Source organism: Saccopteryx bilineata, chromosome 3 (assembly GCF_036850765.1).
Source record: "Saccopteryx bilineata isolate mSacBil1 chromosome 3, mSacBil1_pri_phased_curated, whole genome shotgun sequence".
In the NCBI taxonomy this organism is placed as follows: Eukaryota; Metazoa; Chordata; class Mammalia; order Chiroptera; family Emballonuridae; genus Saccopteryx; species Saccopteryx bilineata.
Window position 1 is genome coordinate 312,249,035 of NC_089492.1, and position 72,089 is coordinate 312,321,123.

Genomic DNA, 72,089 nt, shown 5'->3' on the forward strand with positions numbered 1-72,089 from the left:
TGAATAAATGAAAAATAATTTAAAAAAAAGAAAAAAAAAGAAAGGTAGACTCTAATATTCCCATCCTTTTGAATATAGGCCGACCCTATTGACTCACTTCTTTGAGTAGAATGCAGCAAGTATGATGCTGAGTGAATTCAAATGCGAGATTAGAAAAGGGCTTAGCCACTGCTTGGGTCTCGCTCTCTTAGAACTTGTGCCTTGGGAGCCCTGAGCCACCACACTGGAGAGACTTCATAGGGACAGAGAGGCCAAGGAACCTCTTACACCAGTATGTGAACTAAAAAACCTTCAAGATGGCCTGAGACCCAGCCATGGTCTGACTGCGACCTTGCGAGATGCTCTGAGCCAGAACTACCTGGCTAAGCTTGTTCCTCAATTCTTGCTCCATAGACCCTCTGAGAATTCATAGATGCTTGTGCTTTTCAACCACTAAGTTTTGGGCTGATCTGTGTTACACAGCAGCTAGTAACTTACTATCTCAGATCATGGCTTATGAGGCCATACATATTAACTGTCTAGCACATAGAAAATGGACTGAAAAAAAATAAAAAGGAATTATTGTCCTGGCGGGAGAGCTTGGTTGGTTAGAGCAGGGGTCCCCAAACTTTTTACACAGGGGGCCAGTTCACTGTCCCTCAGACCGTTGGAGGGCCAGACTATAAAAAAAACTATGAACAAATCCCTATGCACACTGCACATATCTTATTTTAAAGTAAAAAAACAAAATGGGAACAAATACAATAAGAATAAGTAAATTTAAATCAAGAAACTGACCAGTATTTCAATGGGAACTATGGGCCTGCTTTTGGCTAATGAGATGGTCAATGTCTGGTTCCATATTTTTCACTGCTAGCCGTAACAGGTGATATGACGCACTTCCGGAGCTGTGACGCGTGCATCCTGCGTCACCTGAAGTAGTAGTACTGTACGTGAGCAACGCCGCCACATACAGAACTCCATCCTGTGCTCCTCTCCACCAATGAAAGAGGTGCCCCTTCCGGAAGTGCTGTGGGGGCCGGATAAATGGCCTCAAGGGGTCGCATGAGACCCGTGGGCCTTAGTTTGGGGACCCCAGGTTAGAGCATCGTCCCAAAAGCACAGAAGTTGCTGGTTCAATCCTGGTCAGGGCACAGAGAGGAACAGATCGATGTTCCTGTCTCTCTCTTCCTCTCTCTCTAAAATCAATATATAAATAATACAAAAATAAAAAATAGGAATTATTATCACTTTCTGCTTGCTTGACTAAGTAGTATGGATTGGACGTTTGTTCTTCCTACTGCCAAATCCATATGTTGAAGCTCTTAACTCCCAATGCGATGGGAGGTAATGAGGGTTAGATGAGGTCATGAGGGTGGGACCCCATGATGGGATTAGTGTTCTAATAATAAGAAGAAGAATAGAGACCAGAGCGCATGCTCTCTTTGTGCACAGACTGAGGACAGGCCATGTGAGGGCACAGCGAGAAGGTGGCCCTCAGCAAGCCAGAAACTGAGTCTGTCCGCATCTTGGTCTTGCACTTCCCAGCCTCCAAACTGAGAATGAAATGTCTGTTGTTTGAGCCGCCTGTTCTATGGTATTTTGTTATTGAAGCCTGAGCTGACTAAGACACTGGGTTCCCTTCTTCTGCCCAGAGGCTCAATAGCCCACAGAGTAACACACAGGCCGCCTGTACCCACCACCTGGATTTTTGTACCAGATCTGCCTGAACGGGCAAGGGTTGAAATAAAGTGCGGTTTTCCTAGGCGCCTTCTTTGGCTGTGGCATTGTCATAACAACCACCCTTCAAAATAGCATACAATGGACTAAAGACAGTCTCTTTAACAAATGGTGTTGGGAAAATTGGACAGCTACCTGCAAAAAAATAAAACTAGACCACCAACTTACATCATTTACAAAAATAAACTCAAAATGGATAAAAGACTTAAATGTAAGTCATGAAACCATAAGCATCCTAGAGGAAAACATAGGCAGTAAGCTCTCCAACATCACTCACAGCAATATATTTGCTGATTTATCTCCACGGGCAAGGGAAATAAAGGACAGGATAAACAAATGGGACTATATCAAACTAGAAAGCTTTTGTACAGCTAAAGAAAATATGAACAAAATAAAAAGGCAAACTACACAATGGGAGAACATATTTGACAATACGTCTCATAAGGGGTTAATAACCAAAATTTACAAAGAACTTGTAAAACTTAACACCAGGAAGATAAATAATCCAATAAAAAATGGGCAAAAGGCCTGACCTGTGGTGGCGCAGTGGATAAAGCGTCGACCTGGAAATGCTGAGGTCGCCGGTTCGAAACCCTGGGCTTGCCTGGCCGAGGCACATATGGGAGTTGATGCTTCCAGCTCCTCCCCCCTTCTCTCTCTCTGTCTCTCTCTCCTCTCTAAAATGAATAAATAAAATAAAAAATTAAAAAAAAAAAAAGAAAATACGTTCTTAAAAAAAAAATGGGCAAAAGAAGTGAATAGACACTTCTCCAAAGAGGACATACAGATGGCCAATAAACAGATGAAAAAAGGCTCAACATCACTAGTCATTAGAGAAATGCAAATTAAAACCACAATGAGATATCACCTCACACCAGTCAGAATGGCGCTCATCAACAAAACAACACAGAATAAGTGCTGGTGAGGATGTGGAGAAAAAGGAACCTCCCACATTGCTGGTGGGAATGCAGACTGGTGCAGCCACTGTGGAAAACAGTATGGAGTTTCCTCAAAAAGTTAAAAATCGAACTGCCTTTTGACCCGCCATCCAACTTCTAGGAATATACCCCAAGAACACCACATCAATGATTCAAAAGGAGAAATGCACCCCCATGTTTATGGCAGCATTGTTTACAACAGCCAAAAACTGGAAACAGCCCAAGTGTCCATCAGTGGACAAATGGATTAAAAAGTAGTGGTACATATATATACACAGTGGAATACTATGGGGCCATGAAAAAGAAGGAAATATTACTTTTTGTGACAACATGGATGGACCTGGAAACTATTATGTTAAGTGAAATGAGCCAGGCAGAGAAAGAAAAATATCATATGACCCCACTCATTTGAGAATCCGACGAACGATATGAACTGCGGAGTGGAATAGAGACAGAGGCGGGATCAAAGGATCCAGAAGGAAAGTGGACAGAGGGAAAGGGGATGATAGGGTGGTAGGATGGGATGAGAGCAGAAAAGCAAATCCTGGAGGGAAGGGGGGAGGGCGTTATGGGGAGGGGAACAGGGGGGATGTACTGGGGAACACGGGGGAGGGGAGGATGTATTCGGGGGTACACTAGAATCTATGTAAACACAATAAATTAAAATAAATTTCTTGTTATAAAAAAGGAAAGTTATGATGCATTACTTTCTTATGGCTGCTATAACAAATGACCACATAGTGGCTTAAAAACCACACAAGCTTACATTTCTGGAAATTGGTCATCCAATATGGGTCATATTGGGCTAAAATCAAGGTGTAAACAGGGCTGTATTTTTTCTAAAGGCTCTAGGAAAATCTGTTACTTTGCATTTCTTGGCTTGTTGGTGCTTCTTTCATTTTCTTTTAAGTTTATTTATTTATTCATTTTAGTGAGGTGAGAAAGAGAGAAACGGAGAGGGAGAGAAAAGGGGGAGGAACAGGAAGCATCAACTCTCATATGTGCCTTGACCCAGCAAAACCAGGGTTTTGAGTCAGTGACCTCAGCATTCCAGGTCGACACTTTATCCATTGCACCACCACAGGTCAGACTTTCTTCATTTTCTAAACTAGCAATCACATCACTCCAACTTCTACCTCCATTCTTACCTCTTCATTTCTGGCCCCCTCTTCCATCTTTTAAGGACCTTTGTGATTGCACAGGTCTCACCTGGATAATCCAGAAACTCTTCCTATGTTAAGATCCTTAATGTTATCACATCTGCAAAATCCCTTTTACCATAAAAGGTAACATATTTGTAGTTTCAAGGATATGATGTTGACATTTTTTTGGGGAAACATTATTCTGCTTACCACATATGGTACAATGACTTAATCCTAGTCCTGAATCAGTAAATCACTGTCAGCTTTTAAAAATTGGTGTCAATGTAAAGATGCTAAGCAGGAGTGTATAACAAGCCTTGTTTCTTATAATGAATACTCTTGGAACATGGCTGTACTTGTGATGCACATATCAGTTCTAGAAAGCACCAGAACAGAAGAGAATACCGTGGGCCTGCAACACACACCCTTTGCCCCATCACCACAGGCAATTCAGGTCGGCCTGGCACTTGGGAATTCTGCAGGAGTAAGAGAAAAAAAAAAAACCCAAAACCCCCACAACCACCCTTCATCTTGCTCCCTCTCCAGCAGTGCTCTGCCTGCAGCTCTCCCACGGAAGCTGAGCTCTGTGGGGCCATGGCCTCTTGTATCTGTCTTAATTCACTAAACATAATTTTCAAGGTTCATCCACCTTCTAGCACGTGTTAGAGCTTCATTCCTTTGTACAATCAAATAATATTACATTGTATGGATATGCTGACTTTATTCATTTATTTGTTTTTTGTGTGTGTGACAGAGACAGAGAGAGACACAGAGAAGGACAGATAGGGACAGACAGACAGACAGGAAGGGAGAGAGATGAGAAACATCAATTCTTTGTTGTGGCACCTTAGTTGTTCATTTTTTTTTTTGGTGTGTGTGGCAGAGACAGAGTCAGAGAGGGACAGATAGATGGGAAGTGAGAGAGATGAGAAACATCAATTCTTTGTTGCGGATCCTTAGTTGTTCATTGATTGATTTCTCACATGTGCCTTGACTGGGGGGGGGGGCTACAGCAGACTGAGTGGTCCCTTGCTCGAGTCAGTGACCTTGGGCTCAAGCTGGTGGGCCTTGCTCAAACCAGATGAGCCCGCGCTCAAGCTGGCAACATTGGGGTCTTGAACCTGGGTCCTCCACATCCCAGTCCGACCCTCTATCCACTGTGCCACCACCTGGTCAGGCCTTAGTTGTTCATTGATTGCTTTCTCATATGTGCCTTGACCGGGGGGCTACAGCAGACCGAGCGACCCCTTGCTCAAGCCAGAGACCTTGGGCTCAAGCTGGTGAGCCTTGCTCAAACCAGATGAGCCCACGCTCAAGCAGGCGACCTCAGGGTTTCAAACCTGTGTCCTCCGCATCCCAGTCTGATGCTCTATCCACTGCGCCACCGCCTGGTCGGGCTATTTATTTGTTTGTTGATAGACATGTAGGTTGTTCCTGCCTTTTGGCTGTCATGAACACTGATGTGCATGTTTTTGTTCGAACATCTCATTCTTTTTGTTTCGAACCCTGCTTTAATTTAATTTTACATTTACTTACGTAAACTTATACTAGGAGGGAAAGCACACAGATTCTGTTCCTAACTCTGGAAGCTTCTCGGCTTTTTCTGCTCAAGGTGAGTTAATTACAATGGGATTAATGACAATATTGTCAGGGCTTAAATATTGCAAGTTGAGGAATAAGTTTCCTGTCAAAAACACACAATCATTTAACATATCTTCCTGTAGCAAACATGTGAGCTAGGCTTTCTGGTCACCTTGGCCTGAAGGTTAGAGATGAAATTCTGGCAGGGATGAGCAAGGATGATTATGGTGAAAGGCAGGTCTGATTGACAAGCTGTTGTGTAAGACAGTAGTCCCCAACCTTTTTTTGGGCCACAGACCGGATTAATGTCAGAAAATATTTTCATGGACCGGCCTTTAGGGTGGTTTGGATAAATGTATCACATGACCGAGACAAGCGTCAAGAGTGAGTCTTAGACGGATGTACCAGAGAATCTGGTCATTTTTTAAAAAATAAAACATCATTCAGATATAAATATAAATAAAATGGAAATAATGTAAGTTATTTATTCTTTCTCTGCGGACCGGTACCAAATGGCCCACAGACCGGTACCGGTCCATGGCCCAGGGGTTGGGGACCACTGGTGTAAGACACCAGCCAGGAAACACTGTTTTGTCACAAAAATGAAATCATTTGTATAGATCCGACTTTCGTTTATTCATTCTCTTGAGAAAAATCCTTTGAGCAGCTACTGTGTGCCAGGGGGCTGGCTGTTTTGGGACAGACTTTCTCTGCCCCAACTCTGTTGACATTTAGGGACTGTGTTAGTTTCTTATGGCTGTGACAAATGACCACAAATTGACTGGTTTGAAACAACACCAGTTTAATTCCTCTTGTTCCAAACGTCAGAAGTCCAAAGTGGGTCTTAGCCGAAATCAAGGTATCAGCAGGCCGTGGTCCTTTCTGGGGGCTCTAGTGGAGAATCTGGTATCTGTTTCTTTGCTGTTTCAGTTTTAGAAGCCACATACTTTCCTTGGCTTGTGGCCCCTTCCTTCGTCTCCAAAGCCAGCAACATCGGGCCAGGACCTCATGCTGCCGTTTCTCTGGTTCTCTCTTCCTATTCTCTTTTTCACTTCTAAGGACTGTTGTGATTATATCAAGCCCACCTGGATAACCCAGGATCATTTTCCTCATTTCCCTATGTTGAGGTCAGTTGGTTTATTAGCCTTAATTTCATCGGCAACCTCAGTTCTTTGCCATGTTATCTAACATATTCATAGGTTCTGGAGATTAGAACATGGACATCTTTGGGGGCCATATTCTGTCTACTGTAGGGTGAGATTATTCTGTGTGTGTGTGTGTGTGTGTGTGTGTGTTTGGGAGGGTTGTCCTGTGCACTGTAGAATGTTTAGCATCATCCCTGGCTTCTACCCATCAGTGTTTTTCAACCAGTGTGCCACGTCACACTAGTGTGCCGTGAGACATGGTCAGGTGTGAGTATAAATACATTTAGAAACTATATTATTAACTATATGTATAATATGTACTGTGTTAGAGTGTCATTTTGTGTCATTTTGGTAGGTGGTGTGCCCTAGGATTTTGTAAATGTAAAAAACGTGCCACAGCTCAAAAAAGGTTGAAAATCACTGCACTAGATGACAGTAGCCCCGCCCTGACCCCATTTGAGACACCAAAAGGTCTCATTGCCAAATGTCTGGGGCGGGGGGACGGTGCACACGTAACTGCCCCAGTTGAGAGCCACTGCTCTTGGTCCCAGCAGTTCAGAGGTGAGCAAAACAGACAAGTGCTTGCTCTTGTGGATTTTCCATTTTACAAATGTACCAGCCTGTGGGTCACATCTCCTTGGGAAACACTGTGTCCCCCATCTCTGCATTCAACTTCCCATTTATGCCTTTGGAACTTGCAACCTATGATTTCCACATAGCTGCAACTAAAGCCAAATGGGGCTCTGGAGATAGGGTGGGGCAGGAGAGCCACACAGGAAAGCCATCAGCACAGAGGTAACATTGGGACCTCCCCTGAGGAGTGGGGACTCCACGCTGTCTGCATGAATGACAGGTGTCAGTTCCTGGCGTTTGTCCTTTGTGCTCATGCCTGTCATCTCGCTGATGGCTTCTTCCCAGTCTCCCTTGGGGCCTCCTCTTTCATGGTCAGGATGGTACGTGGCTGCCCTGGGCCCAGGCCCCAAGGACATCTTCACCAGTTCGTCCTGATTTCACTCATTCCATGCTTCTGTCTCTAATTGTTTCCCCTCCCTGTCTGCACCTTTCTCCTCAGCCCAGCTGTGTTCGTTTCCAGTCGCTGCTGTAACAAATTACCACAAGCTTAGTGGCTTAAAATAACACGTGTGTATTCTCTTACAGCTCTGAGCACAGTCTGACTCGGTCCTATGGGGCTAAAATAAGGTGTTGGCAGGGTCACACTCCTTCTGGAAGCTCTAGGAGAGATGTATTTCCTCACCTTTCCCAGCTTCTAGGAGCCACCTGCCTTCCTCGGCTTCTCTTCTTCACCGGCTAAGCCAGCAATGTGGCGTCTGCTGATCTTTCTCTCTGACCTCTACTCCTATTGTAACGCCTTCCCTCTCTTGCTCTCTCTGACATCCCTCTTTTCCTGACTGTATTAGTTTTCTGGAGTTGCTGTAACAAGGTACCACACACTGGGAGGCTTGAAACAACAGAAATGTATTGTTTCATGGCTCTGGAGACAAGAGGCCCTGAGTCCAGGTGTTGAGAGGGCTGTGCCTGTCTGAAACCAGGAAGGATGCTTGCTCCCTCCAGCAGCTGTGGCCGTGGCGTGCTGCTGTTCCTTGGCTTGCAGCTGTGGAGCTGGACTGTCTACCCCTGTCCTCACATGATGCCCTTCCCTTGTATTTTCTTATAAGGATACTGGTTATCTTGGAATGAGAACGTGCCCTATTCCAGTAGAACCTCATTTTAAAATTATTATTGATTGATTTTAATTTTTTAAAATTCATTTTAGAGAGGAGAGAGAGAGAAAGGAGGGGGGAAGAGCAGGAAGCATCAACTCCCATATGTGCCTTGACCAGACAAGTGCAGGGTTTCGAACCGGTGACCGCAGCGTTCCAGGTTGGTGCTTTGTCCACTGCACCACCACAGGTCAGGCCATGATTGACTGATTTTAAAGAGGTAAAGAGATGAACATTCATTTTGTTGGAGAGAGAGAGAGAGAGCGAGAATGGGAGAGAGCAAACCATTTTGTTGTTTCACTTAGTTGTGCACTCATTGGTCACTTCCCATATGTGCCTTGCACTGGGGGTTAAACCCACAAACTTCATGTTTCAGGATGACACTCTAACTGACTGAGCTAACTGGCTAGCATCTAGAACCTCATTTTAAGAGCACATTCTGGCCCTGGGTGGTTGGCTCAGTGGATAGAGCATCGGCTGGGCTTGCAGATGTCCCGGGTTTGATCCTCGGTCAGGGCACACATGAGAAGCCACTATCTGCTCCTCCCCCCCTTCCCCTCCTTCTCCCTTCCTGACCTGCAGCCCAATTCTTCCCAAAGCTCACTTGGTGATTGGTCGGTGCATTGAGCATTGGCTCTGGGCTGGATCCCAGTCTAGGCGCATGCAGGAGACTGTCTCTCTATCTCTCCTTCTCTCACTTAACAAACAAAACAAAACAAAAAAATGACCACATTCTGAGATTCTAAAGTATAAGACTTCAGTTTTGTTTTGGGAAACATAGTTCCACACGTAAGACTTATAAAGAACATGTGGTGACAGTGGGCCCACCCAGATAATCCGGCATATTCTCTCCAACTCAACAGCCTTAACTTAACCACAGGTGCCCACTCCCTTATGCCAGGTGGCATAATGTGCCTGCAGGTCTCAGGGACTGGGACATGGGCACTCCCCCTGCCACTCCAGCCCTCGCTCTGAGCTCCTGGCCTGGGGAGCTCCGGGACTCCGGATAGCTCCTGCCTGGGTGTTCAACGAGTTAATTTTGGTATAAGTATGTCCTAAACGTTGCATGACATACTTATACGTACTAAAAAAGTATTATTGTTTTTCTGAAATTCTGATTTTTACGTTTAATTGGGCAACCTGTGTATTTTTGGCCAACTATACACAGGCAAAACTATTATAAGTGAAATGTCCACCTTGTCACATCCTCTGTTGTTTGCCACCCTTTCCCACCAGATGGAGCCATGGTCATATTTATTATCACTTTAACATGTCCCTCCTGCGAGGCCTCTCAGATAGCCTCCCATGATTTTGCCTTCTAGTTTTCCAAGCCTTTGGGAAGCCTCTAGTCCCTCTGCCTATATGTGGGACACAGTGACTGGTTTATATCAGGGTTAAGGTATTGATTCTAAGACTGAATCATAAAGAGACTCTGGCTCTGTCTTGCCTGCTTGCTCTCACTCACCCCTTGGCCCTCTGGGGGCCGCTGCCCTGTGGGGATCAGCTGAAGGAGAGGCCACAGCCAAGGACTCATGTCTCCCACAGCCAGCAAGCAGTTCAGAGTTTTGCAGTTCAGAATCTTTCTCTAGAGCGCAGCCCTCACCTGCCTGAGGAGCTGTGAGGTCACAGAGCTGAGCCCCATGCCCTGGCGCTCTCCCTGCATACATTCATGTGTTTGGTGATGCATCGACAAACACTGGTGAGCCACATAGAAATCACAGGTCCCCTGCTGGGCGATGGAGACACTGTGATGACCAGGAGTCATGAAATGGGAAAGATCTGGCCGATTGTCAGCATAACCCCATGAGAAAGTACAACGCCTGTTGGCCTGCAGAGAAGGAGCGGGAGTGTGAAAGCTGCATTTTTAGCCTCAGAGCAACAGGGGTGCAATGACTAATGGGCCAGGGTGCCAAAGCTGACGTGCAAGTCCTTCTGATATTGCACAAACAGACGTGGAAGGAGGGTGGGGTCTGATGTTGCTCTCAGGCACCCCCCAAAGGCTGTGATGACCTCCCCAAGGGCCACCTGAGAGGAAAACCTTTCTACTATGTGCTTTTCAAAGACGCAGACTCTCAAGAGCACGTGGGGGGAAAATTTATTGGAAAAAGAAAATCTCTCTTCTGGTTCCTGGAAACGGTTGTTATCACAGCCTCTGGTTTCCTAGGAGACCACTGAGCTTATGTCAGCGTTAGTTTATCAGAAGACAGGCCGGGCTTAATCAGGGAAAACGAACAACTCAGGGTGAGAAATATATCTCAGCCAGGGCTCCACCGGTACCAGAGCCCGTAGGGCACACATACACGCATAGCACTCACACACAGAGGTATATATACACACAAACATATATGTATGTATACCGGAATATATATGCGTGTGTGTGTGTTTATTGTGCACATTTATTTCTTTATTACAATGCTTCTGCCATCTGAGGGTTGGCTGGGCAAGTCTAAGGTCCCTAGGGCTGGTTGGAAAGTCTCAGGCAGGAGTTTAGGTTGTCCTTCACAGGTCAAATTTTTTGGTCTCACAGTTACCTCTCTTGGCTTCTCTTAAGGCCTTTCAAGTGATTGGATCAGGTCTAACCTGATTATTTAGGAAAATCTCCTTTACTTAGAGTCAACTGATTGTAAATGTTAATCATATCTACAAAATACTTTCTCAGAGATACCTAGATTAGAGATTGGTTAAAGAATTTTGAAGTAGAATCTCTAGCCCAGGGATCCCCAAACTACGGCCCCCGGGCCGCATGCGGCCCCCTGAGGCCATTTATCCGGCCCCCACCGCACTTCCGGAAGGGGCACCTCTTTCATTGGTGGTCAGTGAGAGGAGCATAGTTCCCATTGAAATACTGCTCAGTAGCCCTGGCCGGTTGGCTCAGCGGTAGAGCGTCGGCCTAGCGTGCGGAGGACCCGGGTTCGATTCCCGGCCAGAGCACACAGGAGAAGCGCCCATTTGCTTCTCCACCCCTCCGCCGCGCTTTCCTCTCTGTCTCTCTCTTCCCCTCCCGCAGCCAAGGCTCCATTGGAGCAAAGATGGCCCGGGCGCTGGGGATGGCTCTGTGGCCTCTGCCTCAGGCGCTGGAGTGGCTCTGGTCGCAACATGGCGACGCCCAGGATGGGCAGAGCATTGCCCCCTGGTGGGCGCCCCTGGTGGGCGTGCCGGGTGGATCCCGGTCAGGCGCATGCGGGAGTCTGTCTGACTGTCTCTCCCTGTTTCCAGCTTCAGAAAGAAAAAAAAAAAAAAAAAAGAAATACTGCTCAGTTTGTTGATTTAAATTTACTTGTTCTTTATTTTAAATATTGTATTTGTTCCCATTTTGTTTTTTTACTTTAAAATAAGATATGTGCAGTGTGCATAGGGATTTGTTCATAGTTTTTTTATTGTCCGGCCCTCCAACGGTCTGAGGGACAGTGAACTGGCCCCCTGTGTAAAAAGTTTGGGGACCCCTGCTCTAGCCAATTGACACATAGCTGACCATCATTTTCCTAAGCATTTATTGAAGGGATGTGACCCTTATCCAATTGCAGGAGTTGGGGAACAGTCCATGTGAGGCTCTCTTTGCACCTGCTGGCAGAGCTGGAAGTCAGCCTGGCAGGCTGTCATGAAGAGGTGATGGACATCAGGCAGCGCAGACTGGAATCCATGAGGATCAGCTGATCCTGTGAAGAAAGACTGGACCTTGCTTGGAGTCTCATGGCCTTCAGGACTCCTTCTTTGAAAAATGCATCCTGCAGGAGCAGCCCCTGACCACGTGATGAAGGTAACTGTGGTCTTGGCTCAGGAGTTGGAAAAGCTGTGGGAGGAGCCAGTGGGAGCTGGGAAGGTCTGGGCGGGGCAGCTGCCCTGTGCTAACAAGGAAAGTCTGGGGAGCAGCTTCTGCCTCCCACAGGTTTGCCTCAGGCTGGCCTGTAATGTATGGGTTCTTGTCTTCATTCAGGAAAGATTTCACAACATGAGTCCAAGTGATTTTGAGAGTACATTTATTACAGCTGGGGACAGTGATAGAAGGAAGGGCCCAAGATAGAAAAAGCAACAGGAGAAAGTCTGTCTAGAAATGTTATAGGAAAGAAGTGGGTCTCCCTGGCCAAATAGCTCTGTTGGTTAAAGTGTTGTCCCAAAGTACAGAGGCTGTGAATTCAATCCCTGGTCAAGGCAAGTACAAGAACAGATCTATGTACCTCTCTCTCTCTCTTTCTCCCTTCCTCTCTCTTTAAAATCAATTTAAAATTTAAAATAAAAAAAGGTAGACCACGCTGGGCTGCATGAACTCACTGAGAAGTTAACATCACAGTGACAGAAGTGAGCCAAGGTGGGCTGCTGTTAGCTCACTGAAAAGTCAGAGAAAAAGGGGGCCTTCGAGACAGGTTCAGGGGTGAGCCCAGGATGAGCTGCCGCTGTCTATGCTTCCCTTGTTGCAAGTCTTGTGGTGACCCTTAAAGTTTAGGAGAAAGAGAGCAGATACATGCTTGAGGGAGAGAGAGGTGTGGGTGTACTCTAGAGCATTGATTTTCTTTCTTTTATAAGTGAGAGGAGACTCCCATATGCACCCCAACTGGGATCCACCCAGCAGTCCTTGTCTGGGACTAATGCTTGAATTAACCAAGCTATCCTCAGCACTCAGGGCCAACGCTCGAACTACCAAGCCACTGGCTGCGGGAGAGGAAGAAAGAGAGAAGGGGGAGAGGGAGGGAAGCAGATGGTCGTTTCTCATGTGTGCCCTGACCAGGGATCGAACTTGGGATGTCTCCATGCCAGGCTGACGTAGAGCAGTGGTTTTCAACTGCTGGACTGTGAAAGAGTTGGTTAAGTTCATGGACCAGCATAAAATTTCTGGCAAACTGGCAGCTGAAAAACCACTGCTCTAGAGAAAGCACATGGCTGTGTTCTTTGTCTCAAGGCTTTTTATCTTTCTTTAGCAGGTGAGAATCCTAGGGGAAGACTCAGGGGACGATCTTAACAGAATATTCATTAACTTTGCAGGTGTGCCATTCAATATGTTTGACATTCAATATGTTGATTCATCAAAATGTGTATAAGGAGAGGTTAGGGTTAGTGAGACAGATTCCTGCATGTGCCCCAACCAGGTTCAATCGCCAGTCAGGGCACACAAGACAAGTGACCATCTGCTTCTTTCCTCTTCCCTCTCCCTCTTCCCCTTTCTCAACCAGTGGCTGGCTTGACTGATTCGAGTGTTGGCGCTGAGGATGGCTCAGTTGGTCCGAGCATTGGCCCCAGATGAGGGTTGCTGCGTGAATCCAGGTTGGGGCACATACAGAAGTTTGTCTCTCTATCTCCCCTCCTCTCACTTAAAAAAAAAAGTACTACTCCAGGAATGGGTTCTGGAAAGCACATTTCAACTCGACTGAAGTGACACACTGCAAATGAGCCACCGTAGGATCAGGTCCTGAACTTTACTGTGGTCAGGGGCCCCACTGCAAGCAGAAAACAAATGAAAGTTGTACCTCTTCCGGAGCTGAGCCTCTGGGAGTCCCCAGGCTCCTAGCCCTGGTGGCACAGAAGAGGGTGCTGACGGATGGGAATAGAGGGGGCAGGCGACAGCTAAAGACACCAAACTAGAAAAGTGCAAGTGCTGGCTAAAAAAGTGGGTCAGATCATGTTGACCTGTGACACCAGAACTGGTAGATTTGGGGGCCCATGACCTCCCCTCAGTGACTCTCCTGCCTACACCTTCACTTATTGGCCTTATTTTTCCCTTGGAGGTTCTCTTGTCTTGTGAACTCCGGTGTCGTGTAGTCTTGTAAGGGTTCTGGGGACAAATATGTTTGCATGAAGACACAGTCAGGCTGGTCATGCCTCCAAAGCCAGTCCCAAATCTGAACTTATCTTCCTTTGCCCCCGCCCTCAACAAGTCACCGCGATCTCCGTCCTGCTTGAGGAAACCGCCTGCCTCCCTGGAGCCCCATTTCCCCTACGCTCTCCCCGGAATCTGCTCCCCACTCTCAGCCTAAGTGATCTTTCTAAAGCAACAGTCAGATCTTGCCACTGTTGAAAGCCTTCCAATGGCTCCCCATGTTGCATGCAATAAAGAGAAATCCTGATACTTTGGTGTCACGTTGGCTCCATCTTGGGCCCCTGTGGAGTCTGCTTTCTGGGGGCCGTCCTCCTCTGGCCTCTCTTGGACTCTCCAGTCCCCCAAGACCTTGTCCTCTGAACCCTCCGCACTTCTCTTCTCCCAGCCTGGGCCTCTCTGCTTATCACTGCTGCCCCCTGTCTCCTCTGAGTAGTTGTCACTCACACAGGAGACCTCCAGGACCCAGGCCGCTGGAGGAGCGGACCTCCGCTGAACCCCCTCCCCACGATGCTTCCCTCCACATCACCTCATTTGACTGTAGCTCTTTGCTCCATGAAATGATTGCATCTCTAGTTGCTAATTTCGTGTCCACTGATCCCAGAGAAGCGGAAGGCCCAGGTGAGCCTGGACTCCGTCTGGTGAGGCTGAGTCTTCAGGGCCTGTGGCTGAGCAGGCAGAGGGGGCCCATGATATTGTGGGATCCTAAAGGGCCTCGCCAGGGCTTGTAGGAGAGTGTGCCCCCCATGGGCTCCCTGTCACATCACTGACAGCATTAGAGTCAGGGACTAGTCATGTGGGCCCAGCACCCCCAGGGCCCATGATACAAGAAGCAGTCCAGGGTGGCTGGGAGTCTCTGCCTGCTGTAGCCATTCTCCTGAAAAGCTCCTGGATCAGAAAATAAGGAAGAGGTCACAGCAAATAAATAACTGATCCTCGGTGTGTCTTATATGTGGTTTTAGTGACACTGATTAGAACATCCCAGGGTCCATTCTGCAGGTTCCTAAGTGTGCAGGAACCTTGGTATTGTAAATAAACTAGATGCAGCTCACAACATGGTGGTAGCCCCCATGGAGGAGTGAGTGAGAGAGGACAGGCAAGACAGAGCCGGAGTCTTTTTTTAACCTAATCCCAGAAGACACATCCTATCCCTTCTGCTCTATTTTTTTTTTTTTTTTTTGTATTTTTCTGAAGTTGGAAACGGGAGAGACAGTCAGACAGACTCCCGCATGCGCCCGACCGGGATCCACCCGGCACGCCCACCAGGGGCGACGCTCTGCCCCTCCGGGGGCATCGCTCTGCCGTGACCAGAGCCACTCCAGCGCCTGGGGCAGAGGCCAAGAAGCCATCCCCAGCGCCCGGGCCATCCTTTGCTCCAATGGAGCCTCGGCTGCGGGAGGGGAAGAGAGAGACAGAGAGGAAGGAAGTGGGGGGGGGCGGAGAAGCAAATGGGCGCCTCCCCCACGTGCCCTGGCCGGAATCGAACCCGGGTCCCCCGCACGCCAGGCCGTCGCTCCACCGCTGAGCCAACCGGCCAGGGCCTCTATTTTCTTGTTAGAAGTAGTCATCATGTCTGACCAGACAGTGATGCAGTAAATAGAGTGACATCCTGAAATGCTGAGGACCCAGGTTCGAACCCCGAGGTTTCCAGCTTGAGTGCGGGCTCATCTGGCTTGAGCATGGACTCACCAGCTTGTGTTGGGGTTACTGGCTTACATGTGGGATTGTGGACATAACCCCATGGTCACTGGCTTGAGCCCAAAGGTCGCTGGCTTAGGCAAAGGGTCACTGGCTTGGCTGGAGCCCCCCTCTTTCGTCAAGGCACATATGAGAAGCAATCAAGGCCCTGGCAGGTTGGATCAGTAGTAGAACATTGGCCCTGCGTTTGGACGTCCCAGTTTGATTTCTCATCAGGACACACAGGAGAAGCAACCATCTGCTTTTCTACCCCTTCCCTTCTTCCTTCTCTCTTGTTCTCTCTTCCCCTCCCACAGCCATGGCTTACTTGGAGCAAGTTGGCCTAGGTGCTGAAGCTATAGCCTCACCTCATGTGCTAAAATAGCCCAGTTGCCAAGCAACGGAGCAACAGCCCCAGATGGGCACAGCATCTCCCCGTAGGTGGCATGTCTGGTGAAACCTGGTTGGGGCACATGCAAGAGTCTGTCTCTCTGCCTCCCCACTTCTCACTTAAAAATATTAAAAATAAAAAGAAAGCAATCAATGAAAAATTAAGGTGTCACAACTATGAGTTAATGCTTCTCATCTCTTTCTTTCTTGTCAGTCTGTCTGTCTGACTGACTCTCTCTCTGGCAAAAAACAAACAAACAAAAACAAAACAAAACAACAACAAACAACCCACTTGATAAAGAAGTAGTCATTAGGTCCTGATTTTATAACAAATTTGGGTTTCTTTCTTTTGATTTCCATCCTCTGATGTCCCCAAGGACCTCTCAGGTGGGCCTTGGGAAGGAGAACATGACCTCTTGGGAGGGTACCTGAGAGGGATGTCATGATTCCACCCTCCTTCCATGTCTGTTTGTTCAATATCAGAAGAACCTGCAGGCCAGCTTTGGCGCCCTGGCCCATTCGTCATTGTACCCCTGTTGCTCTGAGACCAAGAATGCAGCTTCCACATTGCCACTCGTCCTCTGCATGCCAACAGGTGTTCTACTTTCTCATGGGGTCATGTCAAAAACTGGCCATCTTGGCCTTGGCCGGTTGGCTCAGTGGTAGAGCGTCGGCCCAGCATGTGGTTGTTCCAGGTTTGATTCCCAGTCAGGGCACACAGGAGAGGCACCCATCTGCTTTTTTCCCCTCCCCCTCTCTCTTCTCTCTCTTCTCTCTCTCTCTTCCCTTCCTGCAGCCATGGCTCAATTGAAGTGAGTTGGCCCCTGGCACTGAGGATGGCTCCATGGCCTCTGTCTCAGGTACTAGGAAGAGCTCAGTTGCTGATAAATGGAGCAACGCCCCAGATGGGCAGAGCATAACCTTCTAGTAGGCCTGCCAGGTGGATCCTGGTCGGGGTGCATGCAGGAGTCTGTCTCTGCCTCCCTTCCTCTCACAGAATAAAAAAATAAAAAAAATAAAAATAATAGAGGGATCTGCGTCACTGAACTTGGTCCCCAGAGTCGGGTTTTTGCATCTCCGATGTCCTCACCTCCGCAGGACTTGTCCATACTCACCAGGACAGAGCGGCTCTCATATTATGGATCAGTTTTGAATTTCACATGGGGAGTTCCTAAGGTTGCAACAAACAGCCTGTGATCCTGTATTTTTAATAAATTCCGAGAGGATGCCAGTGCTGTTGGTTCAAAGACCACACTTTCCCTAGCAAGAAAATAAAGGACATTCATTTGCCTGACCTTCTCCTCTGTGCTCAACCCTTCCAGGACCCTGAAGCAGGGGACCACTAAGAAGACATCATCGAGTTTACTCTTGCAGAGAAAGCTCCACTCCTCTGACACGAGTTTGTTCTAAATTCCTGCTAAATCTTCTGTTCCTTCCAAAGGGTGATGGATCTTTAGAGAGCAAATAGCAGCACGTGACTTAGACTGAGTTCATCCAAACCACAAATCAAATCAGATTTTTTAAAAAATAGATCGTCAATGAGAACTGTGCAGTTCCTTCCTGCTCAACTGCTCCTTGACCATCAATCAGTCTGGGGGTTCACAGAATATATAGAATTTTACTGTAGATTCCCTAAAACACAGAATGAAATGCAAACCAGGCCCTTCATTCAATAAATTTACAGACCTATTAGAAAGCATAAACAACAAGAATAAAATGGTAATTAAAAAAATTTTCTGCTAGTATGAACAATTAAACATTGATGCTGTATCTTTTTAAAACAAATAGAAATTTACACTACAGTAGTAATAATAGCTAACATTTATTGAGTGCTTATTGTGTGCCAGGCATTGTTCTAAGATTTTAGTCTATCTTTTCTATTTAACCTATGCCTTAACTTCTAGAGATATTTTTCTTTGAAAGATGTGGAGAGAAAAACAGAGAAGATGTGTAGCCTGCCCAGGGTCACATGGACAAAATAGATAATAATGTTTTACAAAGCATATAGCCGTGCTTACAGATTTAAAGTCCAACTAACCACAATCTGAGACTTTGTGTGTACATGCACCCACACATATGTACATAGTCACTTCTTCAGAGCATCCTTCTATTTTGTTTTGAATGGCCCAAATTACTGGATTTCTATCTTATAGCTGTAGTTATTTTAGCTAGTAGTAAGGCAGTATTTAGATAAACCTATAACAATGTAAGGATAGCATTTTTACCTACAAGTAACATGGTGAAATATTATTAGTTTTTACGTCTATAAGTTTTACTGCTTTATCTTTGACAAAGTCTGAAATAGTACACTGGTGACATTTTTAAAAATTAGTCTTCTGCATTTAAAGATCACTCACTATTGTCATCTATCATTGTTCTGGAAATGTCACATTGATTTTATCCTCCTTGCAATAAATGGCAACATCCAAAACAACAAATAATGGTCTGACACTTCAAAATCAGCTGCCAGTCTATGGTAGAGCAAAAATGAATAAAAGGGCAATTTTACTCAAAGGACAGGGAGAGAGAACAATGCTCTGTCACAAACTGACAATATTGACAATGGTCCACATTAGCCTAAATTATAATATTTTGTCATTTTGAGAGATATCCTGTTACTGATTAATATAGCATGCCGTATCATAGAGCTATTAAAATTTCAGATTATGGTAAATTTCTTAAGCAGATTTAGATATAAAGCCACAGCAAAGATTGAAAATTGCAAAATCAATGTACATGGAAAACAGATTACTTCCAGATAACATATTCTGGAATTCTTATGGATCATATTAAATTAATGATGTCTAATCAAAGATAGGGTGTCAGAATGATTTGGAATTGTATTAAAAGTTCCTGATGTGAATAAAGTGATTTTGATTAAAAAAAAATAGAAACTAAGAAAACTAGCCATCTCTTTTCCATTTGATGACTCCTGCTTATCACGGTGTCTCCATCGCCCAGCAGGGGACCTGTGATCCCTATGTGCTCCACCAGTGCTTGTCGATGCATCACCAAACACATGAATGAATGCAGGGAGAGCATCAGGGCATGGGGCTCAGCTCTGTGACCTCACAGCTCCCCAGACAGGTGGGGACTGCTCTCCGGAGAGTATCCTGAACTGCAAAGGTTGAAGAATTCTCTCATTTGTATTTTGATAGATTTCAATTTTTCCTTGAAATATTGTTGTCAGGTGAGCCCAGTTTTCCATGAAACTCCCAAACTAACTCATGTGTTATCCTCAACTCCATCCCTTATATCAGTCTCAACTCTCTGAGATTAACAAAACAGTTAAAAACTTATTTGGAGGGGGGCGGATCAGGGGAGAGGCAGGGAGAAAGAGACAGGAACGTTGAGCTGCTCCTGTATGTGTCCTGACTGGGGAATCGAACTGGCAACCTCTATGCTCTGGGACAATGCTCCAACCAGCCAAACTATCTGGCCAGGGTTTATTTTTTTTTTTAGAGACAGAGGGAAGAATGGGGAGAGAGATAGGGGAAAAGGAGAGAGAGGAGAGGGGGAAGAGAAGCATTTATTTGTTGTTCCACTCAGTCATACATTCATTGGTTGCTGCCCATATGCCCTGATCTGGGATGCAACCTGCAACCCTGTCGATTCACGATGATGCTCTTAACTGTCTGAGCTAACCAGTCAGGGCCCAACAACTTATTTTTTATTTCACTATTAAATATTACTAAAGCTATACATTGTAAACATATAAATAATATACAATCAAAAAGGAGGATTTCTTCATCTTCTGGAAACCTCAGTATTTGCTTGAAGACCTTCAACGATAGGATGAGGCTCACCCACTCTATAGAGAGTCATCAGCTTTACTCCAAGTCCACTGATCTCGGTGCTATCTCACAGACAAAACATCTGTGCAGCAACATCCAGACTGGTTTGACCAAATGACGACACTGGAACTTAACCATGATGGCACATAAAATTAGCTACCACACCAGTGATGCAAATGTACAAAATAAATCATTAGGCAATGGCACCTAATGGTTTATCAACCAGAAGAAGCATATTATGATGAAGTTGGGTTTCTGACAGAAAATGCTGGCATGGCCCCACATCAGAAAGTCTGTTTGCACAATTTCACATTAGTAGAGTGAAGAGGAGAAATCATGTTGTTTCTTCATTTGCTGCAAAAAAACCCACCCAAGGACAGATCCGTGTGTTTGAGGATTATATACACCAAGGAGGGTGTGTCACAATCTTAAACTGGTAATAGCAACTTTTGTCTTTGAATGAGGACTTTTTATTTATTTATTTATTTTTTGGTAAGAGGAGGGGAGATAGTGAGGCAGAGTCCCATATGCACCCCCACCAGGATCCACCCAGCAACCACATCTGGTGCCAATGCTTGAGTACCAAGCTATTTTTAGGGCCTAAGGTGGATGCGCTCTAATGGACTTATTCTCAGCCCAGGGCCATGCTCAAACCAGTTGAGCCACTGGCTGTGAGAGAGGAAGAGGGAGAGATGGGGGAGAAAGGTGGGAGAGAAGCAGATGGTTGCTTTTCCTGTGTGTCCTGACCAGGAATTCAACCTAGGATGTCCATATGCTGGGCTGACACACTATCCACTGAGCCACCAGCCAGGCAGAGAAGGACTTTTTAATCCATAAGTCAAAACTTATGTAATTCATAAGACAAAAAGTTGATAAACTTGATTCTATCTGAGCTTTGGATTTCTGCCCAATGAATGACCACACGTGCTCTTGAGGGTCTGTGTCTTTTCTTTTTGTGTGTATGTGTGACAGAGACAAAGAAAGAGACAGAGAGAGGGACAGATAGGAACAGACGGACAGGAAGGGAGAGAGATGAGAAGTATCAATTCTTCATTGTGGCACCTTAGTTGTTCATTGATTGCTTTCTCATATGTGCCTTGACCATGGGGCTACAGCAGACTGAGTGACCCCTTGCTCAAGCCAGCAACCTTGAGTTTAAGCTGGTGAGCTGTGCTCAAACCAGATGAGCCCGTGCTCAAGCTGGCGACCCTGTGTTCAAGCCGTTGACCTTGGGGTTTCGAATCTGGATCCTCTGGGGCCCAGTTTGATGCTCTATCCACTATGCCACTACCTGGTCAGGCTTGGTACTGGTCTTTAAAGAGCAGATACTAGAACTAACAGGTGCTGTCATTCAATTCTTCATGTATTCCACAAAGTTTTTAAACAGCCAGCACAAGCAGGCCCTTCTTGTGCTGTGTCTGAGGACATGGAGGTGACATGACTGACCGGTCCCTGTCCTCACAGATATCATAGTCCAGTGTGGGAGGAGGAGGCCATTAAACAAGTGTATTGGTTATCTGCTGCCACATAACAAACTACCCATAAAGCTTAGCGGCGTAGGACAACCAACGCTTATTGTCTCTCCATTTCCAATGGTCAGCCATCGTGAGTCCCAGTGTGGTGCCTGTGGCTCTGGGTCCCTCAGGAGGTTGCCATCAGGGGCTGGCTGGGATTATAGTCATCTCAAAGTGGCAGGTCCACTTTCAAACCTCACTCTGGTTGCTGTTGACAGGCCTCTGGAGCTTGCTGGCTGTGGGAGACATTAGTCCTTGATTGTGGCTTTTCATTGGAAACAGATATAAGAAACTACCTTTTTTTTTTTTTTTTAAAGCCAGGCATTTTGCAAAAATATAAAACAGTACCACTCTCTCAGTGTTTCCCCCCCAGAAGATACGGTTATGATTCCTAAACATCTGTTATTTATGCTAGCAATTTTTAACTAGTGTGTCATGGCACTTGTGTGTGTTGCAATAATTTTTTTTTTCTTTTTTTTTTTTTTTTTTCATTTTTCTGAAGCTGGAAACAGGGAGAGACAGTCAGACAGACTCCCGCATGCGCCCAACCGGGATCCACCCGGCACGCCCACCAGGGGCGACGCTCTGCCCACCAGGGGGCGATGCTCTGCCCATCCTGGGCGTCGCCATGTTGTGACCAGAGCCACTCTAGCGCCTGAGGCAGAGGCCACAGAGCCATCCCCAGCGCCCGGGCCATCTTTGCTCCAATGGAGCCTTGGCTGCGGGAGGGGAAGAGAGAGACAGAGAGGAAAGCGCGGCGGAGGGGTGGAGAAGCAAATGGGCGCTTCTCCTGTGTGCCCTGGCTGGGAATCGAACCCGGGTCCTCCTCACGCTAGGCCGACGCTCTACCGCTGAGCCAACCGGCCAGGGCCTGTTGCAATAATTTTTAAGACATGCAATAAATACCTAACTAGTCAGGGGAATTGACCTCTTTTTTCTTAGATTATGAAATTTAAAAAAATGACAACACCCATAAAAATGACGATAGCCATGAGTGTGAATGCCCTGTCTTGAACCATAAATATCTAGGTTTTACAACAGAATTGCACTTTTTTTGAGAGAGAGAGAGAGAGAGAGAGAGAGAGAGAAGCATTAACTCTTCATTGCTTCACTTTAGCTGTGCATTGTTTTTCATATGTGCCTTAACCAGGGGGTTCAGATCGAGCCAGTGACCCTTTGCTCAAACCAGTGACCTTGGGCTCAAGCTGCTGACCTTTGGGATTGTGTTGATGACCTCACACTCAAGCCAGTGACCCTGAGTTCAAGCTGGGGAGCCTGTGCTCAAGCCAGCAACCTTGAGTTTTCCACCAGCGACCTCCGCATTCTGGTACACACTGTACCACCACTGGTCAGGCAATACAGTTGCATCTTATTGGTCACATCCATAATAAGGTTGCATCTGATTGGTTAATTCTTGGTACCGGAAATCTTAATATACAAGTATAGGTACCTGGTTTTTTAAAGAGTCACATTGGAACAAAAAGGGTAGATAATTACTATTATTATTTTCTTGTAAATCAATCAAAACTATATCTATTCTTTTGTCAGATCAGCAAAAAACATATTTTTTGATGTGCCACAGAATTTTAGTTTATGTGTGCTATAAGATGAAAAAGGTTGAAAACTGGTTTTTTTATGCCTGACTGGTGGTGGCACAGTGAATAGAACATTGATATGGGATGAGGTTCCGGGTTTGAAATCCTGAGGTCACTGTCTTGAAGCCTAAGGCCCAAGATTGCTGGCTTGAGCAAAGGGTCACTAGCTCAGCTGTAGCCTCCTGGTCAAGGCACATATGAGAAAGCAATGAACAACTAAGGTGCCATAACGAAGAATTGATGCTTCTCATCTCTCTCCCTTCCTGTCTCTCTGTGTCTCTCTTGCTAAAAAAATAAAAAATCGTTGCTTTATGGTAATACATATGGCTTATCATTGTTATTTAGGAGAATTAATTACCATAATTTTCTAATTTACCAGTTTTAATATCTATTATGGTAAATATATGATGAATAAATATATAAATTAAACATTTGTATAATGTAATATAAATAAATAGAATACAAATATAATGAGTATAAACAAAGGTTTTTGGGGTACTCAATAATTTTTTGAGTAAGAAAAGGTCCTGGATATATGTGCTTCCAAATCTCCATTTGGTTTGGGCCTATCCTTAATCTAGAAAGATTTTGTCTTGCAAACCTTAACTGCCTCTTTAAACACCTTATTTCCAAAGCAGATCACATTCTGAGGTTCTGGATACATATGAATTTTGGAGGAACATTTGATCAGCCTACTACACCCGAGGTTAGAGACATTCTGGCCACAAATGAAGAATGACTCATTCTTACCTGCGGACAATTGGCTGATTATGCAAAACTTCTTAATCATAATGACAATTTTGATTTGCCGGAACTCGCCTTGCCTCACTCCCCTTCAATAAAAGGATGCTGGTCTGCTCTTACTTCAGCCAGGCTCTCAAGAAATCCAGGCCCTGCACAGTCCCTGTTCCCAGCTGCCTGGCCACAGCCCTGCTCCTATTGGTATGTACTTCATGCTCCGTCTTCCCCATCCCAGGCCTAGTCCCTACTGCTAAACCCTAAACCCAAACCCATCTCCAACTCCCATCCCACTTCTTCCCCTAGCCCAGCTCATCTCTTCTCCCAACCCCATCCCTGTTCCCAAACCTAACCCATTGCAAACACAGCTGCATCTCCAATCCCATCCCCATCTTAGCATCCATTCCATCTTTTTCTCCTTCTCCATCCCCAGCCCATTCTCATCACTAACCCTATTCTCAGACCCTAACCTGTCCTTAACTTGACCTTCCTTCATCTTATCCTCACCCCAGCCTCAGACTTCAGGTTCTCATCTTTTCTCTCTTCTAGTGAACTTCTGTCTCTTGTTTTCCTCCTGTTCTGAGTGAATTCATGCCGACTCCCAGAGCCAGAAGGAGTCAGGTAAGGTACCGGTGATTTTCAGGGGGTGATGGATGATGGATGAGAAAGGGTTGAGTGGAGACTTGAGAGCTGTGGGAGTGGAGTGAGGGGTTTTTATAATTCATTTGAATTTAACTCCATGATGGTAGGGACCTACAATTGTTAAGGAAATGAAACACAAATTGGGACTTAATTTATAGCATATGTTCCCAATCCCAATGATTGACAATGTTTCATATTATTGATAGTAGTGTACAGATTCCGGAGTGGCTATGTCACATGGTCTGTGAACGTGCCTTTATATAATGTATGATTTGATTTATTTGACTTGATAATTTATATAGCTAAAACAAGAGGTGTTAATTAGCTCACATATGGCTCCATGTTATGAGGCTAATAAATCTAGAACATATGGTGTTGCTAAGACCAGAGAATTAGCTTCTCTCTGGAGATTATATAAGGAATTAGGGTGTATATCTGGACTGGACTCTGTTAGTCTGGAACCCTTATTTTCACTGCCAGAGATTGTGAGTAAATTCCTCCTTCGTCAATCCTGGAAATCTGCTGAAATTCCTCGCAGAGCTTCTGGAATTTGTGGATTGGTGTCTTTCATCAGTTCTGGAAAATATGTAGCTGTTATATCTTCCAACACTGCTTCTGCCCTGCTTTGTCTCTCCTCTCCTTCAAGGACTCAAATTACATGTATGTTAGACCTTTATGTTTTGCCCTACATATTTCTAGTGCTTGTTTCTTTATTTTCAATTCCTTTTCTTTTTTTTTTTAATCTTTTTTTTTAAATTTTATTTATTCATTTTAGAGAGGAGAGAGAAAGGGTGAGAGAGAGACAGAGAGAGAGAAGGAGGGAGGAGCTGGAAGCATCAACTCCCATATGTGCCTTGACCAGGCAAGCCCAGGGTTTCAAACCAGCGACCTCAGCATTTCCAGGTCGACGCTTTATCCACTGCGCCACCACAGGTCAGGCAATTCCTTTTCTTTTTGCGCTTCACTTTGGATAATTTTTTAAATTTTAATTTTTTATTAAAAAAATTAAATTTAATGAGATGACATTGATCAATAAGAGAACATAGATTTCAGGTAAACACCTCTATAGTATTTGAACTGTTGATTGTGTTGTGTACCCATCACCTAAAGTCAAGTCACTCTCCATCACCATTTAGTTGTCCCTCTTTACTACTCTCTCCCACGCCTCCCCCACAACCTCCTCTCCCTGGTAACCACTTCACTTTAATCTGTGTTCATGAGTCTGTTTTATGTCCCACCTATGTGTGAAATCATACAGTTCTTAGCTTTTTCTGATGTACTTATTTCACTCGGTATAATGTTCTCAAGGTCCATCCATATTGTAAATGTCACTACGTCATCATTTCTTATGGCTGAGTAGTATTCCATTGTATATATGTACCACATCTTCTTTATCCAGTCCTCAATCCAGGGACATTTTGGTTGTTTCCATGTCTTGTCCACTGTGAATAATGCTGCAATGAACATGGGGGTGCATGTGTCTTTATGTACCAATGTTTTCAAGTTTTTTGGGTAGCTACTCAGTAGAGGGATGACGGGGTCATAAGGTAGTTCTATTCTTAGTTTTTTGAGGAACCACCATAATTTCTTCCATAATGGTTGTACCAGTGTATATTCTCACCAGCAGTGCATGAGGGTTCTTTTTTTTTTTCACAACCTCTCCAACACTTATTATTACCTGTCTTGTTGATAATAGCCAATCTAATAAGTGTGAGGTGGTATCTCATTGTAGTTTTGACTTGCATTTCTCTACTAGCTAGTGAAGATGAGCATTTTTTCATATATCTGTTGGTCATTTGTATGTCTTCTTAGGAGAAGTATCTGTTCAGGTCTTCTCCCAATTTTTTTTTTTTATTTTTTATTTTTTATTTTTTATTTTATTTATTCATTTTAGAGAGGAGAGAGAGAGAGAGAGAGAGAGAGAGAGAGAGAGGAGAGAGAGACGGGGGAGGAGCTAGAAGCATCAACTCCCATATGTGCCTTGACTAGGCAAGCCCAGGGTTTTGAACCGGCAACCTCAGCATTTCCAGGTTGACGCTTTATCCACTGCGCCACCACAGGCCAGGCAATTTTTTTTTTTTTTACAGAGACAGAGAGAGAGAGTCAGAGAGAGGGATAGATAGGGACAGAGAGACAGGAATGAAGAGAAGTGAGAAGCATCAATCATCAGTTTTTCGTTGCGACACCTTAGTTGTTCATTGATTGCTTTCTCATATGTGCCTTGACCGTGGGCCTTCAGCAGACTGAGTAACCCCTTGCTTAAGCCAGCGACCTTGGGTCCAAGCTGGTGAGTTTTGCTCAAACCAGATGAGCCTGTGCTCAAGCTGGCGACCTCAGGATCTTGAACCTGGGTCATCCACATCCCAGTCCAACGCTCTATTCACTGTGCCACCACCTGGTCAGGTGGTAGATGTCTTATATATATTGGTGCTCTTTGACTTGGTGCATATATATTAAAAAGTGTTATATCTTCCTCATACAATGTCCTATTTATCATTATAAAATGTCCATTTGTCTCTTGTTACCTTTGTTGTCTTGAAGTCAGCATTATCAGATATTAGTATGACTACATCTGCTTTTCTTTGGGTATTATTTGCTTGGAGAATCACTTTCTAACCTTTCAATTTGAATCTACTTTTGTTCTTGTAGCTTAGATGTGTCTCTTGAGGGCAGCATATGGGTGGGTTTTGCTTTTTGATCCAATCTGCTACTCTGTGTCTCTTTATTGATGAGGTTCAGTTCATTTACATTTAGGGTAATTATTGATGCATGAGTATTTCCTATAGCCATTTTATGTCTTGTTTTCTGGTAGCTCTGTGTCTCATTTGGTTTTTCTCTTTTGTGTTTCTGTCAGTTATTTTTGTTTGGTGGTGTTCCATACTTCTTTCTCCTGTTTCTTCTTTTTTTAAGCTACGTGTTTTAGTAGTGGCTTTTTTGTTGGTGGTTATCATTAGGTTATTAAGAGAAAAATTTTCATATGTACAAGAGTTCTTTGTTTTCCGAGTGCTTCTGCACTCCATTCTTTTTTTTTTTTTTTTTTTTTTTTTACAGAGGCAGAGATAGACAGGGACAGACAGACAGGAACGGAGAGAGATGAGAAGCATCAAGCATCAATCATCAGTTTTTCGTTGCACGTTGCAACACCATAGTTGTTCATTGATTGCTTTCTCACATGTGCCTTGACCGCGGGCCTTCAGCAGACCGAGTAACCCCCTGCTGGAGCCAGCGACCTTGGGTCTAAGCTGGTGAGCTCTTTGCTCGAGCCAGATGAGCCCGCGCTCAAGCTGGCGACCTCGGGGTCTCGAACCTGGGTCCTTCCGCATCCCAGTCCGACGCTCTATCCACTGCGCTACCACCTGGTCAGGCTTTCTCTATTCTTTTTTGTTATGACAGATCTATATCTTCTCCCCTTTTATATTATTGTTGTCACAGATTATCCTTGTTTTTATTGTAAACTTCTTGGACATTTTACTTGTAGTTTTGATTTGTTTAGTTCTTTGTATCTGGTCAAATAAACCTCTTGAATATTTCCTGCAGTGGGAGTTTTCTGGTTATATATTCCCTCAGCTTCTGTATGTCTGCAAAAGATTTATTTCTCCTTCATATTTTAAGAATAACTTTGATGGATATAGTATTCAATTCCTCTCTTTCAGTAATTCAATTCCTCTCTTTCAGTACTTTAAATGTTTGAGTCTACTTTCTTCTGGCTTGTAGAGTTTCTGCTGAGAAGTCTGATGATAACCTAATGGGCTTTTAAAAAATATGTTATGTTATATTCTTCTTTTCCCTAGCTGCCTTGAAGATTCTTTCTTTGTCATTGATTTTTGACAATTTTATTATGATGTGCCTTTGTTTGCATTGAGGTAACTCAGCTTTCTGTTTCCTTCTTGTATTCAAGGATTTAATCTTTACAAAGACTTGGGAAGTTCTCATCAATTATTTGTTTTGATAGGTTCTCCATCCCTTCTCCATCTCTTCTTCTTCTGATATACCCATTATTCTTATATTGCTCTTTCTGATGAAGTCAGACAATTTTTATAGAGCTCTGCCCATTTTTTTTAAAGTTCACGAGTCTCTCTCCTCTTTTTTCTGCAGTATCTCTAGTTGCCTGTGTTCGATGTCACTGATTCTCTCCTCTATCTGGCCTGTCCTATTAGCTTAACTTGTTACTTTATTTTCCAATTCATATATTGAGTTCTTCATCTCTGTTTTGTTATTTTTTTAAAGTTTCCATCTCCTTGGTGAAGTACTCATTTTGTTCATTAACTTGTTTTTGAGCTCATTAATTGCCTTTCAGTGTTTTCTTACATCTCATTGAGATGTCCAGAACTTCAATTTTGAATTCTCTATCATTTAACTCCAGGGTTTCTGTGTGATTCAGATTGCTTTCTGGAGATTTTAAATTTTATTTATGAACTATGTTTCTGTCTTGTGTAGCCATGATATTCAATTTCTTTTTCCTTAGTGGCATTTGAGAGTGGTATTGTTAAGAACTGTAACAAAAAACAACTAAAAATAAAAAGCAAAATAAAAAATAAAAATAAAAATATAAAAAATATAAAACAATGACAAGTTAAAAAAGAAAAACCACAAAAAGCAAAGAGCAAAAACTAAAATATAATAAAAATGAACAAAACACCCACAAAATACGAATTAAAATATAAAAATTAAAGAAAATAAAATTCAATAAAGGAAGAGTGAAAAAAGAAAAGAGGAAAAGAAAAATATTATGACTTATGGTGGTGCAGTGGATATAGCTTTGATCTGGAATGCTGAGGTTGCCAGTTTGAAACTGGGCTTGCCTGGTTAAGGCACATAAAGGAAAAAACTACTATGAGATGATGCTTCCTGCTTCTCCTCTCATTTTATTTCTCTGTCTCTTCCTAAATTAATAAATAAAATCTAAAAAAAATAGAAAAAAGAGCCTGACCTGTGGTGGCACAGTGGATAAAGCGTCAACCTGGAAACAGTGAGGTTGCTGGTTCAAAACCCTGGCTTGCCTGGTCAAGGCACATATGGGAGTTGATGCTTCCTGCTCCTCCCCCTTCTCTCTCTATCTCTCTCTCCCCCCACTTCTCTCTAAAATGAATAAATTAAAAAATATTAAAAAAAAATAGAAAAAAGATATTTCAGTTTTGAGAAGTTGTTCAGTTTTCTTCCAGTAGGTGATGCTGTATTACAAGTGTTAGCTCTGTGAAATTCCTGGGCTGACCTCCACTGAGATGTTGCTGTCACACTGATGTAGGTGGGGCTGCAGTCCCATTGGTGGGAGGGGCATGTTGTGAGAGCTTTAAGGCTTTAGGACTTTAGCAATGGTGATCTCAGACTTCTATGCACTCTTCGCCAAGACAGACCAGACAGAGCCCCTCTATTATTCAAGGGAGACAATGACTGAGAATTACCCTGCAAGGTGAGGAAGGTGGATCTAGGAGGCTGGGGAACAGGCCACACTTGGTCTTTTTTGTTTCTGCATTTAGTGCAGGTGGTGGGAAGACCATGGGAACACTGGTCATGACCCCATGTTCTGCTGCTGCTTTGTTTTCATATCTTCCTCTCTGCCCCTCAATATCACTGCTCCTACTGATGGAAAGAGACCCAATCACTCTAGGCTTATTCCCTCTTTGGAGCCCCTGCAGACCAAAACCCAGATAATATGAGCTTCCCTCCTCTCTGGAACCCTGGCAGAAAAACAAACAAACAAACAGTCACTCTGGGCTTCTCCCCTCTCTGGAGCCCCAGTGTACAAAAACCCAGACAGTCCTGACCTGTCTCCTCTCCAGAGTCAACTGTGAGTGTGTTTTATCTTCCATCCCCTTCTCAACCCTTTTCATTTTTAGTCCATTCAGTGAGCAGATCTTTCAGGCAAGCCTGTAAGCCCAGCCGGGGTTCCTTCACCGAGTTATAGCTGTTCAATTTGTTGAAATTTCAAGGGGAGAGGTCAGGACTATCTCTCATGCCACCATTGCTCTTAGCATTTTCAGTTTGGATAATTTCTATTGGCATGCGTTTCAGTCAGTTAATTCTTTCTTCTGTTGTGTCTGTGCCAAATCCATCTAGTAAATTTTATTTATTTATTATTTATTTAAATTTACTGGACTAACAGTGATCAATAAGAGTACATAGGTTTCGGGTTAACATCTCTACAGCATTTGAACTGTTGATTGTGTTGTGTGCTCATCACCCAAAGTCAAATCATTTTTCATCACCATATATTTTTCCCTCTTTACAACAAATAGTTTCTATCCTTAGATGTGTTCATGTTGTAATTGTCCCTCAGACAGGAGAAAGAAAGAAGAAATAAAGGACGAGCATCTTTATTTAAAAGTTGTACACAGGCCCTGGCCGGTTGGCTCAGTGGTAGAGCGTCAGCCTGGCATGCAGAAGTCCCGGGTTTGATTCCCCGCCAGGGCACACAGGAGAAGCGCCCATTTGCTTCTCCACCCCTCCCCCTCTCCTTCCTCTCTGTCTCTCTCTTCCCCTCCCACAGCGAGGCTCCATTGGAGCAAAGATGGCCCGGGCGTTGGGGATGGCTCCTTGGCCTCTGCCCCAGGCACTAGAGTGGCTCTGGTCGCAACAGAGCGACGCCCAGGAGGGGCAGAGCATCGCCCCCTGGTGGGCAGAGCGTCGCCCCCTGGTGGGCGTGCCGGGTCGGCGCATGCGGGAGTCTGTCTGACTGTCTCTCCCCGTTTCCAGCTTCAGAAAAATAAATTAAAAAAAAAAAAAAGTTGTACACATTACTTGAGTCGATGAAGTTATTATTTAGGCACACAACCACACCTAATGGCTCTGGAAAGGAGGCTGGGAGATGTTTCTAACTGGGCTATCATGAGCATCTTATTATTAAGAGAGGGAAGAAAGAATGAATTTTAATGAACAGAAAGCAGTTTCTGCCACCAGTTGGGATTGCTACTCAGAAGCTAGACATATAGGGCTTTTAGACCCCAGTAATGAGTGTGGATTTGAGCCAGGGAAGAGGAACTGGGGGTGAGAAAGGACTCATGGTTGTCCAGATTTGGAACTTGCCCCTTGGGTCTCACACTGGCTGAGGGTCCTCATTTCCAGATTTGGTGCTTATGGTTGGATTCCAGAGCTGGCGAAACTGTGGAAAGGTGGCCTTTGACTCCAGCAACCCTTATTTAAGCTTCTGTGAGTCACAGAAGTCTTTCACAGACCCACCCAGCGGTGCTGCTCTGTGAAGAAAGGCTTCTTTGTCATTCACAAGGACCCAGAGAGGAGAAGACTGAGGCTGAGGACTGCTGGAGTTATGCTGTGTAAGACCCCAGACACACCCCTCATCCTCTTAAAACACCTAACAGCATCTCCTTTCCAGGTTCTGTGCTTCCTGCCTGCTGTCTCCCTTGGATTCTTGTCAATAAGTGGATAACAGGATTTGGGGTTACAAGGCCTTGAAGCATTGCTTGACAGGGTGCTGGGGAGGTGTTCATTAGGACCACTGGTACCTGTAAACCTTTTATTTCTGCTTTCAGGTAACCAGGAATAGACTTGACTGCTGGTTTGATCCACCAAAAACCCATTTCATTTCCTCCCGAGCACCCGGTTGGAGACCATTTTTCCCCTCTGCCCTTGAATCTGGCTACTAACACATGACTGGATCTTCCCTGACAGCTGATTCCATCAACACTTTTGGAGCTTGCGGCCGACAGCTTCAACCATAATTCCAACCAATGCAGCATCTAAATACTTGAGATGAGCAATTATCACCATGTATACTAACCCTCAAGAAAGTGCATAATCTTGTTAACTATTCTGCAATCTAATTCCCGCCTTGCTTTCTCCCATCTTCTTTACCTTCTTTCCTTAATTCCTAACGTATAAAATAAACTGTCATTCAGCATCATTGTCACGTGATTTTACAGATGATGTTCTGAGGTGAAGAGTGGTCTTCAGACAGGGCAGCACTGCTGTTCTGTCATCGTCCAGCAGAGGGCGCTCCACATATTCATTGTCCTAAGAGACGTTCCTAATCTGTGGTTTATAACATCCTCATAGCGTAGGATACCACGTACCCAGGGCTGTGCTAAATGCTTTGTGTGAATGATCACACCAGGAGGCCCAGAGGCTGAGTTTTGCAGACGAGGACGTTGGTGCTCAGGGAGGTAAGAACCAAGGTTGGCCACACAGCCAGCGGCAGTGTAGGACTCAGTTGAGGACAGTCTGATCCCAAACCTTGACAGGTGCATTGGCTAGTGGTGAAGACAAGACCTTAAAAGCCACATGGGAGGAGATGTTGCCTTGGTGTGAGGCGGTGGTGTGTTGGAGTATTCTGTTGTTCCATTTGCTCCCTCTCTAAAGGGATACACAATTCTGATCGTTGCCATGTAGCTGGTGGTGCGTCGCTTGGGGGAAGTATGGTTCCCCATCCCCAAAAGGGGGTTTGTGACTTGCCTTTGTCCATGTTGTGTCAGGGGACATGCTGAGTGCCCTGTGGGGGCAGAAGCTATGAGAGCTGCTATGAGGCTTGGCGATCATGCTGTCACCCACCCCCAGAAGGACATACCCAAATGGGTTGGGGTTGCCCTTTTGGCCTTCAGAATGAGGCAGACCCAAACCCTCTGTTGCAGTACAATACCACACGTGAGAAATAAGCTTGTTTCTGCGAGCCACTGAGACGTCAGGTTTATTTGTTACAGTGACCCCCTCAGTCACAGCTCGCAAGGTAGGCAGTGGGTTGGGAACCGAAGCTGCCCCACACCCCACCATGTCTCCAGCAGGTTAAAAGTGACTTGTTGCTAACCCAGGACACAAGTCTGTGAGGGATGCATGCACTATTATAATCCAGAGTGGGTTCAGAGCTGTTTCTAGAGCAACCACACTCAGCCGCTTTCATTGTAATATGCTTTCTGGAAGGAGTGGGAGGAGGTGAAGGTGCATCCAGAGAGCTGGGAATTACTGAGCTTAAGGGGTAAGTAAGGCTTTGGAAACCAGTAGATTCGGGTTCAAACCCAGCTCTGACACGCAACTATTGTGTGATGTGGGGGAAGCCCCTAAACATCTCCCCTGTAAAAAAATCTTTGCTATAATTTCTCTACTTGTCTCAATGTTCCCTAGATCTAGACAGGACAGAAACTTATAGATCTGTGTTGTTCAGAAAGGAAAGATTTTGCACTTGAGCCCACTACATACCATTTACCTTTTAGGCCTCGAATCACAGCCTTATACACATGAGTGTGTGCTGGGGTGGAGAACAGAGAAAACCCGAAAGCACATTGCTCCCCCAGGATCTCCCAAGGGAACACTTCCTCCCTCTATGTACACGCTGCTTTCATTTCTATGGTTTGGCAGGAAATGAGCCAGGAGATGATACAGATCTCTTTGGAGGTTTTACAACATGTCCACAAAACTTTGGTGTTCTTCCCCTTTAAGAGGTGGAGCTTAATCCTACTGTCCTTGAGAGAGTCTGGATTTAGAGACTCACTTTTAACAAATAGAAAATGGCAGAAGCAGCAGTGTGTGACTTCTGAGACTAGGTCACACAAGGCATTGTGGCCTCTTGGCTCTCTCTCTGTAGTCACTCGCTCTGAGGAAGCCAGTTGCCATGCCGTGAGGACACTCAAGCAGCCCTGTGGAGAGACCCACGTGGTGAGGAACTGAGGCCCCCAGCCAACAGCCATGGGAACGAGCTATCTTGGAAACACGTCCTCCTGCCCTGGACAAGCCCTCAGATGGAAGTGGCCCCAGCCTCAGGAGTGACCCTAAGCCAGAACAGTTAGCTAACCTGTTCCATTTTTTGACTTTCAGAAACTGAGATAATAACTCTTTTGTTTGAAGTTGCTGGGTTTCAGGGCGATTTCTAACCTAGTAATAGAGGATGACTACAATCTCTTTGGGGTGCCCTATCCTGGTTCCTGGGGGATACACTCTGCCCATTTTCTTCCCTATAAGCACAAGGAGAGGGGCCTAAATGCGACAGGAAGAATTTAGTTGTTCATACTTACATGCAGGGCCCTCTCTAGCCCAGACGCCTCCAGAGGCCTCTTTACCCAGAACCAGGCCCTGAAGTCCACTAGACCCCAGGGAGGAGGGGGCTTCCTCCTGAACCTCAAGCCCACCTTGTCCACTGACATGGACAGAGAGGGCTGATGCACAGGTCACCACATGGACATGACACGACACAGAGGGTCAGCACTGGGGACAGCAGGTGCTGAACCTGAGAGTGCCAGGCCAGGTTGCTGGTGCGGAAACTACTCGAGGGCTCCCTCCCAGGGACATTTCCTCTCCTCCAAACACAGGACACTAGTCAGCTCCCGTACTGGGGAGACCAGCTCAGTAGGGCGTTAAGTAGCGGTTATTGATGTTAATCATCCTCATTATAATATAAATATTTCCCTTCTGTGTGTAGAGCAGGCTGAGGTGCTATATTAACTATTTCCTGGGTCAAAGCGCCCTCTGGTGGGAACAGAGAGACACAGCTCAGGAAAAAAAGATGGAACAAGAGATTTAAATGTTAAAAATCCTCCCTCCTTCTTTCTCTCCCTCCCTCCCTTTCTTTCTCCCAGCCGCCTTTTCTTTTCTTTTCTTTTTCTATGACAGAGACAGAGACAGAGACAGAGACAGGGACAGGGACAGACAGAAAGGAAGGTAGAGAGATGAGAGGCATCAATTCTTTTTTGGGGCATCTTAGTTGTTCATTGATTGCTTTCTAATATGTACCTTTCTCCTATGTGCTACAGCAGAGCTAGTGACCCATTACTCAAGCCAGCGACCATAAGGTCATGTCTATGATCCCACGCTCAAGCCAGCGACCTCAGGGTTTCGAATCTTCTGCGTCCCAGTTTCACACTCTATCCGCTGCGTCACCACTCGGTCAGGACCTGTTCCTACCTAGCTAGAGACCCAGTGCTGCCTGAGACAGCCAGCCCTGCCCTCCTGTTGTCCACAGCCCAGGGCTTGGGGGGCACCTGATACACTCCTGAGTAGAGTTTAACAGCCGGGCCATGCCTTTAAGGCTGGAAAGTGACCGGGAGGAGGGCGGGACCACAGCTTGCGGGGCCTTGTAGGTCATGGTGAGGTGTCTGTGCTTTCTATCTAGGCCAGTGGTTCTCAAACTTTTTTTTTTTTTTTTTTTTTTTTTTTTTTTTTTTTTTTACAGAGGCAGAGATAGACAGGGACAGACAGACAGGAACGGAGAGAGATGAGAAGCATCAATCATCAGTTTCTCGTTGTGCGCGTTGCGACTTCTTAGTTGTTCATTGATTGCTTTCTCACATGTGCCTTGACCGTGGGCCTTCAGCAGACCGAGTAACCCCCTGCTGGAGCCAGGGACCTTGGGTCCAAGCTGGTGAGCTCTTTGCTCAAGCCAGATGAGCCCGCGCTCAAGCTGGCGACCTCGGGGTCTCGAACCTGGGTCCTTCCGCATCCCAGTCCGACGCTCTATCCACTGCGCCACCACAGGTCAGGCCTGTTCTCAAACTTTTTGAAGTCGGGGCTCATTTAAAATTCTACAAATAATTGTAGGCTCAGTATATACAAATTTCTGAGAAATATGTATAATAATTAAGTCAAATATTAAAGAAAAAAATATGAAGTCCAAGTGTGCTTTTATGATAATTAAATGAAATAAATATGACAAAATTAAATTTATTCTGACATTAAAAATCATTTTTATGTTATATTTTTTGAGTTATGCTTTTTAGAATTCATAAAAAGAGGGGTTAAAAAATTAAAAAATGACAAAAAGTTATCTTTTTATATATATAGATACATTCTTAGTAAGATTTAGTAAATTCGGCAGGTCCCGGTGCTAATGTGTTAAGTTTTTGCATTCTTGTGTTTATGAGAAACATGAGCCTGATGTGTCCTAGCGATTTCTTCAATGTTTTGGCATATATTTGAAAGGCAAACTCTCATTTCCTCATCAATACATTGAAGAAAAAGAGAGGACTCTTTTTACTATTAATTGTGTTGAGGGTAGAAAATCCTAATTCACATAAATAGGACGTTGAAATTGTAGCAAAATGTGCAAAGCTTTTTTAGATATTGCCACATATTCTTCTCTTATAGAAACCCAAAAGGCTTCCAGAAACAATTCCTTATGTTTAATCATCAATCCACGATCAGTGGATATAGCTGCCAGTTCTTCTGTTAATGTTAAACCAAAATCACTTGAAGCTTCCATGAATGGGTTTCTAATCCAATCATACTGTTCAGTGTTAAGTGATGGAAAATGCTATAAATTAAATTCTGCCCATCAGCCTTCAAGTCTTATTTTATTTACACTTAACTTTCGCTCACTTCCAGAATCGGATTCTTCAATATCATTCTTCTTTTTGAGAAATCTATCCATTTTATTTGGGTGTATTTATCTAAAAATAATATAATGATGTGTTAATAATAAATAAAATAATGATGTGTTAACAAAAAGAGCAGTATTTTCATAATGAAATGGTATAATAGAGTACTGTAACTATATTTATTTTTATATCTGGGCACATGCCACGAACTAGCACAGCTAGTAATTCCAGGGCCTAAGTGGGAATGGTGCGGAATTAAGAAAATATTGATACATAGAATTAAGAAAATACGGGATTGAGAGGGCCCTGTAATTGCTGCTGGTGAGAACAAAGCTCACCCAAAAACCGCATCTTGCTTTATTTATAGGGCAAAGTGAGGCCATTTGCAAATCAGTGGTCTTTGATCATGTTTCCAAGGCAACCCAAGAATTTTACCAAGTGCAGAAAACCCCCACCATACATATCATTTTAACTTTACACCAAACAAAGGATAGAAGAAACTTGCCTCCAGTCTTTCCCAGGAACATAGTGGGAATAATCCAGCACCACAGCTTAACAGCCTTTTGCAACCTAATCAGGCAAGTGAGGTGGGGGGTTGGGCAGACTGTCAGCTTACAGCCAATTCCCCACACCTCTGTCTTCCCCAAAATCTAAACTCCAAAAACCCTGTTGGTTTTTTGGTCCCCAATAGGCACATATTTCTCTGTAATACCACAGGGTGCACCTGGAAATCTTCTAGGGCGCACCAGTGCACCCTGGTGCACACTTTGAGAACCACTGCTCTAGGCCCTGGGGAGCCATAGAAAGGTTTAGGTAGGGGAGAAGCAAGGTCAAGCTTGTGATGTCTTGTGGAGGATGAATGGGAAGGGCTGGAGTGGGGCTGAAGTAGGAGGATGGAGGGGGGGAGAAGAAGGCCTGCGGGAGCGGAGGGAGGTGCCAGGGTGAGGTGCATCCCTCCCGCCCCGTTTCTAATTGGAGGGAGGAGTGCCTCTCCGGCTGGCCCTCGTAGGTCTTCCAATCTGGTACTCCAACACCCACCTACTGATCTGGCCCAGGCCTCCAACCTGGTGTCCCCACACATGGCTCCTGTTGTAGGTGGCACCCCTTCAACTTTGAAGATTCGAGCTCCCTGATGATTCGCAGTGCACTTAACTCTGCATTCAATTTTTACCTGATGGAGGACATCTCCCAAATAATCTGTCTTTCTCTCCTTCTTTTCTTTCTTTCTAGGTGGGAGCCCCAAGGGACATTGTGTAATCGCTAATATGGTGGTTATAACTATTAGGTCTCAGAACCTCTTAAATTATTAAAAATGACCAAGGACCCAAAGGGCTTTTGTTTATGTGGCTTCAATGTGGCAATATTTACCATATTAGAAATTTCAATGGGAAGCCTGGCCTGTGGTGGCGCAGTGGATAAAGTGTAGGCCTGGAATGCTGAGGTTGCAGGTTCAAAACCCTGAGCTTGTTCAGTCAAGGCACATATGGGAGTTGATGCTTCCTACTCCTTCTTCCTTTTCTCTCTCTCAAAATAAATAAATAAAATCTAAAAAAAAGTAAAAAAGAGAAATTTCAACTGAGAAATTAAAAGTACTTATTTATAAACTCTTGAAAAGCAACAATAACAGACCCTGGCTGGGTGGCCCAGGAGATAGACCATCGGCCTGTATAAGGAGGTACCGAGGTACCGGGTTCGATCCCTAGTCAGAGCACACATGTGAAGCGACCATCTGCTTGCCTTCCCCTCCCTCTTTCCCTTCTCTCCCCCTATCCCTTTCTCTCCCACTTCCCCTTCTGCAGCCATTGGTTTGAGGGTCGAGTGAGTCAGCCTCTGGCACTAAAAATAGCTCGATTGACTGGAGCATAGGCCAGACGGTGTTGCTGGGTGGATCCCAGTCAGGGTCAGTTTGGGGCACACTCGAGAGTCTGTCTCACTATCTCTTCTCCTCTCAAAAAATCCCCAACAAACAACAACAACAACAAAACAACACTAAAAAACATGTTACACATTTACACAAATTATATATATACTTATATAAAGAGCTATATTTTTCAAAACCAAAACAAATTGAGAAGAGTGGCCTTGTTTTATTTTTTTTTTGCAACCCTTTTTCATGTTGGACTCAACAGAAGACAGCTGGACCTCTATACCTGCTTCTGCATTCAGTCAGTTGCTTATCTCTAACCATGTAACCTCTAGAAAATTCTACTGAACATTGTGAAAATGGCTTTGTCCTTGGGGATCCTAAGGGTCCCTGATCTGCTGCCCTGGAGCTTCTGCAATGCCAAAGGGATCCTCAACTGCTTGGGTGCCTCTTTCTTCTAGAAGTTTCTGAGTCTCTAATTCTCTACTTAGCTTCTGGGACCATGTCACCACCCACTCTGCCCCACATACATCCCATTGGGAGAGGAACAAATGGGGTCTACCGCTGAGGGACAGAACAGCCAGAAGACAAGAGGACAGAGCGTCATACCTGTTCTCCATGAACAAATGAGGACTTAAGAGAAGCACGAAGGGAGAAGTGGGTGAACTTACACAGGAAGGATGGTGGGGCCCTAGAACAAAAGCTGGCATAGTCAGTGTTAATTACAACCACATTTATTATTTTTATTTATTATTATTATTACCTTTTGTGTTTTTCTGAAGTGAGAAGCAGGGAGGCAGAGAGACAGACTCCCACATGCACCCAACTGGGATCTACCTAGCATGCCCCCCAGGGGGCAGTGCTTTGCCCACCTGGGGCATTGCTTTTTTGCAATGGGAGCCATCCTAGAACCTGAGGTGGAGGCCATGGAGCCATCCTCAGCTCGTGGGCCAACTTTACTCCAATGGAGTCTTGGCTGCAGGAGCGGAAGAGAGAGATAGAGAGAGAGGAGAGGGGGAAGGGTGGAAAAGCAGATGGGCATTTCTCCTGTGTGCCCTGACCAGGAATCAAAACTGGGACATCCACTCGCTGGGCCGATGCTTTACCACTGAACCCACTGGCCAGGGCCAATTTACAACCACATTTAAAAAGACTCTTTGTATTTATTTGCATGTAAAGTGGAGTTAGGTTCTGTAATTTTTTTTTTTTTTTACAGAGATATGAAGGCCTGGTGGGATTTCCCAGTGTTGTGGAAAATGTGGAACAACTCATAGTTCATGACCATTCCTAGGCGTCCCACACTCTGGGCATCCCTGGAGCACCCACAGCATGTCTATGGTGCCCAGATCATGTAGCAAAGCATCTTCAGGAGGTCAAACTGCTCCCAGTAAGAGCTTCTGAGATACACTTCAGGGAGAGGGACTTGCCTCTGCACGTGTAGTTACTAGGTGCTCTCCTGGGGTGTTGCCTCCATAATCTGCAGCCCAGCATGTCACACTGTCCTGTCCCCCAGTGAGAATGAAACCTTAGTCCCAGTAATACTCAGGGCAAAGCGTTGTTCCAACACCCACACATGCCACTTCCTGAATCCTCAGTGTTTCATGGTAAAGTGGAGACACTGAGCCAGGGAGAGACATGTGACTTGCCTGGTTAGTGGCTGCTGGTTAGACAACAGGGCTGCCAGACAGCATTACAGCACCTTTGTGGGAATTAGAAAAAGGCCTCTCCTCTGAAACAACTCTTGTAAAGGCGCCTGTTCAGTTCCTCCAATAGTTAACCAGCATTGCGGAGTGACCCAGCAAGTCCGCTTCTAAGGTATTCCCACAAGCAATGAAAACATACATTCACAAAGAAACTTGCGCATGAATGTTGACAGCAGCATTACTCACAATAGCCAAAATGTGGAAACCACCCAAATGTCCATCTACTGATGAATAGATAAAAGAAAATGTGGTATATACACAGTGAAATATTATTAAATCACAAAAAGGAGTGAAACACTGATCCATGCCACAGCATGGGTGAAGCTTGAAAAAAAAATTTTTTTTTGACAGAGACAGAGAGAGAGTCAGAGAGAGGGACAGATAGGGACAGACAGGCAGGAAGGGAGATGAGAAGTATCAATTCTTTGTTGTGACACCTTAGTTGTTCATCAATTGCTTTCTCATATGTACCTTGACTGGGGGGCTACAGCAGAGTGAGAGATCCCTTACTCAAGCCAGCGACCTTGGGCTCAAACCAGCGACCATTGGGTCATATCTATGATTCCATGCTCAAGCCAGGGACCCTGCGCTCAAGCTGGTGAGCCTGCACTCAAGCCAACGACCTCCAGAGTTTGAACCTGGGTCCTCTGTGTCCCAGTCTGATGCTCTGTCCACTGTACCACCGCCTGGTCAGGTTGAAAATATATCAAGTGAAAGAAGCTAGACACACACTTACCATGTGTCATATGAGCCCATTTATATGAAATGTACAGAATAAGCAAATCCATAGGTCAGAAAGGAGATGAGTGATTGCCTGAGGCTGCAGGGAGAGTTACAAGGTGATTGCTAAGGGGTGTGGGGCTTCTTTTTTAGGGTAATGAAAAGATTCTAAAATTGATTGTGGTGATGGTTGCACAACTCTGTGAACATACTAAAGCCATAGAATTGCACACTTTAGATGAGTGAGTTATATGGTATATGAATCTTTTCATAGCACCTCACTTGTGGGAATCCACACCAGGAAAATGCCAGCTCCTGTTTTTTGTTTCTGTTATTGGGTTTTCCAGTCTTGCAGGGTATAAATAACACAGAGGTGAATACAATAGTGCTGAACACGTCTGTAAACACACACACACACACACACACACACACACACACACACACACTCAGACACACATCCCTAATGAATTCCTTAGAATAAATTCCCGATGGCCATTTGTGGCTGCTGAGCCCTCGACTGTGGCTGCTCCAAAGAGACTCATTATGAAAAAGAAAATGTTCAGTATCTCATCAATAATTGCTTTATATTGATGAGAAGCACAAATGATAATATTTTGTCTATTTGGGGATAAATGAAAGTGATGCTTAAAATTTATTCACCTGTTTCTGTTTATTTACTGAAGGCGGCCAGAACAAATGTCACATTGTGCCTGTGGCTGGCACTGTATTTCTGAAGGTAGCATCCATCTGGGGATGGGAAGGGTGAAAGGAGAAGAGAAAAACAGGAAAATAGGAACTGCAGGGGGGTTGGTAGGAGAGTGAGCAAGCCTTTGGTTTGCTAGTAGGCTCAGTTGCCATGGTAACCTTGCAATAAACTTCCTACATTAGAAAAAACCTTGAAGTATTTTGGTTATCTATCTACTTAACAAATGCTTATATAATGGTACGTTCACAATATGTAATTCTCATAGCCAACTTTGACACAGCCATGGGCCAACCTCTCTTCCAAGTGCTGTCATGGATCACGCCCTTAGCCCACCAACCCTATGAGGCAGGGTTAGCGGTCATGGCCATTTCATAGAGAATGCTGAGGTTTAGAGAAGCTCGGGAACCTTCTCAGAGTCACAGAGGGGGATTCAGTAGACAGGAGGAACCCAACAGCTGGACCACAAGCGCTCAGTTTACGTGTGTGTGTGTGTGTGTGTGTGTGTGTGTGTGTGTGTGTGGCGGTCGGGGTTGGGGAGGGGGAGGGGGAGGGAAAGGATGGTGGAGCGAAGGCGCGCTTGGAGCAGTCATGATACGTCCGTGTTCCAGTCGGTGGGCTCAGTCAGGGGCGTTGCTTTCTTGCAGAATTCATGTCTGACCTCACGTATGACCATACACCTACACAGACCATATATAAAACCAGGATTAATTGCATGTGCAATCTTTCTAATAGAAGAACAGAGGCAACAGTGGGGCCTCGTCTCACTGCACCCCATCAGTGAGGTCTGTGCACCCTGAACAGTGCCTGTACCTCACAGCGAGGCTAGTGTACCTTTACTGAAGCTTGTTTCCACTGAGCGACCCCCGTAAACCCTGTCCCCGAGAGTGAGTCCAGGTCCCTGTGTGAGGCCAGAGCCCCTTGGTTTGAGTCTCTATATCCTCGCCCCCTGTGAATTTGGCCTGTTGGGGGCTCATCGCTGCAGGTAGTGCTGCCGACGCCCACATCCTCCTTTAATCCGGCCCTTTAAGAGCGGGTCCTGAGAACTCAGCTCGGGCCAGCGGTGTTGCCATGGAGACCGGGCCAGCTCACCCAGGGACGAGCCGGTGTGCGCAGGCGCAGGACAGAGCAGCCGCGTCGCAGCGGAACTGCTGAGATTGGAGCGGAGGGTGCGCGCCCAGACGCGGCGGGAGCCCGGCCTCTGGCGGCTGCCCTCCCTGCATCGCTCTAGGTGCTACAGCGCCACGCTCCCCTGCACCTGGTCCCGCACCGCGCCACTCGGGCCAGGGACAAAGGGCGGAGCGCGGGGCCGGCGGCACTCCCGGGCCTGACACGTAAGCCCCCTGCGGACTGTTCGACTACCCTGGGGAGGGGACCTCGGGGAAAGCCGCTGCGTCAGCCGGCGAGGGGCTTGCTGGAGCTTCAAGCCCCGGCCCTCGGCCCGGCCACATTCAACCGAACCTGAACTCCAGGCCCTGCGGCGCTGGTCCGGGCGGGATCTGCACTGTGCGACTGACGCCAGCGGGCTGCAGCGCCATGGCCGTGAGCCTTTTACAGGACTGGTGCCGGGGGCTGGACGTGGACGTGCACCGGGCCCTGCTGGTCACCGGCATCCCCGAGGGCCTGGGGCAGGCGGCCATCGAGGCGGCCTTGCAGCCGGCCTTCCTGCCCCTGGGCACGTTCCGGCTGCGAAACACGAGGGCCATGAGGGCCGAGAAGGCCAAGGCCGCCCTGGTGGAGTTCGTGGAGGATATCGATCACTCCGCCATCCCCAGGGAGATCCCCGGCAAGGACGGCGTCTGGAGGGTCCTGTGTAAGGACCGCGCGGAGGACACGCGGGTCCTGAGGCAGATGAAACGCCTGCTGCTGGATGAGAGGGCCCCCAGGGACGCGCCCACCCCCCCGCCCGCCTCTGAGCCCGAGGCCCCGGGGCCGGAGCCCGCGTCCGGGGCGGCTGGGCGCCTCCCCGGGGCCGCCGGGAAGGCCAGGAGGGGCCGCCGGAGTCGCAGGAGCAGAGCCAGGGGCAACAGGTTGACCCAGAAGGGCAAGAAGAGAGGCCGAGGAGGGAGGCCGTTCGCCTCTGCCCGGCGCGGGTCCGCGGACTCCTCCCCCGACAGCCTGGGCATCGTGATCGAGGAGCTGGACGAGGAGGAGCTGAGCGGCGTGGACGACCAGCGGGCGCTGTACACCACGCTGCAGGCCGCCGCCAAGGAGCTGGTGAAGAAGTGGGCGCTCCAGGACGACGCCGAGGACGCAGGCGGGCCCCGCGAGTTCCTGGCCCTGGTGACGGTGACGGACAAGGCCAAGAAGGAGGAGATGGACAAGGAAACCCCGGGGGCCGAGTCGATCAGCCTGAACATCGAAGACCTGAGCGGGGTCCCCGACTTAGTGGCCCTGCTTGCTGTGCGAGACACTTCCAGCGAGGGGCCCGCGGACAGCGACGCCTCCGGAAGCGAGTCGCCGGATAACGGGGACCAGGAACAGGAGGGGGACAACCCTGAGTTCGTGGCCATCGTGGCGTACACAGACCCCTCGGACCCCTCTGCCCGGGAGGAGATGTTGAAGATCGCTTCCGTCATCGAGTCGCTGGGCTGGAGCGACAAGAAAGACCGAAAAGACGCGCTTCCCGAGGTCCTGTCCGTCATGTCCAAGGACACCTCGGGAACCCGCGTGAAGGTGGAGGAGGCGGGCCGCCAGGTGGACGCCATGGTCCTGAGGAAAGCCAAGGACGACGGGAACCTCCTGGAGTGCATCTCCACCTTGGCCGAGCCCGACGCCTTCCCCACGGGGCGGAGCGCCCCCCGCGGCCTCTTCGGGTGGGGCGGCGCGGGGGAGGGGGAGGGCGGCCTCCTGGAGCTCGTGGCGCTCCTGGCCGCCCAGGACATGGCCCAGGTGCTGAAGGAAAGCAAGGAAGAAGCCTGGAAGGGCGGCAGGTTCAGATACTCCAAAGGCAGCCTGGGGGAGGTCCTGGCGCTCCTGGCGGCGCGTGAGAAGCGAGAGTCGGAGTCGGAGTCCGAGTCCGAGTCCGAGTCGGAGTCAGAGTCGGAGTCGGCTTCGGACGGAGGCTCGGAGGAGACGTCCGAGGACTCGGAGAGCGAGGAATCGGAGCCCGAGGACCGGGCTTCCAGGAAGCCCCGGGCCAAACGAGCCCGCACGGCCTCCAAGGTCCTGGGTCAGGCTGGCGCCCCGTCGGGGCCTCGCAAAACCCGACGTGGAGGCCGAGGCCGCGGCAGGCGGGGCGTCACCCCCGAGAAGAAAGCCAAGGACGAGGCAGCAGGCGACAAGAAGAAGAAGGGGCGGGCGGGCGCAGGGGCCCGCGCCAAGGCCAGCGAGGCCAGGGGGCAGCCACCCGCCGGCTCCAAGTCGGCTCGCGGGAAGAAGGCTCGTCGGGGCGGAAGGATGCCCCCCAAGTGCCGCTAGTGGCTCCCAGAGACGGCGAGGCTGCGGCCCGCGATGTGGTCTCTCCCCCCCGCGCTCCCTCCGCCCTCCCTGCAGCAGAGGCCGGTCTCCCGCTTAACCGTGCGCTCCGTGCTCTGCTGTGCGCGAGGCCCGCACTGCGGGTCTCACCTTTACCTTCTAGTCCCTCCTTTGCAGGTGGTGCGAGCGATCCAGATGGCAGAAGGGGAGAGAAGCGGGCATCCTCGGAGGCAGCAGCCCCAGGTGATGGAACCTTAACTCCAGGAGAACCGGGCGGGCGTGGCTTTGGGTGGCCCCCAGTTAGCACGGTGAGTGTGCCTGTGGACGTGGTCACCTGGGGAGGCCAGCAGTGCCAGTGCGTTCTTTCTGGCTCTTTGAGGGGCTCCAAAGGTTCCAGACACATACTTCTGGCCCCTTTAATCTGATAGGGCCTGGGGTCTGTGATGGAGGCTTGGCCACCTGCCTGCCCACCGGTGAATGTCTGTGTGAAGCCGAGCTCCCCGCCTGGAGGAGGAAATGATTCCAGAAAGGGAAGCCTGAGAGGCAGAGGGGGCTGCTGCCTTGGGAGGGGAGGGGAAAGTGGGGACATGTTCTCAGGAGCTAGAAAGCAGGGGAAGAAAAAAGGCGAGACAGCACAGCCCTGCCCACCTCTGGTGCAGCTGATACAGCTGAATTAGCTCCTCAAGGCCAAGGCCACCTGCTGGTGTTCCACAGGCTGAATCTGTCACCCAGATTGCACAGTAATTTCCAGAAAGTCTAATTAGTTGCCAATATTTGAATTCAGTTCTGAGCAATTTACATCCAGGTTAGTGGCCTCTCTCTACAGTAGTAGGCAGCACAGCTCCCCAGGCATGTCGCTCTCCTCTGTGGTCCCACCGACTGCCTGCCCCCTCCCTTGGGCTAACCAGTCCCTCAGCGCCCGCGATGCAGCCCTGACTAAGATGATAGGGTCTTCCAGTTCACGTTCTGAGTGAATCAAACACCAGAGGGGACCCTGAGCTGGCATCTGAGGGGCGGGGGCTGGTCTCATCATTGTAGGAGCTGACTAGGGTCCTGTGTTTTGAGAGGAGGAAATATCCCGGAGGGAGCTGCAGTCAGCCCTCCAGTCACTGCCCCCCAACCCCTACCAGCAACCCGGCCAGGCGCTGCTGCTGCTGTTGGGTTCAACACCTGCTGTTCCAAGTGCTGACGTCATGTTCATGTGGTGACTTGTGCATTGTCTGCTCTGCCCACTTCAACATTTTCCTTCAATATAGATCTCCACTGGATGACCCTCTAGGCCCTCTGGTCCTGGGGCGTTGTGTACCTGTGTCCCAGTTTCCTTTCCCAGGAGGTGACAAACCCATCATGCCAGGAGAGTCCTCCCTGCATGTCCTGAGGGAGGCACAGGTGCCTGGGCATGTCCTCACAGCCAGACTGGACTGTCCCAGCCCCATTCAGGACACCCAGGCGCAGAAGCAGACTCACGAGCTGCTTGGAGGTCGTTGGGCTGCAAGGACCTCCCTGGGACAGACACAAGCTTTCTTTGGAGCAGGTCAGGGTGGGTGTGGGGTAGGGGAGGAAGGCCCCTCCTCCTTGGGGTCTAGTGGACTTCAAAGTCTGGCCTTAGGTTGAACAGCTTCTGGAAATGCCTGGGCTGAGTGGGCCCTGCGTGTAACTAACTCCTCCCTGTAGTATTTAGGTCCCTCTCCTTGTGCTCTGTCACCTGGGATCCCTCAGTAAAGTGAATTAAGTATTCTGGCCTGGTCCTCTGTGCTTTGGGCAGTGGGGGAGGGAAGTGTATGAGATTGGGCAACAGATGCCCCACCTGTCATGGCTGACGTCCAGCCAGCACACCCTAGGACTGCCCTGTTACTGATTTACACCCAGTGTCCTTTCTGCTTCAGTGACTGTGTCACCAGCCAGCCCCCTGCCCTAACCCACCCACTTAAATTCTACCACCTCTTAGCTTCCACATGCCCTGCCCCCACTCCCAACCTCAGCTGTCTCCTCCTCTATGGTATCTTGCCAGATCCCAGCCCACCATCATCTTTAGGGCCCTGCTACAAGACTCCCTGTGGTGGTCCCACCACTGCTCGTTCTGGGGCCCCAGCCTTCACCCCTCATCCCACTTCCCTCCCCACAACCCGGCTGGCCCTGTCTCTGCCCCACTCATTAGCCCTCTGTTCAGTCTCCACCCACCTATACCTTAACAGCACAGGCCTGTGCACACCCTCACACAATCCCGCCCCCCTACCCCTGTGCCACACAGGGCCAGCTCTGAGCTCTGCCCACCACTTTATGTGTGCTCACCCTGGCACTCAGGTGGACCCTTCTCCAGGCTCTGTGTCTGTAACCTCTGTGCCCAGCTCCCGATTCCCATGCTTGGTCTTCAAGGCTCTGCACTGGACCCCACATGGAGAGGCCTCCCCTCCTACCTGGGGCCCTGCCACATCTCCATGCACAGCTACAGGGTGGCCAGAGGCGTCCTGTTAGGACTTACCTGATATCAGATGGAGTCACTCCCTTTTCCAAGACCTTTAAGGTCTTCCTATATATCCACAGGTCAAAGGAGTGCCCTGCCCAGGATATTTGCGTGGCTCTGTTCTTCACTTCATGTGGGTCTTTCTTCAAATGTCACATTCCCAGGAAAGGCTTCCCTGACCACTCTATTAAAAATGGCACCCTTCCGCCCATCCCCACCTTATTTCCAGAGCTCTGCTTGCCACCTGGTACACTTATTTATTTTTAAATAGCACCCTGACTGTATGTGGGAGGGGCCGGGGGGTTAGTGAAGGGAATTGACACGGGTTTGCAGGCACAGTGCAGAAAGGGGAGGTCAGGCTGCCCACAGACTAGAAACGCAGCAGCTGCTCGGGCCCAGGGGACGCTGCTGCCCGGAGCCCAGGTCACTGGGTCGCTGAGGTTCCACAGACAGTCGATTGGCCTGAGGAGGGACCAGAGGTCCCTGGCACACCGCTGCCACCGCAGCCCCAGCAGCTTGCAGATAGTTCACCCTTCCAGCCCCCCGCTGCCAGCCTCCGCCAGTGCCCGCGGGCAGAGGAACCGGGACGCGGCTGAGGCCCGGGGTGCAGCCGGCGGTGGGGGCTGCGGGTGGGTGAGCGAGGGGTTTGGGGCAGTGAGGCGGTCAGGGCCGCTCTCCGCACCGAGTGTGGTCCGTCCCGTCCCCCGCCGCGTCCCCAGCGCCAGCCCGGTGCCCGCACACGGTGGCTGCTCGGTTTCCAGTGCCGAATGACTGAGGCCCCGATGGACCGCGCGGGCTCAGCGAACCAGACCCAGATGCACCCGGCGAGGAAGGTGCTGGGACGCTCCGGCCCGGCGGGAGGGAGCCTGGGGGCGCAGAGCGGCGCCTCGGGACCCAGGAGCAGCCGCGGGAGGGCCTGGAACCCGCCGGGCAGGGCGGTGCGAGGAGCCCAGCAGGGCCCTTCGCGCGGGTCCGTCCCCGCGGGGCGCTCGAGGTGTCTGGGCTCCGGAGGCGGAGTGGGGGTGCCCCACGACCGGTGCGAGCCTCCAAGGACGCGCACCTAGGCCGGGGGCTGGGGCTGGGGCTGGGGCTGCGGCGGGAGGCGGGCCGGGGGTGGGGACAGATGCGAAGCCTTCTGGCGAAGCGTCCTGCATCAGAGGGCGGTGACGGCGGGGAGAAGAAGCCGGCGAGCGGGGGCCTGAGCGTGCGGGCGGGAGGGTGCACAGTCACCACCTGTTGAAGGTTGAGGGGGAAGCGCTCCCTGAAAAGGTGACCTTTGAGCAAAACCCCGAAGGAGGTGCGGGGTGAGGCAGCGGATACCCGAGGGACGCGCACCCAGGGGCTGGAACAGCCGGAGCAGAAGCCCCGAGGCAGGTGTGACGCTAGGGGGTCATTCACGTGTCATCACTGACCCCTCCAGGGCCAGGCTCCGCGGCTGGGCTCAAGGGGAGACAGTGTCTACAGAACAGACCACCAGTCTTCACAGGCTGTCTAATTAGATTCCTTGTGACGTGTTTAGATGAGAGCCAGGCTTGAAATAAACGTGCAGTCACTGGGGTCCGGATGGGGCTCGGGATGTGCAAAGAAGCACGAGTCTGCCTCCCTCCCCTGCGTGGTCCTGGAGGATGGACCTGTCGGGGCCTCTCTGCCAGCTCAGACGAAGACGGGGACACTCCGAGATTGCGGAGATGTGACCTGCTTCTAAGATGGCCGGAGAGAGAAGTCAGAGATCCTGAAACAGAAAATGGCACCCTTTCTCCTCCATCCGGTTCCCCAAAGCCTGGTTCCCGCAAGGACCAGACTTTCTCAACGCTGCCTTGGCCCCATCACAGAGGACGCTCAGTCCCCTCCTTCTAGGCCTCCGGTGTGTCCACTCAAGCAAGTTAATGCTCCCTCCCTATTTTCTCACCAGGGGGCTCTCCAAGACCACTCTTAGGGTCTGCCCACAGTTCCCACCAGGAGGCGTTCCCGCACAATGGTTAAAGTCAGACGGAGGTTGCTTATCCTGAGTGGGGCCAAGGTGCATGGCCCCATCGCCTTGAGGCGCCATAGCTCCGTTTGTCCTTTGAAGCCAGGCTGTGGAACGTGAATTTCCCTGTAGGGCAGCAGTCTCAAAGTGAGGCCAACTGCATCAACATCTTCTGGGAATGTCTTAGTCTCCACAACAGACACTCTTGCATTTTATTTATTTATTTATTTATTTATTTATTTATTTATTTATTTATTTTTGTATTTTTCTGAAGCTGGAAACGGGGAGAGACAGTCAGACAGACTCCCGCATGCACCCGACCGGGATCCACCCGGCACGCCTACCAGGGGGCGACGCTCTGCCCACCAGGGGGCGATGCTCTGCCCCTCCGGGGCGTCGCTCTGCCGCGACCAGAGCCACTCTAGCGCCTGGGGCAGAGGCCAAGGAGCCATCCCCAGCGCCTGGGCCATCTTTGCTCCAATGGAGCCTTGGCTGCGGGAGGGGAAGAGAGAGACAGAGAGGAAGGAGGGGGTGGGGGTGGAGAAGCAAATGGGCGCTTCTCCTATGTGCCCAGGTCGGGAATCGAACCCGGGTCCCCCGCACGCCAGGCCGATGCTCTACCGCTGAGCCAACCAGCCAGGGCCAGAATCTGCATTTTAGAAGGTACCTGGGTGATCAGGAGACACATTACCTGATGATTTCCAAAAAGAAAAAAAAGAGAAAATATATGTGTAAATAAACAAAAGATCTAGTTTGCATTGTGTTTCTGCAAAGAGAGAGAACAGCACAATGGCCAAGAGACTAATCTCTGGAGATAGGACCTGGGTTCAGGTCCTAACCTGCTGACTCAGTGGCTGTGTGACCTTGGGTGGGTCATATCACCTCTGTGAGGCTTGGCTTCCACATCTGAACACGAGGTGATTCTGGAAGTGCTGGAAGTAGCCCCTTCCTGGCAGGGCCACCTTGAGGTTCAGTGAGGTGTTAAGCACAAAGGACTTATACCTAGCACTGGGCAGGGTCTGCAGAAGTGTAGCCACCCAGTTCTGGTGCCATTTACATTTTGTAATCATGTGTAAATAGGCTTACAAAAAAGTGAAACCTCTGTAATGAAGAGACTGACTCTCTTCTTTGAGGTTTGACCACGGACAGCCTTAGATTGCCCATGTCACACCTGGGAAAGGCTGCAGAGAAGTTGGCTTGCACCCTGGCAGGATAGCTCAGTTGGTTAGAGCATTGTCTTGAGGTGTAGGGGCTGCCAGTTCGATCCTTGGTCAGGGCACATACAAGAAGAGATTGATATCCATGTCTCTCTCTTGCTCCTTCTCTTTCTCTCTAAAATCAATAAAATAAACATTTTTTTTTTTTTAAAGAAAAGAGCCCTGGCCAGTTAGCTCAGTCAGTTAGAGTATCATCCCTAAATGACAAGGTTGCAGGTTTGATGCCCGGTCAGGGCACACAACTGGAAGCAACCAATGAGTGCACAACTGAGTGGAACAACAGATGAATGCTTCCCTTCCCCCTCTCCTCTCTCTGCCTTCCTCTCTCTGTCTTTATAAAAAGCAATAAATAAATAAATAAACAAAATTAAACTCTGGCTGGATGGCTCAGTTGGTTAGAGCATCATCTGGAAGCATAGAGGTCGCCAGTTCCATTCCTGGTCAAGGCACATACAGGAACAGATCAATGTTCCCCTCTTCCTGTCTGTCTCTCCCTGCTTCTTTCAAAACAAAAAAAGAAAAAAAAGTTGGCTTGCTTTCCCCCTTGAATGGGGGTAAATGTCAAGCCTTGAAAACTCCCACCCCCAGCTCCAGCTCCCAGCCATTATAAAGGCCCAACTCCCTCGCTCTGATTTTGTACAAGCCACGGGGACTGGCTTGCACCAGCCCTGGTCTCCCCAGAAAAATCCCTGCATGAGAGTAAATGTTTTGATTAATTCTTGGCACAAATGGTGTCATCAGTCTCCACATCTCAACTGATTCTGGGAGAGTGACAGACCACCTGACCACAAGTGACCTCTCTATTACAAACATGTGCTCATTCAGGAATCTGCTCCTATTTCTACTAACCAGAGACTCACAAACTCACAGGACGTCACAGCAGGGAGAGTCAATGAACCTCAAAGGTCATGGTTCTCAGAGTGTGTCGCCTCAACAGCAGCATGAACTGGGTCCCCCTTCCCTAGAGGCTGCTGAAGCAGAACCCTAGAAAGGACAACGGTTCTTGACCTTCACTACATGTTTGAATCCCCTCAGGAGTATTTTAAAAATTGGGATACACTGGCTGCACCCTCAGAAAGTTTGAAGCTGCTGGTCTGAGGTGGTGCTCGGGCAGCAATCATTTTCAAAGCTCTCCAGTTGCCTCTGCCACGCAGCTGGGGCTTTGAACCATTTTTACTCTGATCCTCCCATTTCACAGGCAAGAAGCTGAGGTCAGAGTAGAAAGGAACTTCCTAAGGCCACAGGGCAAGTTGGTGACAGAGCAGAAGCAGAAACCAGGAGTCCTGAATCCTACTCAAAGTTTCATTATATTTGGCAGCCCTGGGCCCTGTAAGAGCAGCAGCAGCAGTAATTGATTTCCCTGGGAGAACTGATGTAACTTACTTTAAAGGTTTTCATATTCTTTGAATTAAAACCAATATCCTAACTTTATAAAGCAAAATATTCTATAGTAAAATGTTAGTTGTATATCTGTGACAAAATGATGGGTGATTACCCCCCTTATATTTACTGAGGGTTTTCTATCATAATTATACATCACTTCCATAGTCTGACAAAGAATTTCTACATGGCCCTGGCTGGTGGAACATTGTCCTGTAGCACAAAGGTTGCAGGCTGGATCCTGAGGTCTCTGGCTCCATGCCAAGGTCGCCGGCTTGACCTTGAGGTCGCCAGTTCGAACCCTGGTCATGCATGGATGAGAAGCAATCAATGGGTGCCCAACTAAGTGGAACAATGAGTTGATGCTTCTCTTTCTCTCCCCTTCTCTCTCAAATCATTAAGGGGAAAAAATGAATGTCTATATAAACAAAGACAAGCAGACTAAGTAGACCAGCGGGCACATGGAGCACCTAGTGCAAACGACAGCTCTAGCCAGGAGTAAAATGTACAAACGATTTACTTTTCCCCTCAACCTCTAAGCTAAAAGTCTTCCTGGAATGCGAAGAGGTGGCCCCAGAAGGTTGCCTTATTTTTGCACGAACCTTATTTCAATTGGAATAAAATTTCTACTCCAGGGTCACTCATATGTTTCTGCATTAGGATGACCTCTCTGTCCTAAGGTCCTACGTATCCCATTTCCTTACATTTAGAGCTTACATAGATGTGATTTTTTTCCTTTCCACATGACATCTTTCAGGCCCACAAGCCAATATCATCTTCATCTGTAACAAGTGGAGGAGAGACCCTCTCATGCAGTGTGCTGGGCTCGGTTCACCAGTTGTCTTTCTGCCACGCCCTCACCTCCAAGTAAGTATTTATGACTTTTGGCAAACATGAATATACATTTAGAATCCAAAGAGTATAATACACATCTTCTTTTTAAAGAAACAAGTAAAATAGTTCATCCTCCTTCTTTTTTCTTTGGTTGAGAGCTCCAGACACAAAGCAGGATTAGCCACCAGCCAAGATTATTCTGACCACGTATCGCTTTCCAGAGACAGGGAGACATATGATCAGTTCCCCTAATGTATACAGAGAAGCGGCAGCTTGCTGTTTTGTGCTTTTAATGTGAGTCTTTTTATTTTACTTTTTTTCTCAAATTTTTTATTATATATTGATATGAGTCTTTTTAAAATGTCCCCCCCTTGGCCTGACCTGTGGTGGCACAGTGGATAAAAGTGTCGACCTGGAAATGCTGAGGTCGCCAGTTCAAAACCCTGGGCTTGGCCCTGGCCAGTTGGCTCAGCGGTAGAGTGTTGGCCTGGCGTGCGGGGGACCCGGGTTCGATTCCCGACCAGGGCACATAGGAGAAACGCCTATTTGCTTCTCCACCCCCCCTCCTTCCTCTCTGTCTCTCTATACCCCTCCCTCAGCCAAGGCTCCATTGGAGCAAAGATGGCCCGGGCGCTGGGGATGGCTCCTTGGCCTCTGCCCCAGGCGTTAGAGTGGCTCTGGTTGGGGCAGAGCTATGCCCCAGAGGGGCAGAGCATCGCCCCCTGGTGGACAGAGCGTTGCCCCTGGTGGGCGTGCCGGGTGGATCCCGGTCGGGCGCATGCGGGAGTCTGTCTGACTGTCTCTCCCCGTTTCCAGCTTCAGAAAAATACAAAAAAAATAACAACCCCCCCCAAAAAAAAACCCAAAAAACAAACAAACCCTGGGTTGCCTGGTCAAGGCACGTATGGGAGTTGATGCTTCCAGCTCCTCCCCCGTCTCTCTCTCTCTCTCTCTCTCTCTCTGTCTCTCTCCCTCTCTCTCTCCTCTCTAAAAAAAAAAAAATGAATAAAAAAATAAAATGCCTCCCCTTTACATCAGTGTTTAGATTTTCTTTCTTTTTTTTTTAATTAATTAATTTATTTTTAACAGAGACAGAGAGAGAGTCAGAGAGAGGGATAGACAGGGACAGACAGACAGGAATGGAGAGATGAGAAGCATCAATCATTAGTTTTTCATTGCGCATTGCAACACCTTAGTTGTTCATTGATTGCTTTCTCATATGTGCCTTGACCGTGGGCCTTCAGCAGACTGAGCAACCCCTTGCTTGAGCCAGCAACCCTGGGTCCAAGCTGGTGAGCTTTTGCTCAAATCAGATGAGCCCACGCTCAAGCTGGGAACCTCGGGGTCTCGAACCCGGGTCCTTGGCATCCCAGTCCGACGCTCTATCCACTGCACCACCGCCAGGTCAGGCCAGTGTTTAGATTTTCATCTGCCGGACATTCTAGAAAATAGGTATAACATTTATTTCACTGTTGGACCCTGAATGAGCAATCATTTAAAGAAAAACATTTTAAAAGATCCTAAAATATGTAACACGCATATACAGAAATGAGCCTCAAACAAACATACAGTTTAACAAATAAGGAGCAAAACCCATGATACTAGGAGCCATCAAGAACTAGTTGGCCCAGCAGCGCCTCCTCACGAACTTATCCCTCCCCCCAGAGCAAATAATATTGTTTTGTGATATTATTTTCTAAATGCCCATATGTTTATTACCAAATATGTACTAGTTTGGAAATGAACGTATGAATCTCTCAATACTGTGGGTTAGACTATGTTTGAGTGTTATATTAATGTAATTTTACTATATGGATTATTTTGATGTGTGCCTGTTTTTTAGGAAAAATAAATTAAGCAAAGAAAAGGAATATGGGGCCTCTCAGTTTCCTGGCCACGTCTCCTCACTTGGAACCTTTCTCCCTTGCTGCAGAGTGCAGAGACAGCTGCTGGATTTTTGTCTGGAGGAAATTCAGGGCCAGCAGCTGGCTGCTGTAACCTGAGCCCAGCTCAGATGAGAACATATCTCTTCTCCCTCCACCTAATCCCGAGGTTTTGTGTGTTATTTGCACTAAGAAAGAGAAAGAGATGAGCGAGGCCCTGGGAGGAACGCGGCTGCCAGGTCAGCGCTGCTGAAGCCGGAGGCTGTATTTGAGATCCCTGCTCTCTGCAGTGAAAATGTGCAGACCAGACGCCCTGTCTTAAAAAACACCATCATTTCAAAGAAGTGGAGAAATCACATCTAAATCTAAGCGATAGAGGGATTTATAAGGCACCAACCAAGTCTTCCCAGCTCTTCATTTGAAATAGAGAAAGAGCACAAAAAAAACACAAAAACAAATCCAGCCATAAGGGAATAGCTGATTAACCTATGACAGGGGCTGTCACACATCATGAACCAGGATCCATGTAAAAAAAACCAAACTATTTTACTGTGAGGTAGGAGACACACACACACACACACACACACGCACACACACACACTAAAAAAAATTAAGCTTTATGAAATACATTACTACGTGAGATAAATTCAGATATTTTTGGATTCTGTAATTTCTGTAAGAAATATTGTGAAAGACTTGAAATGGGTCTAAAAGATGACTGGTGTCCTTGTGGGGCAATTAGGCGTCGTCTAGCACCTCTTTCTAGGTTTTCTGATGCTGTGGGGTCTGTCTGCGCTCTCCCACCCCTGGGAGCTGTAGGTAACTAAGCGATGCAGATGGTCTTTGTCTTGAGACATATAAGTGGTTTTGTCTGGTGGGCAAGTGATTTCCCTGTTCCACGGGGGACAGGCCAGATTTCTATACATTTTAGCATTCCTGATGGTGCACACGTTTGTCTGCTCTGTGGATTTCTCTTTTGAACTGGCTATACTGTCTTACTAAGTTATTTAATGAGCTAAACAAAACATTTGACACGTGTCCATTTTATAGTTTCAAGTGGCAACAAAGTTCTCCATGTAACACACAAATTTGTGGGAGATTTTCACTTTTCTCTTTTCAGTATTTTCTCAGCCCTTCATAAGAAATATATATTGCTAGCTTTGGTTTTCTATAATCACAAAGAAATGCTTATTTATACATGCATCCCCCCAAGTCATAAAAAAACAAAAATAAGTGGTTTTGAGGAAAATAATTCTTTTTTTCTTTCTTGGATAGTAACAGTAATGGTCCCTGCCTGGATAGCTCAGTTGGTTGGAGAAATGTCTGGACATGTGGAGGTTGCGGGTTCAATCTGGTCAGGGCATATAAAGAATCAACCAATTGTGGTGGCGCAGTGAACGCTGAGGTTGTCAGTTCGAAACCCTGGGCTTGCCCAGTCAAGGCACATATAAGAAGCAACTATGAGCTGATGCTTCCTGCTCCTCCCCTCCACCTTTCTCTCTCTTTCCTCTTTCTAAAAGCAATAAATAAAATAGTAAAAAATATATTTAAAAGAGAATCAACCAATGATGTCATGAATAGGTAGGGCAATAAGTCGATGTTTCTCTCTCTCTCTGTTTCTCTCCCTTCCTCGCTCTCTAAAAATCAATAAAAAAAAAATTAACAGTAATAGAATCTGACACATGCTGAGTGTGTTTGGCATGGCAGACCCCATGAGTCATATGTATTATTCCAGAATCTTCCCAACACCCCTACTTTGCAGACAGAAACTGAGGCTCAGAGAGATGGAGTGATGTGCTTAAAGTTTCACAGCTCAGAGGTCATGGAGTCTGGCTTATGAATCCGAGCCTGACCCAAGTTGTCTTAAACATGCCCATATACCTCTGCCCCTTTTGCCTTAGTGTCTTTGGAGAACTTATGACAAATCCATCCAATAAAAACAGTCCCTGAGCCTTTCCTCTGTGTCCAGCTTGTGTTGGGGACACAGAAGCGATCAACCCTGCCTTCCCAGGACTCACAGTCCAGTGGGGGAGACAAACATTTCCTTATCTATATAATGGGTTGATCATTTCTATTCCAAGGGCCTGAGGTGAGGGTTGAATATAAATCAGATCACACCTCTGCTCAGAACCCCATGGTGTCTCCCACATTCCTCTAGAAAAAGCCAAGTCCTCCCAAGGCCCTACAGAATCCAGCTTGTTTCCTATCCAATCATGTCTCCCCGCTCCTCTCCTACCTCACTCGGCACCAGCCGCACTGGCCTCCTTGTTGCTCATACATCTCAGTCTCCAGTCCCTGGGCTTTTGCACAAGCTAGTCCTCCTGTCTGAAAATCTTTACTCCACATATCTGCAAGGCTCATTCACTCATTTCTTTCAGGTTTCCCTTTAAATGTCACCTCTTCAGAGAGGTCTCCCCCTCATTTTTACTCACAGCACCTCTCTTCCTAATGTTATGTTCCATTTATGTATTCATTGCTTATCTCCTCTGCTAAAGGCCATGGATTTTTATCTGTTTTGTTCACTGCTGTATCCACAGTGTTAGAACCGTGCTTAATAATAATAGTTATTTTAGTATATATATTTATTAATATAATAATATTGGTGGTAATGATAGTAAGTAATAATAATATTATTTTTTATTTAGAAACTTAAATTCAACAGGGTAACATTGATCAACAAGTGTGCATAGATTTCAGGCAAACATCACTACATCATTTGCATAGTCAAGTATGTTGTATACCCATCATTCAAAGTCAAATCATTTTCCGTCACCTTATATTTGTCCTTCTTTAAGCCCTTTCCTCCACACCCTCTTTCTTCCCCCTGATGACCACTGCACTCTTATCTACTATGTCCATGAGTCTCAGCTTTGTATTCCACCTATGTGTGAAGTCATACAGTTTTAGCTTTTTCTGATTTACTTACAAGAGCCCCTAGGCACATTCAAGTCATCACCCTCATCACTGAGTTCACCTCTCTAACTCTAGCCTGTCCTTCTCTGGATCCCAGCATGCACTGCAACCAAGCCAACATGGCTCATCCTAGAAGATGGCTTTATTGGCTCTTACCATCTGGTGATTCTTTTAGCTGGACCATCAGGGAAAGGTAATTCAGGCATCCACTGGGAAAGCTTGCCAAGCTAATAAATATATTTTTGTGGTAAAACCTGATACAAACAATGGAGTTTTTTGAAAATGTACGTGTGGGGGAGGGTATGAAGAAGGGGACTTGAGCTGTGACTACTCCAGCATTGGTTTGAGTAGGAGGACCAGAGTTTAGAGAGAGGAGCAGAGAATTCAGATTGGAGAGTTTCCTCGGAATGGCCACCCACAGGATTTATGGCCACGAGGAGTGACTGGTCTCATTGACTATTGTGAGGGAAAACTTCCTTTCTCCAAGGCAGGGGGAGGGCAGAAGTTTCTCATGTGGAGTTTACTATTTACCTGTCTACCCTGATGAATAAGGTCCCGTTTGTTCTGGTTTCCTTCCGAAAGCGGCAGACAGAAAGAGCTTTCTAATCTTCTCCTTTTTTTCAAAGAAAGTATCTCATTCTCTGCCTACAGTGGAGTGTGGCCCAGTGGCCCACTCCATTCCCAGCCCAGGGCAGTCAATAGATACATTCACTACTGTGTTTCATTCAACAAATAATTATTCCATGTCGCTAAGTTCTGGGGATATAATGGTGAATAAGACAGAGAAGGTGCCTACCCTTGGGGGGCTTACCTTGTCATGGGAAATGCAACTTCAGATAGTGAGAGTATTATTAATATTTTTTAATTTAGAAAATTAAATTTAATGGGTGACATTGATCAATAAGAGTACATAAGTTTCTGGTAAACATTTTGATAGCATTTGAACTGTTGATTGTGTAGTGTGCCCATCACCCAAAGTCAAATAATTTTCTGTCACCATATATATATTTGTTCTTCTTTACTCTTCTCCCCTCTCCCTCCCCACCTTCTCTCCTGGTAAACACTTCACTTTTATATATGCTCACGAGTCTCATTTTTATATTCCAACTATAGGTGAACTCATATAGTTCTTAGCATTTTCTGATTTACTTATAATGTTCTCAATGTCCATCCATGTTGTCATAAATGGCAATATGTCATCATTTCTTATGGCTGAGTAGTATTCCATTGTATATATGTACCATGTCTTTTTTATCCAATCCTCTATTGAAGGACGCTTAGATTGTTTCCATGTCTTGACCACTGTGAATAATGCTGCAATGAACATGAAGGTGCATAGGTCTTGATGTACTAGTGTTTTCGAGTTCTTTTGGTAGATACCCAGTAAAGAAATTGCTGGGTTATGTGGTAATTCCATTCTTAATTTTTTGCAGAAGCACCCTACTTTCTTCCATAATGGCTGAACAATCCCACCAGCAGTGAATGAGGGTTCCTTTTTCTCCACAGCCTCTCCAACACTTGTTATTACCTGTCTTGTTGATAATAGCTAATCTAACAGGTGTGAGGTGGTATCTCATTGTAGTTTTGATTTTCATTTCTCTAGTAGCTAGCGAAGATAAACATTTTTTCATATATCTGTTGGCCATCTGTATGTCTTCTTGGGAAAATTGTCTATTCAGGTCCTCTCTCTGTTTTTTAATTGGATTATTTGCTTGTTTGTTGCTGAGCTTTGTGAATTCTTTATATATTTTGGATATTAATTCCTTATCGGAGTTGTTGTTTATAAATATCACTGCCCATTTGGTTGGTTGCCTTTTTGTTTTGTTGTCAGGGTTTTTTTTGCTTTTGTTTGTTTTTTGGGTTTTTTTTTTTTTTTTTTTTTTTTTTTTTTCTGTGCAGAGCTTTTTAGTTTGATATAGTCCTACTCATTTATTTTTTGGCTTTACTTCCCTTGCCTTTGGGGTCAAATTCATAAAATGTTCTCTACAGCCAAGGTCCATAAGTTTAGTGCTTATGTTTTCTTCTGTGCAATTTATTATTTCAGATCTTATATTTAGGTCTTTCTTCTGTTTTGAATTAATTTTTGTCCATGGGGACAAGCTAGTCAAGTTTCATTCTTTTGCATGTGCCTTTCCAATTTTCCCAGCACCACTTATTGAAGAGGCTTTCTTTTCTCCATTGTGTGTTTTTGTCTCCTTTGTTGAAGGTTATTTATCCACATATATGTGGTTTTATTTCTGGGCTTTTGAGTCTGTTCCACTGGTCTGTATGTCTGTTTTTCTGCCAACACCATGCTGTTTTGATTATCATGGCTCTATAGTATAATTTAAAGTCAGGTAGTGTGATACCTTTGGCTTCCATTCTTTTTTTCTCAGGATTTCTTTGGCTATTCAGGCTTTTTAAAAATTATTTTATGGTTCTATACAAACCTGGTGATATTTTTTCTATTTCTTTAAAAAGTGACATTGGGGCCCTGGCCAATGGCTTAGTGGACAGAACACTGGCCTGGTGTATGGATGTCCCAGCTTTCATTACCAGTCAGGGCACACAGAAGAAGCAACCATCTGCTTCTCTCCCTCTCTTCCTCCCCCTTCTCTGCCTTTCCCCTCCTGCAGCCAGTTGCTTGATTTGTTCAAGCATTGACCCCAGGTGCTGAGGTTGGCTCGGTTGGTCTGAGGGCATTGGCCTCAGTTGCTAAAAATAACTTCATTGATTTGAGCATTGGCCCAAGATAGGGGTTGCTGGTGAATACTATCGGGGCACATGTGGGAGTCTGTCTCACTATCTTTCCTCCTCTTACTTAAAAAATGATGTTGGGATTTTGATGGGGATTGCATTAAATTTGTATATTGCTTTGGGTAATATGGCCATTTTAACTATGTTGATTCTTCTGATCCATGAACACAGAATATTTTTTTTTCCATTTCATTGTATCTTTTTCAATTTCTTTCAATAATGCTTTGTAATTTTTAGTATATAGGTCCTTCACACCCTTTAAGTTTATTCCTAGGTACTTTTTTATTGCAATGTAAAAGAAATTGTTTTTGGACTTCATTTTCTAAAGTTTCATTGTTGGGATATAGAAAAGCAGCAGACTTTTGTATATTGATTTTGTATCCTGCGACTTTACTGTATTTTCTTACTGTTCTAATAATTTTTTTGATGGAATCTTTGGGGGTTTTTATATACAGGATCATGTCATCTGCAAAAAGCAATACCTTTACTTCTTTCCTGATATGGATGCCTTTTACTTCTTTCTCATGCCTGATTGCTGTGGTTAAGACTTCCAGTACTCTGTTGAATAAGAGTGGAGAGAGTAGGCAGCCTTGTCTTGTTCCTGATTTAGAGAAAAAATCTTCAGCTTTTCACCATTTATTATATTTCTTGATGGTTTGTCATATATGGCCTTTGTTATGTTGAGGTACTTTTCTTCTATACCCATTTTATTGAGTGTTTTAAACATGAATGGATGTTGTATCCTATCAAATGCCTTTTCTGCATTTACTGATAGGATCATATGATTTTTGTTCTTTGTTTTGTTGATGTGGTGTATTACGTTGATTGATTTACATGTGTTGAATCATCCTTGTGCTCCTGGAATGAATCTCACTTAGTCATGATGTATTGTTTTTTAAATGTATTGTTGTATTTTATTTGCTAGTATTTTGTTTCAGATTTTTGCATTGGGATTCATTAGAAATATTGGTCTGTAGTTTTCTTTTTTGATGTTGCCAGGTTTTGGTATCAGGGTTATTATGTTGGTCTTATAAAATGTGTTAGGGAGTATTGCTTCTTCTATTTTTTGGAAGACTTTGAGAAAGATAGGTACCAAATCTTCTTTGAATGTTTAGTAGAATTCACTAGTGTAGCCATCTGGTCCTGGACTGTTATTTTGGGGGAGGTTTTTGATAGTTGTTTCTATTGTTTCCTCCCTGTTTATGGGTCTATTAAGGTTTTCCATTTCTTTGTGATTTAGTCTAGGAAAATTGTATAGTTCTAGGAACTTATCTATTTCTTCTAGATTGTTGAATTTGGTGGCATACAATCTTTCATAATATTCTACCATGATCCTTTGTATATCTATGGTGTCTGTGGTAATACCTCTTCTTTCATTTCAGATTTTGTTTATATGAGTCATTTCTCTTTTTTTCCTTAGTGAGTCTAACTAGTGGTTGTCAATTTTATTGATATTTTAAAAGAATCAACTCTTTGTTGTATTAATTTTTCTATAGTTATTTTTTGTTCTCTATTTTATTTAGTTCTGCTCTAATTTTGACTATTTCCTTTCTTCTGCTGAATTTAGGTTGTCTTTGTTCTTTTTCTAGTTCTTTCGGATGTAATGTTAGGCTGTTTATCTGGGATCTCTCTTGTTTTCTGATACGAGCTACTAATGATATAAACTTCCCTCTTATTACTGCTTTTGCTACAACCCAGAAGTTTTGATATGTTGTGTCATCATTCTTGTTTGTACATATCTTTTCATCTTTGCTTTTATTTCTTCTTTGACACATTTTTTTAGAAGTATGTTGTTTAGCTTCCACATTTTTGTGGGCTTCTTTACTTCCTTATTACAGTTGAATTTTAATTTCAAAGCCTTATGGTCAGAAAATATGCTTGGTAAAATTTCAATCTTCTTTAATTTATTGAGGCTAGTTTTGAGGCCCAACATATGATTTATCCTTGAGAATGTTCCATGCACACTGAAAAAAAAAAGTATAATCTGATGTTCTGGATAGAATGTTCTATAAATGTCTATTATGTCCATTTTGTCTAGTGTGTCATTTAAGGCCAATATTTCTTTATTAATTTTCTGTTTGGATTATCTATCTAAAGCCATCAATGGTGTGTTGAGATCTCCAAATGTGATTGTGTTTTTGTCTGTTCCTATTTTTAGAACAGTTAGTAGATGCCTTATATATTTTGGTGCTAACTGATTTGGTACATATATATTAAGAAGTGTTACATGTTCTTGACATAGTGTCCCTTCATCATTATGAAATGTCCATTTTTGTTTCTTGTTATCTTTGTTGTCTTGAAGTCAGCATTGTCAGATATTAGGATGGCTACACCTGCTTTTCTTTGTGTATTATTTTCTTGGAGAATCATTTTTCAACCTTTCACTTTAAGTTTACTTTTGTCCGTACAGCTTAGATGTGTCTCCTGAAGGCAGCATATAGTTGGGTTTGTTTTTGATCCAATCTGCTGCTCTGTGATTCTTTATTGATGAGATCCAGTCTATTTACATTTAGGGTAATTATTATTATTTTTTTGTGTGACAGAGACAGAGAGAGAGAGAGACAGAGAGAGGGACAGATAGAGACAGACACACTGGAAGAAGAGAGATGAGAAGCATCAATTCTTTGTTGTGGCACCTTAGTTGTTCATTAATTGCTTTCTCATATGTGCTTTGATTGGGGGGGGGCTACAGCAAAGCGAGTGACCCCTAGCTCAAGCCAGTGACCTTGGGCTCAAGCCAGCGACCTTGGGCTTCAAGCCAGTGACCTTTAGGCTCAAGCCAGTGACCATGGGTTCATGTCTATGATCCTACACTCAAGCTGATGAGCCCGTGCTTAAGCCAGATGAGTTGTGCTCAAGCCAGCAACCTTGAGGTTTTAAACCTGGACCCTCTGCATCCTAGTCCAATGCTCTATCCACTGTGTCACTGCCTGGTCAGGTTAGGGGAATTATTGATGCATGAGAATCTTCTATAGCCATTTTATGTTTTGTTTTCTGGTAGTTTGATATCTCCTTTGGTCCGTCTCTTTTGTGTTTCTGTCAGTTGCTTTTGTTTGATTGTATTCCATACTTCTTTCCTCTGTTTCTTCTTTTTTTAAGCTATGCTTTTCAGTATTTTGTTGTTGTTGCTGTAGGTGGTTACAATTAGGTTATTAAGAGAAAAATTTTCATATGTACAAGAGTCCTTTGTCTTATGAATGTTTCTGCATTCCATCTTCTTTTGTTACTGTAGATCTTTATCCTCTCCCCTTTTATGTTGTTGTTGTCACAGATTATCCTTGTTTTATTATAACTTCATTGGAGCTTTTACTTTTAGTTTAGTTTGTTTTGTTTTGTTTTTTGTATCCAGGAGAATAATTTGCTTGAATATTTCTTGCAGTGGGGGTTTCCTGGTGATAATTTCTGTTAGCTCCTGTATGTCTGAAAAAGTTTTTATTTCTCCTTTATATTTGAAGAATAACTTTGTGGTGGATATATACTGCTCACAAAAATTAGGGGATATTTTAGCGCTTCATATTTATTTTGAAAATATCCCTTAATTTTTGTGAGCAGTATAGTATTCTTGGTTGGTAATTCCTCTCTTATAGTATTTTAAATGTTTGGGTCTACCTTCTTCTGACTTCTAGAGTTTCTGCTGGGAAGTCTGTTGATAACCTAATGGGCCTTCCTTTATGTGTTATGCTCTTCTTTTCCCTAGCTGCCTTGAGAATTTTTTTTTCTTGGTCACTGATTTTATTACAATGTGCCTTGGAGAAGGTCTGTTTGCATTGAGGTGATGTAACTTGGCAGTCTGTTTGTGTCTTGGATTTGAATATCTAACTCTTTCCATAGGTTTGGGAAGTTCTTATCAATTATTTGTATGACTAAGCTTTCCATTTCCTTCTCCCTCTCTTCTTCTGATATACCCAATACTCTTATATTGCTCTTTCTGATGGAGTCAGACAATTCTTGTAGAGCTCAATCATTTTTATGTTTTATTTTGTGAGTTTATTTTTCTTTCTTTAGCATCTCTTGTTGCCTGTCTCTGATGTCACTAAGTCTCTCTTCTATCTGGCCTGTTTTATTAGCTAAACTTGCTACCTCATATTTCAATTCATGCATTGAGTTCTTCATCTCTGTTTGGTTCTTTTTTAAAGCTTCAATCTCCTTAGTAAAGTACTTGTTTTGATCATTAATTTGTTTTTTGAGCTCATTAAATTACCTATCAGTGTTTCTTCACATTTCATTGAGTATTTTCAAAACTTCAAATTTAAATTCTCTATCATTTAATGCCAAGATTTTCATGTAATTGAGATTGTTTCTGGAGAGTTTTTATTTTCTTTCTGAAATACATCTCTTTCTTGTGTAGTCATGGTATTTGTTTTCTTTTGCTTTTAGTTTGTTCCATGTGTGGATCTTTTCAGAGAATCCTGTGAGCCCTGCTTGGGTTCTTTCACTGAGTTATAGCTGTTCAATTTGTTGAAAAGCCAAGGGAAGAGATCAAGTGTTTCTTTCACACTGCCATTAGTCTGATGTCATTGAGTACTATCTTTAAACCACTTTGTTTGGAGTTGTTTGTTACACAGTGAATGATAACTGATATATTAATAAACCAATATGATGTAATAGTGATTTTTGTGAAGGGGAAAACTACTTTGATATGTGGAGTATGGTAAGGCTTCTTGGCAGAGGTGGCATATACCAAAGCCTGAATAATATGGAGGAAACCAAATGAACAGCGCGTGCGAACTTCCAAAGGTGAAAATCATAGGAAATAATGGCTGAAAATAAATCAACATAGAAATGCTTTGCTTTTAAGGTGAGAGTGGGGTGGGTAGGTATACTGACACACAGATGACTGTTCTATTGTTCTTTATACAGTGGATATTGAGGGTTCAGTTCCAGATTAACAAAATAAAGTGAATATCACAATAAAATGAGTCATGTGATTTTTCGGTTTTCCAGTGCATAAAAAAATTATGTTTGTCCTGGCCAGTTGGCTTAGTGGATAGAGTGTCAGCCTAGTGTGGATGTCCTGGGTTCAGTCCTGGGTCGGGGCACACATGAGAAGTGACCATCTGCTTCTTTCTCTCTCTCTCTCTCTCTTCTTTACTCATAGCCTGTGGCTTGATTGGTTCAAGCCATTGCCCCAGGCACTGAGGATAGCTGGGTTGGTCTGAGCATATCAGCCTCAGGAGCTAAAAATAGCTCAGTTGATTCTAGCATTGGCCCCAGACAGGGGTTGCCAGGTGGATCCTGGTTGGGGTGCATGTGGGAGTCTGTCTCTCTATCTCCCCTTCCTTCACTCAAAATAAATGAATGAATGAATAAATAAATAAATATGTTTTTACTGTAGTCTAGTAAGTGTGCAATTGTGGACAAGTCCTGCTGGGGGTGAGGATGATGGAGACACAAAGACCTGACTCCAGGGACCAGGTTCAGTGATGCAGATCCGCTTTATTCAGGAAGTATGCAAGCTTATAAACATGGGTTCAGCCAATAGGATGTTACAGCATGTCCTTCATAGCCAATGGCTGAAAATATCAGGGAGCTGCGTGGTTGGCACTAAGTCACTTCCTTATAGCAGGTGAGCTTCCTTCCTAGGTATGCCAAGAGGCTTCTGGGAGCTGGAGTATTCTCACAGCATTGCATCAGCCACAGCTGCTAGGAATGTGCTCTGTGCTCCACCCACATCTCCCGCTTCTCTTTTAATTAAGGCCAATTGGACTTGATGAATGACAGGTACTGTTGTAGCTTCTGAATGCTACGCATTATGCAATGGAATCCTAGTAGAACTAAAACAACTATAATACTTATTATACTATATGCTAATAGATTAGCTGGATTAAACAATAAGGCAAGCTTCTGTAATGTTTGACTAGTTAGGAAATATAATGGGGGTCTTAAACAGGGTATTCTTCCTAGGGGTTGGGATGTCATTTCCCTCCCATTGTGTTACAGAGAACTTCTAGGTGCCGTTAAACACAGTTCCATTTTGATTGTAAAAAATGGACGTAGGTCCATGCACGCCCCCTTCCCACAAAGGTCCCAGTGTCCAAACATGAACCGGATGGCTTGCCGTAGGCTGCATACTACATATGGTTGCAAGGCACATTACACAAATTATAACATAGCAAATCATAGTAATTTCAATAGTTACTAAGGTACATTTCACCAGTCTCTGAGCACTATGCCAAAAGCACAAAATGTCCTCAGCCTTCTTTCTAGCCATGGGAAAAGCTTCCTGAGGCAGAGGAAGGGCCTCCAGCAAAGCCGCCCCCCACCCCCATCAGGGTATTTCACATTGTCCAAAATCCGTAAGTCCATCCAACAAAGGAGCCAGTGCTTACTTGGGTCATAGTCCAGGAAATCAGTCCACGCATATGGGGCATCAGCCACCCCCTTCATTCCTGCCATCCTGGCAGGTCTTACACTGTCCCAAAGAGGAGCATGTGGCAATGGCGATCAGCATTTCCATCTCTGCTCTGGAGAGCATGATGGCAGCCACCCCTATGTCCCAAAATGTCAGCGAACACACCAGTGGCTTAGCAGGCACTCCCTGACATTCCAGCGGCCACTTGGCAATGCAAGCCTGGCCTCTGTTCATCCTCCCTCAGCAGTTGCTGCCGTTTACCTTCTGGAGACTGTGAATTGCAACTCCGGCCCAATTCTCCTCATCCTCCAAAGATGAACTGAAAACACCAGTTTGCGCTGCTGAGCTCGAGCCCTAGGCTGCCGCCGCCTGCGTCTGGGAGTCAGCGGTTACTATAGCACACATAAGCAAGAACAGAGCAACAGGGCCTGGGGGCCCATCAGGGGCAATTCTCTGAGCCCACCCCGCCAAAGCCTCCACATCCCCCCAGGTGATGGGGTGTGCACGTAGGCCACGAGGTCTTCTCCTGGAGTGCTGAGGACCTCTTCCAGGTGGCTGTTCATTAAGGCTGAGGCTGTTTTCTGGAAAGACACAAGCATAACCTCTCCCTTGCATTAGAAGGGGGTGTGGACCCTGCCACTATGCCATGGCTGGGTCCTTCCAATGTACCAACGGTAAAGGCATTGGGTGACTATGAAGGCCTCCCCAATATTTGTAAGATGGGGTTATACCATCAGAATCAAAAGTTAAATAATTAAGAGTGAATATAGCATTGAGGAGCACTTCTCTGGGTGAGGCCTGGGGCATATCCCCCCTTTCTTTTTGAAATTGAAGCTTGATGTCTCTGTGTCGCCATTCTACAACAGCTTGTCCTTGGGGATTATAAGGAATGCAAGGTGGTGTGTGATTTGCCATTGGGAACAAAAGGCTTTAAATTGGCTGCTCGTATAACAGGGCCCATTGTCAGTTTTAATTTCCCAAGGTACACCAAGGCAAAGCATGGCCTGTCAAAGTGCATGAATTCCATGTGTAGTTTTTTCTCCTGCTAGGGCTGTGGCTGAGACGGCTCCAGAGAAGGTGTCTACTGTTACATGTGCGAAGCGGAGTTTGTCAAATTCAGGGACATGAGTGATGTCTATTTGCCGCATAGCATTAGGCTATAAGCCTCGATGGTTGACACCCTGTGGTTGTAGGGGGCCTAAGAGTAATAAGGGCCCACACTGTTTACATACGCAAACAAGGTGTTTGCAGGTTACGTGAATGAGATGGGGAAAGAGAGATTTGAGAGAATGGACAGACATATGAAACCGGGCATGAAGTTGTCTGGCTTGCTCAATAGAGGAGACTGTTAAAACTAGGTGATCAACTTGTGTGTTGCCTGCCACTAGGGGGCCAGGCAAGCCAGAATGGGAGCAAAGATGCTAAATATACCAAGGGTGTTGACGCTCCTCTAACAGTTCTTTAAGCTGGCTGAGAGCCCTATCTAGTAATGTCTGCTTGGGCCGGAAGGTGGAATGGGCAAGGCCTTTAACTGTTTGTACTGCATAAGCACTATCTGAAAAAATGTTAAGGGGGCCATGTTGCCAAAGGCGTAGCGCATAGTAAATGGCTAGTAGTTCACCTACTTGTATGGATCCCTCATAACTACATTTGTGGAATTTAGTGCCTTCCGTTTGTGCTTTGAACACTATTCCACAATAGGACCGGCTGGCATCTGTAAATGCAAGCATGATGTACAAAAGAGGGGTAGATGCTGGATACGAATGAGGGGTGGGGGAGAGAGAGAGTGAGAGATACAGAAAAATAGACAGGACAGACAGACATAAAGAAAAAAGACACATGGGGGCATATAGGCCGGCTCATGGGTATGCAGCAGGAACATGTGTTGGAGAAAATGGCGTCTGAGAGGCTGGGGTGGGGCACTGAGCCCTGGCAGGAAATGCAGAAGTAGCGACTTCTGCTCCTTCCGGCCGCAGAGCTGATGGCGCAGTTAGCAATTCAGTTGGTTTCATTTCTGTGCGCTCGGCTGCAAGTACATCAAACTTGATGGCTAAACTACTTTCCTCCTCAGTGTAGGGGGGCAAATAGGAAGCTGGGGGCTCCCCAGAGAGAGGCAGCCTGCAATATCTTTGGCACTGGCAGAGGGTCCCCAGGAGGAGCACTGGTCAGGCAGGCATGTATCGCTAGCAGGGCAGGAATGAGGCTGAGAGGGAAAGTTTGCCCTTCATGTACTTCAGCCGAACAGATGCTCCGGAAAGCTCGGGCCCAAGTATTGGGGTCCCAAAGAGGCACGCCCTGGAGCCAAGGATTGAAAGCAGAGAGGACCTCCCAGTAGGTACAAAGATCCTTTTCACTAACTTTAACTCGCCTACTCTGCAATAGGGCATGCAAGGCTCGAGCCTGTGGGGCTTGAGAGTGGGGGAGAAGGTTTCCCATTGTAGAGGGTCACTCACCCGTCCCTTGGATGCCGGTTAGGTCCCTGCCCGACATTGGGCACCAGTTGTGGACAAGTCCGGTCGGGGGTGAGGACGATGGAGACGCAAAGACCCAACTCCGGGGACCAGGTTCAGTGACTCAGATCTGCTTTATTCAGGAAGTAAGCTAGCTTATATACGTGGGTTCAGCCAATAGGATGTTACAGCGTGTCCTTCATAGCCAATGGCTGAAAATATCAGGGAGCTGCGCGGTTGGCGCTAAGTCACTTCCTTATAGCAGGCGAACTTCCTCCCTGGATATGCCCAGGAGGCTTCTGGGAGCTGGAGTATTCTCACAGCCACAGCTGCTAGGAATGCGCTCTGTGCTGCACCCACATGCAATGGCATTATGTCTAAAGTAACCCCAATATTTATACATTAATTAAAAATACTTTATTGCTGAAAAATGCTGCCATCTGAGCCTTTAGGAAGTCATAATCTTTTTGCTGGTGGAGGGTCTTACCTTCAACTTGTAAAAAATGCAATATCTGAGAAACACAATAAAGCAAAACAAAGTACGTTTGTGCCTTTTTTCATATATTTAAAGTATTTAATAATGACAGTTTTCTAAAATTATGAGAGTAACTAGAGAACATAGTACATAATCAGTTGGTTAGATATTTCAATAAAATATGGAGGGATAGGATGCCTCTTTATTTCCAGTTAACAATATGAATTTTACCTGTTAAAAGGTACGTGATGGAATATTTTATAAGAACCATTAAAATTAAAACAATAAAATCCTGTGCATGGCACTTTACTCTCTGTAAGCCATGTTGACAAAAAGAGAAAAACAGAATACCAAAGATGGAAGGCATTTTCTTTCTTTCCTTTAAAAATTTTTTTTATCGTGGAAATTTAACTAGAGAAAGTAGAGAGAATATTATTGATATAATGAGTCCAGCCATAACAATTACCAACTTATGGTCAGTCTTGTTTCATCTGTTTCCCCACCCTGTTTTTTTTTTCTGGAGTATTTTAACAATAATTTTTTTTAAAAAAGAGAGACAAAATATGTTTCTTTAAAATAATCTATGTAGTTTTAAATGATTATATAGATGGAGAAATGTACATGTGAACTCACACCAGATGCTGAGTTTGGCAATCTGGGAGTTAGAGGTGGAAGGAAGAGGTGTATTGGGGGGGGTGAAGAGGAGGGAGAGGGGAGCTTTAGCAATTACAGATTGAAGAAACACAGCACAAACCGAACAGAACTAGCCAGATGAATCACAGAACCACCACAATGGGTGGGTTATTACAACCTAGGTGTGGAAATTTGGGTGGGAGTCCAGAGACTCTCATACCTTCTCTGTCTTTAGTATGTACAGAAACTCTGTGGGTTCTAATATACCCAGGATTAAAAAAATATATATATATAATCAAAAAATTTTAAAAGAATTAAAAATATATACAGAAAGACAAAATAAAAACCCAAAGGTAAGACAGAGGGGAAGAGGATGGAAAGGTAACCTTAAACTCAAAGCACAGAGAAGGATAGAAGGGCTGGTTGGGGTTACAGGGTTGTGTTGTCATGGAAACCATATCCCTATTCGTTGTCATGGAAACCATATCCCTATTCATTGTCATGGAAACCACAGCTACTTCTATCAAGGATGCTTCAAAACTATTTTTAGATCTGCTGGTAATCCTGGTGGTTTCTTGATGGGTGTGGGAGCAGGCAGCTGCATTCACTTCACACACACACGCACACACACACACACATAAACATATATATACACGCATGTATACATATATATACATATATAATTGTATAAATATTTACTTATATATATATTTTACATATAAACAGATACAATTTTTAAAAAGCTCTAAATATTTTAAAAATATTTTGGAATGTTTAACACATAGTAATCTGCTTCTCTGATTGAACCCTGATTCATATACTCGTAGGCAGTCATGCAGTAAAGTGTTAACTCAACAGGCCTGGGTTGTCCAGACCCTGCACATTCCAAAGACACGACTAGCTCTTGACTGGCTTCTGGATAATCTCTACACCCTTGGAGGATCTTGTACCAACAATGCAATTGATGGTGGGGCCTTGAGCCATGCGATATCAGTTTACCCTCTGGAGGGGCTGGAGGGGCTGGAGGCTGAGTAACTAAGGCAATCATGCAGGTAGGTGCTCCATGCCTATGTAAGCAACTCAGGATATAAACCTGGCATGCTGCCTGACCAGTGTTGGTACAGTGGATAGAGCATAGACCTGGGACACTGAGGTCCCAGGTTCAAAACTCCAAGGTCACCAGCTTGAGTGTGGGCTCATCAGCACGAGTGCAGGCTCAACAGGTTGAGCACAGGGTCTTGGGATTGAGAGTGGGACCATTGACATGATTTCCTTGTTGTTAGCTTGAGCCCAAAGTCACTGGCTTGAGCAAGGGGTCACTGGCTTGTCTGGAGCCCCCACCCACCCCAGTCAAGGCACATATGAGAAACAGTCAATGAACAACTAAAGTGCCGCAACTACGAGTAAATGCTTCTCATTTCTCTCCCTTCCTGTCTCGGTCTCTGTCTGTCTACTAAAAATACCAAAAAAACCCTGGCATGCTGAGGCTAAGAGCTTCCCTGGTTGGCAATACTCCGTGGGTGTTGTCACATACTTTGCTGGGGGGATTGAGTGCTGTCCATATGACTCCAATGGGAGAGACAACTGGAGGCTTGTGCCTGGTCTCTCCTGGACTGTCTCATGCACATTTTACCTTTGCTTATTTTTATTTTTTTGTATTTTTCCGAACTGAGAAGCGAGGGGAGGCAGACAGACAGACTCCTGTATGCACCCAACTGGGATC

At 45.9% G+C, this 72,089-nt stretch overlaps 1 protein-coding gene across 1 annotated transcript; it reads left to right on the forward strand.

Annotated features, from left to right (window-relative positions):
• The first annotated feature begins 42,763 nt into the window (after positions 1-42,763).
• Positions 42,764-45,193, forward strand: PNMA8B (PNMA family member 8B). The gene has a single exon (XM_066271737.1). It carries the CDS (start codon positions 43,180-43,182, stop codon positions 45,061-45,063), a length of 1,884 nt encoding a protein of 627 aa, XP_066127834.1. The 5' UTR covers positions 42,764-43,179; the 3' UTR covers positions 45,064-45,193.
• Positions 45,194-72,089: the final 26,896 nt, after the last annotated feature.

Bases quoted from the DNA above. Each gene is read 5' to 3' on its own strand.
- PNMA8B (XM_066271737.1), top strand. From the start codon at position 43,180: ATGGCCGTGAGCCTTTTACAGGACTGGTGCCGGGGGCTGGACGTGGAC.